This window comes from Eriocheir sinensis, chromosome 48 (assembly GCF_024679095.1).
Source record: "Eriocheir sinensis breed Jianghai 21 chromosome 48, ASM2467909v1, whole genome shotgun sequence".
Taxonomy (NCBI): domain Eukaryota; kingdom Metazoa; phylum Arthropoda; class Malacostraca; order Decapoda; family Varunidae; genus Eriocheir; species Eriocheir sinensis.
This window is the reverse complement of record NC_066556.1, coordinates 6,311,008-6,382,505: the sequence shown is the minus strand read 5'-3', so window position 1 is coordinate 6,382,505 and position 71,498 is coordinate 6,311,008. Positions and strand designations below refer to the sequence as shown.

General features: G+C 44.1%; 3 protein-coding genes and 1 long non-coding RNA gene across 8 annotated transcripts in view; 2 read left to right on the top strand and 2 right to left on the bottom strand.

The window, feature by feature from the left end:
- Positions 1-11,611, top strand: part of LOC126981512 (aminopeptidase N-like) — a 40,159-nt gene extending 28,548 nt beyond the window's left edge. For 2 of the 3 annotated variants that reach the window (XM_050832629.1, XM_050832626.1), the window contains exons 3-16: positions 505-873; positions 1,668-1,873; positions 2,371-2,529; positions 3,219-3,349; positions 3,471-3,832; positions 4,383-4,621; positions 4,875-5,058; positions 5,277-5,613; positions 6,008-6,150; positions 6,785-6,963; positions 8,375-8,548; positions 9,074-9,217; positions 10,275-10,353; positions 10,489-11,611. In XM_050832629.1, the coding sequence (XP_050688586.1) occupies positions 505-873; positions 1,668-1,873; positions 2,371-2,529; positions 3,219-3,349; positions 3,471-3,832; positions 4,383-4,621; positions 4,875-5,058; positions 5,277-5,613; positions 6,008-6,150; positions 6,785-6,963; positions 8,375-8,548; positions 9,074-9,217; positions 10,275-10,353; positions 10,489-10,635 (2,853 nt within the window). In that variant the 3' untranslated portion in view covers positions 10,636-11,611. The remainder of the gene's footprint in view (positions 1-504; positions 874-1,667; positions 1,874-2,370; positions 2,530-3,218; positions 3,350-3,470; positions 3,833-4,382; positions 4,622-4,874; positions 5,059-5,276; positions 5,614-6,007; positions 6,151-6,784; positions 6,964-8,374; positions 8,549-9,073; positions 9,218-10,274; positions 10,354-10,488) is intronic. The other variant, XM_050832628.1, reaches the window with a different exon arrangement.
- Positions 10,852-11,790, bottom strand: LOC126981515 (uncharacterized). The gene is made up of 2 exons (XR_007733972.1): positions 11,333-11,790; positions 10,852-11,190 (listed from the first exon to the last, which is right to left on the bottom strand). It is a non-coding gene; the product is annotated as an uncharacterized LOC126981515 (long non-coding RNA).
- A 9,553-nt stretch (positions 11,791-21,343) lies between these two features.
- LOC126981509 (aminopeptidase N-like) lies at positions 21,344-52,543 on the top strand. Its single transcript, XM_050832615.1, has 14 exons — positions 21,344-21,552; positions 37,424-38,149; positions 38,251-38,502; positions 39,605-39,813; positions 40,246-41,051; positions 41,571-41,652; positions 41,873-42,056; positions 45,674-46,010; positions 46,697-46,839; positions 48,236-48,426; positions 48,818-48,988; positions 49,287-49,430; positions 49,747-49,828; positions 50,647-52,543. The coding sequence occupies exons 2-14, from the start codon at positions 37,829-37,831 to the stop codon at positions 50,815-50,817; spliced, it is 3,093 nt and encodes a 1,030-aa protein (XP_050688572.1). The 5' UTR covers positions 21,344-21,552; positions 37,424-37,828; the 3' UTR covers positions 50,818-52,543.
- Positions 52,544-52,773: 230 nt separating this feature from the next.
- Positions 52,774-69,634, bottom strand: LOC126981510 (poly [ADP-ribose] polymerase 2-like). Of its 3 annotated transcripts, XM_050832619.1 has the most exons (11): positions 69,481-69,634; positions 63,571-64,097; positions 62,739-63,489; positions 59,280-59,407; positions 58,174-58,346; positions 56,987-57,131; positions 56,484-56,728; positions 55,317-55,533; positions 54,530-54,754; positions 53,920-54,143; positions 52,774-53,515 (listed from the first exon to the last, which is right to left on the bottom strand). In XM_050832619.1, exons 1-11 carry the CDS (start codon positions 69,485-69,487, stop codon positions 53,362-53,364), a joined length of 2,796 nt encoding a protein of 931 aa, XP_050688576.1. In that variant the 5' UTR covers positions 69,488-69,634; the 3' UTR covers positions 52,774-53,361. The 3 variants fall into 3 exon arrangements, with proteins under 3 accessions (XP_050688576.1, XP_050688573.1, XP_050688575.1); XM_050832616.1 differs by having other exon boundaries at positions 62,739-64,097; XM_050832618.1 differs by lacking the exon at positions 69,481-69,634 and adding an exon at positions 69,246-69,390 and having other exon boundaries at positions 62,739-64,097.
- Positions 69,635-71,498: the final 1,864 nt, after the last annotated feature.

Sequence of the window (71,498 nt, the reverse complement as noted above, 5' to 3'; positions counted from 1 at the left end):
ATTTAGTTCATTTAGTGTTCATATCTTTATCTGTCTCTTATGTCATGAAAATAAAAACTACATTCCTTCATTTTTTTTGCCATTTTTTTTCTCTTGCATTTCTCCGTTTTTCTTTTCATAGGAGCAGGATTTTGTGAGCATTTAGTTCATTTAGTGTTCATATCTTTATCTGTCTCTTATGTCATGAAAATAAAAACTACATTCGTTCTTTTTTTTTGCCATTTTTTTTCTCTTGCATTTCTCCGTTTTTCTTTTCATAGGAGCAGGATTTTGTGAGCACTTAGTTCATTTAGTTTTCATATCTTTATCTGTCTCTTATGTCATGAAAATAAAAACTACATTCCTTCATTCTTTTTGCCATTTTTTTTCTCTGGCATTCATTTTTTTTACATAGGAGTAGGATGTTGTAGGGATTTGGTTTGTTTAGTGTTCATATCTTAATCTGTCTCTTATGCCATGAACAAAATTGTGGATATTTCATCACATTTTTCTAATACTTTTCAGCAGATGAGAGACCACTCCGTTCACATAAGATCCCTTCCTCCATCCTCCTCTCCCGCTCCTCCTCCTCCTCCACCTCCTCCAACCACCACTCCTCCACCTCCTCCTCCACCTCCTCCAACCACCACTCCTCCACCTCCTCCTCCTCCTACCTCTCCTCCTGCTAAACATACCGCCGCCACACGGAAGGCCAGAGTCAACCGCCTGCCCACCGCCCTCAGCCCCACCCACTACTACGTCCAACTTCAGCCTTTCATCGATGGGAACTTCAGCATCATCGGCCACGTGGATGTAGAGTTCGAAGTCTTGGAAGCAACCTCAAACTTCACCTTCAACATCCTGGACATCGTGACGCATAATGAAACAGTGAAGGTGAGTGAGTGTGTGATTGTCGTACTCAGAGCATAGTATTTACCTGTTTCCGGCGTCTAATTATTCCCAAAAAACATCAGGATCTAACTCTTTTAACGATAACTATAAATGAGTTTCCTTATTGGATCCCAGAAGACAGTTTTGGGGTAGGAAGTCGGGAAATATAATCGGCTGAGTACGACAATCTGGCGAAGCTGGTGTGAAGGTGGGGAAGGGGTGTGTTGGCGGGGGAAGGTGAGTGTGACTGAGAGCGTGAGAGAGTATGTAGAGGAATGAGTGAGTCAATGCGTGAGTTGAGTAAATGGAACAATGTCTGAGTGGGTGAGTCAGTGAGTGAATCGGTAGATGAGAGAGGGAGTGAAAAAGTAATAGAGTGAGTGAGTGAGACCAAAACATGTACGTCACAGGTCGAAAAATCACACAACTCAAAACAATTACGAAAAAAAAGGATAAAAAACAAAAAAATATAAACACAATGACGTCTCTCTCACACACTCTTTATCTATCTATCCCTCCATCTATCTATCTATCTACACACTCACTTTGTCTATCTCTCTACCTATCTACAAACATTCATTCTCTATCTCTCCTTCTACTTATCCATACACTCTATATCTACACTCATTCTTTCTCTATCTATCCCTCCATCTATCAACACATTTTATCTGTCTCTACCTATCTACACATATTCATTCTCTATCTCTCCCTCTACTTATCAACACCCTCTATATCTACACTCATTCTTTCTCTATCCATCTATCTATCTACCTACCTATCTATCTATCTATCCGCAGGTGGTATCTACTGACGCCTCCGCCACCGAGTTCAGCATCACCCAGCATCTATACAATCACGAGGACCAGACATACACGGCGGTCCTGGCTGGGGCTCTCGAGGTGGGCACGACGTACAAGCTCTCCATGGACTTCGAGGGCTACCTGAACGACCAACTGGCTGGCTTCTACCGCTCCTCCTACACGGATAAGGATGGGAATACAAAGTGAGTGGGAATTGACTGTTTTGGTTTTGGTTTAGTTTGTTCTTGTTTACGTTGTTGGGGACTTTCTTTTTTTTTTTTTCGTTTCTCGGAGTTTTTCTTTTTCTGTTTTTGACTTTGCTTCGTTCTTTGTTTTTTTGGGGGTTGTTGTTTTTTCTTACTTGGTGATATTGTTTTTTTTTTCTTTTACCCTCTTCTTCCCCCTCTTTTTCTCTTTTCTTCTTTTTCCTCTTTTTCCTCCTCCACCTTCTCCTCCGCCTGCTGCTACTACTACTACTACTACTACTACTACTACTACTACTTCCTCCTAAACTTTCTCTTCCTGCATCACCTCTATTGCTACTACTACTACTACTACTACTACTACTACTACTACTACTACTACTACTACTACTACTACTACTACTACCACTACTACTACTACTACTACTACTACAATACCTACAACCACTACTATCACTACTACTACCACTACTATTACTCCTGCATCTCTCCCAAAGGTTCCTGGCGGTGACCCAGTTCGAAGCCGCGGATGCCCGACGAGCCTTCCCCTGCTTCGACGAGCCCGCCATGAAGGCCACTTTCGACGTGCGCCTCGCAAGGGAGGAAGCCACAAAGACCTCGATCTCCAACATGCCGCTCAGCGACACCATCCCCGTGTGAGTGCCCAGAGGATTACATAGATTCATATAGAAAGTCGGACCCCATACACGGAACCTATGTGGAGAGAGAGAGAGAGAGAGAGAGAGAGAGAGAGAGAGAGAGAGAGAGAGAGAGAGAGTAAAAGAGGGAGAAAAGAGAAAGAAAGAGAAAGAAAAAGATTAAGAAATACTTTTTTGTCTCGGATCACTTGCCCATCCTTCATGTCCCATTAAGAAAAAAAAACAGTTGACAAAGTATATTTTCTGGTTTGTAAGTCAAGAACCCCCCCCCCCCCGCAAAAAAGAATCATTTATCTTCCATTCTATTTTCATTATAATTTTCTTCCGGAAGCTGCTGCTGTACATGACGTGTTTTCATCACCAAACAAAAGATTAATAAGCATAAAAATTTCTAGGTATATCCAAGTTGTGTGATGCAAGAGTTATACAACAATTTAGTCACTCCTAAAATTACAGGAGGCTCTGTTTCCTTAAGTATCTGGACACCTCTCCTTCTGAAATTAACCTCTTTTTCGACCACCTCTTTGGATTCTTTTTAGGAGCAGCAAAAAGCGGGCTTTTTTTTTATTATTGTTTCCTTTTTTGTGCCCTTGAGCTGTCTCCTTTGTTGTAAAAAAAAAAAAGACAATGTTCCCTTTTGGTGCTACCTCCCTTCACTAACACCGCCCCCGCCCTCCGCCCCGCAGCGAGGGCCAGGACGGCTGGGTGTGGGACATCTTCAACACCACGGTGCCCATGTCCACCTACCTCGTCGCCTTCGTCGTGTCCGATTTTACCTATGTCGAGTCTAACGCCAACGACCACGTGCGCTTCCGAAGTGAGTAAGATAGATAGATAGATAGATGGATAGATGCATGAACACATATGTGGCACATATACACATCTACGTGCACACACTCCCGCCAAACTCTTCCTACCCGTCTTCGTCCCCCGTGCAGTTTGGGCGCGCGAGGATGCCATCAACCAGACAGCCTACGCCCTCAACGCCGGCCCCCACGTGCTCACCTTCTACGAGGACTACTTCAGCACGCCCTTCCCGCTCCCCAAGCAGGACATGATTGCCATCCCGGACTTCTCGGCGGGCGCCATGGAGAACTGGGGCCTCATCACCTACCGGGAGTCCGCCCTGCTCTTCGACCCCGCGGTGTCCTCGGCGGATTACAAGGACAGGGTGGCGGAGGTGGTGGCGCACGAGTTGGCGCACCAGTGGTTCGGTAATTTGGTGACCCTCAAGTGGTGGAACGACCTCTGGCTGAACGAGGGCTTCGCCACCTTCGTCTCCTACCTCGGCCTTAATGACGTGAGTTCCTTTAAAGGTCGTGTAATGGTCAGCTGTGTGGTTTGAGGTTATGTCATGATCAGCTGCTTCTCTTTGGTAGTTGAGCCTGTTGTAAATGGTGTTTTGCCGCGAGACTCAGGATCAGCCATCAGAACGAAAGTAACTCTCATTAACCGATTTTGTTATTTAATGTGTAGTGACCCGCTGTTGAAAATATGTGTGCTCTCACGAAATAATTAACATATATTTGATAAAACTGTGTAAATAAAGGGTAAGTAATGACGTCACGAGCTGGCAATACGTGGCTGGCTGAGCGCGCGCTGTGATTGGTCCTAATTTCCCGTGGAGGACGAGGTGTTCCAGACTTGGCGTATATGCGACCCACCAGATGCGGAAACCCCCAAACACCCACTCAGCAGGCGGGGTACCCCTTTGGCAAATTGATTACATGAAGGTAAAACTTAATCCTCTCCTGCAAAAGGAACGCGCGTGGCAGAACATGGAAGGATTCGGGTAAGGTATTCGCATACTCAAGTGTATCAGAAAGATCAAACTCGTGTCTTTCCTCCAGCTGGAGCCCACGTGGCGGGTTTCAGAGCGGTTCATCACCGTGGACCTGCAGTACGTGATGGAGCTGGACAGCCTCGAGTCGTCCCACCCCATCAGCCAAGAGGTCAGCACACCGGACGAAATCAACGAGCTCTTCGACGGCATCTCCTACTCCAAGGGCGCCTCCATTATCCGGATGATGTTCTACTTCCTCACGCCCGAGAACTTCAGGACGGGCATCACCAACTACCTCCAGGAATAGTGAGTGGCCAAAGATTTCTTCCTTCCTTCCTTCCTTCTTATCTCCTTAATTTTTCTTTCCTTTCTCCCTCTTTTCAGTCCTACTTTCCTCTCTTCCTTCCCTCCTTCCTTCCTTCCTTCCTTCTTTCACACCATAGTTCCTTCCTTTCTCCTTTCCCTGCTTAGTTTTTCCTTCCTTTCTCCTTCTTTTCATTCATTCTTTCCTCCCTCCCTTCCTTCCTTCGGTCAATCATGCATTCCTTCCTTCCCTTAGCAAATATACCAACGCCGAGCAAGACGACCTGTGGAACTCCCTGACGCAGGTCGTGGAGGGGACGGGTCTCCTGCCGCAGGACGTCACCGTCAAGACCATCATGGACACGTGGACGCTGCAGATGGGCTTCCCAGTGATCAAGGTGGTGAGGGACGCTGCAGGGACCACCGCCACTGTGACCCAGGTGCGTTTGCAGGTGGAGGAGGAAGAGGAGGAGGAGGAGGAAGAGGAGGAGGAGGACAACGATAACAACGGCAATCATAACCACAAACAACCACAACAACAATCACTGAAAACAATAAAACCAACCACAACAACCAGAACAACAACAAAAAAACACCACAATCACAAGAACAACTCCCTCACTCACACCTTTCTGTCTCTCTTTCTCCCCCCCACCAGGAGCGGTTCTTGCAGGTGAAGTCTCCGAACTCGACCGACACCCACGACTACAGCTGGTGGGTGCCGCTGACCTACACGTCGCAGGACAACCCCGACTTCATCGACACGCAGACCAGGAGGTGGATGGCCGACACGGAGAAAGAGATCACCGTGTCAGACCTTCCCGCCAGCGACCAGTGGGTGATCTTCAACGTACAGGAGAGGAGCTACTACAAGGTGAACTACGATGATGCTAACTGGAACCTGTTGTCGGCCCAGTTGATGAGTGACCCTTCAGCCATCGACATACTCAACAGGGCGCAGCTACTGGACGATGCTCTGGATCTGGCTAGCGCAGGTAAAGAAGAACAGTGCCTAAGAAAATCATATCAAGACATCTCTCCATCCGAAATTGATCTCACTTTTGACAACTCATTTCTATTTTTCGAGACTTTGGAACCCACCTTTAAAATTCAACAGCAGGATCCATTCTCTCTTGATTTCACTTATTCTCTAGCGCAGGTAAAGAAGAACAATGCCTAAGAAAATCATATCCGAAACTCATCTCTCTTTTGACAACTCATTTTTATTTTTCGAGACTTTGGAGCCCCCCCTTAAAATTCAAAAACAGGATCCATTCTCTCTTGATTTCACTCAATCTCTTTTCCATCGCTCACAATGACGCTGATACTTTGGAGGGACATCCGTGCTACCTCTTGCTGACCTCCGCCTCGATCTCCCTTCTCCCACAGGTCAGCTCTCCTACGACTTAGCGCTGAACCTCAACTCGTACCTGGAGAAGGAGGAGGAGTACTACCCGTGGTCTGCAGCCCTCGACAACATGGGCTACATCGAGGAAATGTTCACACGCACTGGTGGCTACGGGAATCTCAGGGTGGGTGTGAGGTGGAGGAGGAGGAGGAGGAGGAGGAGGAGGGGGATATCAAGATGTGGAATGAAAGATCCGAGGCTCACAATAACTATTTCCAAAGACCACAACGGAGATTAGTCGGGTTATCGTGAGGTCTTTTGACGTTCATGGTGCAGAAGCCTTATCAAACTATCATTAAACTCATAAAACTACCCATGGAAATACACACCACAACCTCTACCCAAGCCTTACCAAATGAGGGTGTGAGGGCTCCGAAATGTTTGAGAATATGGCCCTAATTTCAGTCTCACTACCACTAAACTCATAAAACTACCCATGGAAATACACACCACAACCTCTACCAAAGCAATATCAAAATGTGGATGTGAAGTCCCCAAAATGCTTGAGAATATGGCCCTAGTTTTTGTTTCACTATCACTAGACTCATCGAATTACCCCTGAAAATGTTTGTCTCACTATCACTAGACTCAGAATTACCCCTGAAAATACACACCACAACCTCTACCAAAGCAATATCAAAATGTGGATGTGAAGTCCCCAAAAATGCTTGAGAATATGGCCCTAGTTTCCGTCTTACTCATCCGTCCAGGGCCTCACTAGCTCCTAACCCCGTTCCCTCTTTTCCCCTCCTCGACAGACGTACTTGCTGTCCCTCCTGGAGCCGCTCTACCAAAGTGTGGGCTTCCAGGGTGACGAGAATGACGAGCAATTGGTGCATTATAAGAGGAGTCTCGCCCTCAAGTGGACCTGTAACCTGGACTACGAAGACTGCGTGACCAACTCCGTCTCGCAGTACGACGCATGGATGACGAGCGGGTAGGTAGATAGGTGAAGTGGATGAGAGGGTGAGTGAGTGGATGACAAGGTGAAGTGGATGACAGGGTGAGTGATTGGATGACAAGGTGAAGTGGATGAGAGGGTGAGTGAGTACAAGGTGAAGTGGATGACAGGGTGAGTGAGTGGATGACAACGTGAAGTGGATGAGAGGGTGAGTGAGTACAAGGTGAAGTGGATGAGAGGGTGAGTGAGTACAAGGTGAAGTGGATGACAGGGTGGGTGAGTGGATGACAAGGTGAAGTGGATGAGAGGGTGAGTGAGTACAAGGTGAAGTGGATGACAGGGTAAAATGAATAACAGGGCATAGTGGATTAGTGGGTGAGAGAATGACAGGACGAAGTGGATGGAGAATGGATGAATGGATGACAGGAAGAAGTGGATTACAACCGGATGAGTGAATGACCGGTCGTAGTGGATTAAGAATGAGTGAGTAGATGGCAGGGCAAATAGATGGAGTGGATGACAGGACGAAGTGGATGACAACCGGGTGAGTGAATGACCGAGCGAAGTGGATGACAAATGGGTGAGTTGATGACGTGGATGAGTGAACGGGCTAAGTGGATGAAATGGTTGCCCTCACTGCCATAAGTTAGTCTTCAAGGGTTCCCTGATGGTATTGCGGGAGTGGAAGTAGTTTAGAGAAAGAGGATAAGAGGATTAATTAAAGGCCCTCTTAGCGAATTAATGAGAAAAAATCATCGCTCACACACACCATTCCATAATAAATATCAACGCATTTGTGATCAGTTTATGCATCATCTATTTTGGGGGGTCTTTATCATGACAGAAAATTGGCCCGTCGCTGCTACACGGTAAAGGCACAAATTTGGCCCGTCGCTGCTGCACGGTAAAGGCACAAATTTGGCCCGTCGCTGCTACACGGTAAAGGCACAAATTTGGCCCGTCGCTGCTACACGGTAAAGGCACAAATTTGGCCCGTCGCTGCTACCGGGTTAAGACCGATACCAGATGGACCCCGAAAGTATCAGAGTGACAACCTAAGAATTGTACAAATCAGGGCCGACGGAAATGCACTCTAGTGTAGAGATGATATTAAAACCTTTGCCGGAGCAGTAACATGAGACGGAGAGGTGGAGGATATTGGGTTATAAGGTTCTATGTTTTGAAGTGAAGTATAAATGACAACTGATAATAAGGATGAAGATGATGAAAAGAATATATCACCGAGCCATATTTTCTCCTCTTCCACCTCCAAGGATATTGGGATAAGGTTCTATGTTTTAAAGTGAAGTATAAATGACGATTGATAATAAGGATGAAGATGATGAAAAGAATATATCACTGAGCCATATTTTCTCCTCCTCTTCCTCCTCCACCTCCTCCTCCTCCTCCTCCTCTTCCACCTTCATCTCCTCCACCTCTTCAACAGCACGGCCGTGAACCCCAACCTCCGCTCCACCGTCTACTGCACGGGCATCGCGGAGGGCGGCGAGGAGGCGTGGAACTTCGGGTGGCAGCAGTACCTGGCGACCAACGTGGGCAGCGAGAAGGAGAGGCTGCTCACCACCCTGGGCTGCGCCAAGGAGGTGTGGATCCTCTCCAGGTGAGTGCATAAGCGTATACCATTCCGAAATTGACCTCCCTTTTGATCAATCTTCTCTACTTTCTTTAAAAGGAGTAGTGTTAGAGGCGAGGGTGAGGGCACCGTTCCGAAATTGACCTCCCTTTTGATCAATCTTCTCTACTTTCTTTTATAGGAGCAGTACTAGTAGACTTTTTTTTTTTTTGCTTTTTTTATCTATTTTTCCCCTTGAGTTGCTTCCTTTACAGCACACAAAAAAATCAAATAAAACATCACACAAACTTGACCTCCCTTTTTTATCCATTTTCTCTACTTTCTTTTATAGGAGCAGTACTAGCAGACTTTTTTGGCTTTTTTTTATCTATTTTTGCCCTTGAGCTGCTTCCTTTACCGCACAAAAAAAAATCAAATAAAACATCACACAAACTTCAAAGAAAACGATGACTTCAACTCCGCCTTTTCCCAGCGTTTACATTCGATCCGTACACACCTCTTTTTCTTCCCAATGTTTACCTGTGCTCACGCTCCCCCCACACACTCCTGCAGGTACCTCGACATGGCGTTCACGGAAGACAGCGGCATCCGGAAGCAGGACGCCTCCAGAGTGTTCAGCGCCGTGGCCAGGAACGACATCGGACGTGACCTCGCCTGGAACTACCTGAGGGACCAGTGGGAGGTCATCGCCAACTAGTGAGTGCAAGGGTTCCCGGTGCTTGCAGTGTTATTTTCGCGGGAGGTTCAGCCTTTGTGACGCCACCTCCCTGATGCGTTCTCTTTAGTCGTGGTCTTCATAATATTCGTTTTTCTACGCTTTAATTTCCTTCTTGGTCTTCTTTCCGTTTCATTTATATCTTTTTCCAGAGTTCAGAGATAACGTGTTTTCTTATATAAGGGAAAAGTAGAAATGGCATCTCTTAAGTCGTGGTCTTCATTATATATTTCTCCTTCGTTACTCTACACTAATTTCCTTCTTGGTCTTCTTTCCGTTTCATTTATTTCTTATTCCAACGCTCAGAGATCACGTGTTTTCTTATATAAGGGAAAATTAGAAATGGCATGTCCGACTAATGCATGCAAGAGTTTCCGGCGCTTGCATTCACTTCTTTCTGTTGGTGAATTGTTATCTATTTAAGAGAGGAAAGCGCTTGTCCAGATAGCAAATGCAAGAGTTTCTAGCGCTTGCAGTATACTCATTCCTTGTTAATAGCTTGTTATCTTGTTATCTGTTTAAGAGAGGAAAGCGCTTGTCCAGATACCAAATGCAAGACTTTCTAGCACTTGCAGTATACTCATTCCCTGTTAATAGCTTCTTATTCAAGGAAAAAGTAGAAATGGTGTATCCAACGAGTAACACCACGAGTTTCTGGAGCGTTCAGTGACTTTCTGCTGTTGCTGTCTTGCTGGCTAGTGGATGGAAGCACCTATTCAACTCCTAAGTGCAAGAGTTCTCGGAGTTTTCAGTATTTTCCTTCTCTGTTACTGGTTTCTTAAGGTTAAAAGTAGAATTGCCATGTCCGGCTAGTGAGTGCAAGAGTTTATAGTGCACTCACTTCTTCTGCTACTGTCTTGTTACCTAAGAGAAGAAAGCACATGTCCAGCTTTTGAGTGCAAGAGTTCCCGGAGCTTTCAGTATTTTCCTTCTCTGTTACTGGTTTCTTAGTTGAGGCTGAAAGTAGAAATGGCATGTCCAATTAGTGCATGCAAGAGTTCCTGGTGCACACACTGACTTTCATCTCTTCCTCCTCAGCTTCGGTTCCTTCACCACGCTGGGCGACCTGGTCAGGACCGTGTCAGAGGAGTTCAACACACAGGAGGAGAAGCACCAGGTACGTGTGTGGTAGGTGGGGGGGAGTTATGTGGGTGTGTGGGTGTGTTTAAAGGTACGACATTGGTCAATCCTTAAAACGGTGACAAGAACGATAACTGATCCCTGGTTCTCTCTTTCCTCGCCTTCCTCGTAGCTGGAGCTGTTCCGGGACGATCATTTGGAGCAGCTGGGGACGGCCAAGCGCGCCATCGACCAAGCAATCGAGCAGACCGCCAACAACATAGCCTGGATGGAGGCCTACTACGATACCATTCTCGAGTGGCTTCAGAATCACCGTTAAAACCTTCTAGTCCGACCTGAATGGCTATAAAAGAGGGTAGAGTAACAGATGGGAGGGTTTGACGTGTGTATGAGTGAGTGTTTGTGTGTTAGTGGGTGAGGGGGAGACTGGGCTTCAAAACCACCTCAATTCTTCTAGTTTTACCCGAATAGCTAGATGGAAAGATGGATGGATGAGAGAACAATGATGGTGTGCGTGTTGACGTGTGTATGGGGGAAGAGAATAAGGGACGCCAACTATACCTTTCTAGACAGACTTTCAAACTACCTCAATCCCTCTAGTTTAACCTGAATAGCTAGACGGAGAGAAGGATGGATGAGAAGATAACGACGTAGATGTGTGTTTATGTCTATTGGGGGAGAAAATTAATAAGGGACGCCAACTATACCTTCCTAGACAGACTTTTAAACTACCTCAATCCCACTAGTTTGATCTAAATAGCTAGAGGAATAGGAGGATGGATGAGAGGATACCGACCTAGATGTGTGTTTATGTCTATTGGGAGAGAAAATGAGGGACGCGAACTATACCTTCTTAGACAGACTTCCAAACCACCTCAATCCCTCTAGTTTAACCTGAATAGCTAGACGGACAGAAGGATGGATGAGAAGATAACGACGTAGATGTGTGTTTATGTCTTTTGGGAGAGAAAATGAGGGATGCCAATTATACCTTCCTAGACAGACTTCCATACCACTTCAATCCCTCTAGTTTAATCTAAATAGCTAGAGGGATAGGAGGATGGATGAGAGGATACCGACGAGTGTGAGTGAGCATGCGAGGGTGTACGTGAGTGTGAGGAGAATGCGGGAGGTGTTTTGATGAAGGGGGATGAAGGTACTGGTGAGGTGGCGGTGGGTGATGACTCCCAAGAAACCTCATATATAGGTTTAGTGGTTCATGTACAAACGTTCTGGTGCAAATTCAAATGATTCGCGCGTCTCGACCACGGTGCAATAAAGTGTTCATTGTGCTCCGCCTCCCTTTCATTGTACCTTTGCGTTATACCTCAGCAAGGGTGTAGGGGGAGGGGGGGGGGAGGGGTGTTGGGATAGGTACTTTTTTTTTACAGTGAATTAAGAATGATGACTGATGATGATAATGATGATGATGATGAAAAAAATTATAATACTGAGCCATACCTCCTCCTCCTCCTCCTCCATTGGAACCGTTGACAGACCTCCAAAGCAACAAGCAGCGGACGACGAAGCGCTGTACGAGGAAATTCACACCATAACACAAAACAAACAGTCAGTCATTATCGGGGACTTTAACTGTTCCAACATTGACTGGACCACGATGATTGGAGATCGGGAGGGTAACAGATTGCTCGAAATGTTAGAGGACACTTTTCTTACTCAGATTGTTAGCCAACCGACGAGGGAAAATAACTTATTAGACCTAGTACTCGTGAGTGATTCAGATCTCACACGTGAATGTCAAGTCGGCGAAAAACTGGATGGTTGCGACCATCACCTAATTCGCCTAAAAATCAGAACAGACCATGAACTCACCGAAAACACGTCCAAGATTCCAGACTACAAAAAAGCCAATTTTAACTTCGCTCGTGAGCTGCTAACCCAGACAACTTGGGAACCCATGAACCTCACTCCGGTGGACGGCGCGTGGAACGGCTTTAAGAACAAACTCCTGGAGGTAGAGAGAACGACTGTTCCCATGAAGACAAGGAGAACAAATAATGCCACAAGCACACCATGGATGACTACCCAAGTTCGACGGGCGATTAATTTGAAGAAGAGAAAATACAACTTGCTAAAGGAAAACAGCACTGACGAGGCACGCGAACAGTACCATCAAAGCCTCAGAGCTTGCAGAACACTCATTCGCCAGAGTAAACGCGACTATGAAAAGCAAATTGCACGCGAAGCCAAGTCCAACCCGAAAAAGTTCTTCACGTATATAAGAACCAAAAAGAAGACAAAAAGCAATATCGGTCCCCTAAAAGATGAAAGTGACGTACTAACACAGGACAGTAGACAAATGGTCGAAATCCTAAACAGGAACTTCGCGTCAGTGTTCACGGTCGAGAATACCCAGTCCGTACCCGAGAGCCCTTCCCCACCGATGGGAATCACTCCCCTAGAAATTGGTACAATCGACGAACGGGATGTGAAAAAGTACCTAGACAAACTCGAGACAAACAAGTCTACCGGACCCGACGACTTGTCACCCAGGCTGCTCAAGGAACTCAAGCAGCAAATCCTCAAGCCACTCACCGCCATCTACAATCAGTCACTACAACAAAACAAAGTCCCGAAAGACTGGAAACAAGCGAACGTAACACCGATCTACAAAAAGGGAGACAAAAGTGTGGCCCTAAACTACAGACCAATCAGCTTGACCTCAGTGGCGGGAAAAATCCTCGAGAAGATCATCAGAGACAAACTCGTTAGGTTCCTTGAAGACAACAACATCATTTCCGATGCTCAGCACGGTTTCAGGAACAAGCGCTCATGCTTAACCAATTTATTGGACTTCTTCCAAGGTATCTATGAAAACTGGGATAATCATATCCCCAGTGATGTTATATATCTAGACTTTCAGAAAGCCTTTGACAAAGTGCCACATGAAAGACTCCTCAAGAAACTTAAGTCGGCGGGATTAGGCGACGATCTGACAGCGTGGATCAAAGACTGGCTCACTGGAAGAAAACAACGAGTTGTACTCAACGGACAGGCCTCCGAGTGGCTCCCGGTCACAAGTGGAGTGCCACAGCGGACCGGCCTGGGACCCATACTATTCATCATATAGATCCACGACCTAGAACTAGGATTAAAATCCAATCTTTCAAACTTGGCCGACGACACAAAGGTTGGTGGTAAGGCCCTAACGACGGCAGACTGCGAAATTATCCAGAGAGACCTGGACCTGATCACTTGGTGGTCGGAAAAATGGCAGATGTCCTTCAACACTACCAAATGTAAAGTAATGCATATCGGATCCAGAAACAGCAACCACATATACCACATGGGTGGCGAACCACTACATGTTGTGCAAGAGGAAAGAGACCTCGGGGTCACCATCAGCAGTGACTTGAAACAAACAAAACACTGCAAGTCCGCCTGTAAGAAAGCCAATACAATGCTTGGGTTCATATCGAGGAACTTTGAATACAAGACGCCGGGAGTTATGTTATCCTTGTATAATTCGCTGGTAAGGCCCCACCTGGAATACGCCGTGCAATTCTGGTCTCCTAATTACAGGAAAGACATTGAATTACTTGAGAGAGTACAGCGCCGCGCCACGAAGATGATACCATCACTGAGGACGAAACCCTATGAAGAACGACTCGAGCGACTCAACCTCTTCACGTTGGAAAAGAGACGACTGCGGGGAGACATGATACAAGTCTTTAAGTACCTGAACAAGCTCAGCAACGTTGATCACTCCAAACTCTTCACGCTACAAACTAACCTGAGAACAAGAAACAACGGAAAAACAATTCAAGCAAAGCGATGCAATACCGACATCGGCAGGAGTTATTTCTCAAATAGAGTTGTTCGCCACTGGAACAGCCTTCCTGCAGAAGTGGTTAGCGCAGAGACCATCAACTTCTTCAAGAAACGCATTGATCGCCACTTTGCTGCAACGGGTGTGAACTGAACGTTCCCAAGAGTAGGTACACAAGTGCTTTAATCCTTCCCTGCAAGCCACTCCTATGGCAAACGGATTGATTAAATCACTGAACGCAGGCAGCCTAGTAATGAGCCAACAGGCTTTCTGCTGCCTGCTAGTCCATGTTTCCATGTTTCCTCCTCCTCCTCCTCCTCCTCCTCACCTTCCTCTTCTTGCTCCTCCTACTCCTCCTAGTGTGAAAATTTAGTGAAGATGGTGATGGTTATACTGGAGTGACAATTTGCTGTAGAAGATGATGGTTATACTGGCGTGAAATTTTAGTAAAGATGGTGATGGGGATGGAGCTGGTGACAAAATTCAGCTTCGGCACCCAACGTTCGAACTCAAACCGTGAAACCAGTGTGGCAACATGAATATAGTGAAGACAAAATGTATATATGAAAGAGGATACTGACCGCCTCGCCTCCCCCCTCCCCCTCACACACACACACACACACACACACACACACACACACACACTTCCTTACTATTGTCTATGCTAGTCCTTCCCCGCTCACGTCATTCGTTAATTCCGAAGCCGACTTCTCCAGCTGAACGACAACACTCATAGAATAATGTCCCCTGTATCAACTTGCTTCGCTCTCATGATACTTATATAGGAGCAGCAAGTAGCAGGCTCTTTTTTTATTATTGTTTCCTTTTTTGTGTGCCCTTGAGCTGTCTCCTTTGTTGTAAAAAATAAAAACTTATACTGAAGGTGCATCTTTTTCCAGTGAGTGAGTCCATTATCTCCTCGTCCTCTTTATCTTCCTCCTCCTCCTGCTGCTCCTTCTCCACACCCACTGGTCACGTTCGTCACTCTGTTGTATAATGGAGGTGCATATCTTTTTTCCACCGTACAGCACCCAATCACCACTACGTCACGTTCCTCCCTCACACTTACTAAGGGAGCTTATTTTCGGCTAATCAGCGACAGAACCGGACCACCTAACACCCTTCCCAACCCTACCTAGCCGAGCCACCTAAAACTCTCTCCTTTCCTCCACCTCCACCACCCCACCCACGTAACATACAGAATAATACCCGTCGGCCTCAGAAACCATCTTTATTTTTGTCTCTTTAACAGCCACCCACGTAACACTACAATATCTATTTTTCTGTCTGTATCGTTCCATGTTATTGAGAGATGAACGAGCGCCTGACAGGCCTTCTCTCCTTCCTCCCTTCATCTCTCTCTCCCACACTCACTCCTGCCTTTCATCCCTCTCTCTCTCCCTCCCTCCCTCTCTCTTTTTTCTTCCCACGCATAATAGGAAATAAATATAGCCTGATGTGTGTGTAAGTGTGGAGGAGGAGGAGCAGGAGGAGGAGGAGGAGGAGGAAGAGGAGGAGGAGGAGGAGGAGGAGTGATGAAAAAAACGCAATAGTCAAGAAGCAAGCAGAAATATCACCAATCATCACCACCACCACCATCACCACCACTATCACCACCACCAAACCAAAACATCACACACCATCTCCACCACCACCACCATTACCACTAACCCCTCTCACCCCTACCATCACCCCTACCACCACCACCACCACTCGAGAACCGGTCCGCTGAGGAACAGGAAAGGCGAGTCCCAACACATGTGCGGCAGCGAAAAGGAGTGAGTGGCAGACAGGTGCGCGGGTGAGACAGGTGTGACCAGACCACGTGTACACTGCTGTGGGGGCCAAGGACGCACAGGTAAGCCCGCACGTTGCTTGTTTGTTTGTTTACCTGTTTGTTTATCTATGTTTGTTTGTCTGGGTTTCTGTTTTTCTATTTGTTTGCCTGTCTGTCTACCCGCCTGGTCTCCCCACCATGCGAAGGACATTGCAAAATTAAAAGGTATTCAACGTAGGGCAACAAAGACTCCTCCTTGCGCAACAAATCTTACGACGAAAGGCTCTCAACTTTTAACCTGTTCTCCCTTGATGACCGTCGCCTTCCAGGAAAACTGAGCGTAAGTTTCAAAATACTTAATGGTTTTACGAGTGTGGGCGAATCCTAAGTTCCGGTCGAGAAAAAATCGCACAAGACTTGAGTGTTTACAAATAATTTAAGACTGCACCAAATTATTCTTCGCCGTCTTTGTAGCGTGAGAATGAAATAAGTTCAAACCTTCAGTGGTCCAGCGGCGCCATATGACCCTGTCTGTTGCAGCGGCTAATTTAAATCAATCAAATCCAATCCAATTCCGCGGTCCAGTGCAACACGATTGACTCCTTTAAAAATAATCCCGATCAACACTTCCTTCAACTCAACATTTACTACAATAGAAATGCAGAGTCTTGGTGGCATTTGATTTAAGATAATTTCACTTACGTTTAAGGACAGACCACCTATAGATTGAAACATAGGATCTGTGTGGTCTGAATATCTATGTAAGTCTCTGTAAAGCCGGTCTGTTTGCTGGTCTAGATTTATGTTTATCTGTTTGTTTGCCTGTCTGTCTATTCACCTGTTTGTCTGTTTGTCGGTCTCGCTTTCTGTTTATCTGTTTGTTTGCCTGTCTGTCTATTTGTCAATCTAGTTTTCCGTTTTTGCGTTGCGTTTTGGCTGGGTCTTGTTGGGTTACGATACTGGGTCTTGTGTGAGTGGGTGTGAGCGGGAATGAAAGAGAGAGAGAATAACACACAGAAAGAGAGAGAGAGGGGAGATAAGGGAAGGAGGAGTAATAATGACCATCTATTCTTACACACACACACACACACACACACACACACACACACACACACACACACTAGTATATATATTTTCTTTTCTCTCGCTCGCGCTGTTTGTGTCGAGGGTTTCCGAGAAGAGCGACCGAGCGCCAATACTTTACGATGATCCTTGAGTTTCCGCCGCCCATCCGCACGAGCTAAGGACGCAAAGGACGCCGAAGGATTACAAGCCGAAGAGGAAAATAATATTGGAACAGAAAGACCGAAGTGAATGGACGATTGGTAGACAGATGTGTGTATGGGGGATAAAAGGACAACAAAGCGAGGAGAAAATGAGAGAAAATAAGAGAGATACGAAAGGAAAGGACTGAAAGAAAGATGTAAAAAATAGTGCTGGAAGAGAAAGACCAAAGTGAATGGCGGATTGGTAGAGAAATGGGTGTATGGAGAATAAAAAGAGAACAAAGCGAGGAGAGAATGAGAGAAAATAAGAAAGATACGAAAGGAAAGGACTGAAAGAAAGATATAAAAAATAGTGCTGGAAGAGAAAGACCGAAGTGAATGGACGATTGGTAGAGAGATGTGTGTATGGAGGATGAAAAGACAACAAAGCGAGGAGAGAATGAGAGAAAATAAGAAAGATACGAAAGGAAAGGACTGCAAGAAAGATATAAAAAGAACAGAAAGATGGAGTGAAGAAAGGATTATAAGACATGTGCGTGTGTGTGTGTGTGTGGTGAAAGAACAGCAAGGTAAAAAAGGACAGAGAACAGGGAGATAAATATTAAGAAGAAAGGAAAGAAGGGCTGAAAAAAAAAAAATAAAAGAAACAGGAAAACCGGAGTGATTATCATTAGAGGATTGTTAGAGATTGAATAGACAAAATAAAAGGACGGCAAGATAAAAAAAAAAGAACAGAGCAAAAAGGAGAACAGTACAAAGAAAAAGTGGAGAAAAGGGAACCAAAAGAAAGGAAGATAATATAAAGGAAGATAACGACCGAATTGATTGATAAACGTATAGATAGAATGATAAGAGAACAAAGAGAAGAGGAGATAGAAAATTAGATAAAAATAATAAGATAGAAGAGTAGAACAGAAAGAATAATGTAAAAAGAACAGAAAGACGGAGTGATTAGAGAACTGCAAGAGATGTGTGAATAAAGAGACAGCAAAGAGGAGAGAGAAAAGGAGATAAAATAATAAGAAAGATAGGAAAGAAGAACTGAAAGGAAACTATAAAGAGAGCAGAAAGACGGAGTGGTTAGAGAATTGCGAGAGATCTGTTAATTAAGAGACAGCAAAGAGGAGATAGAAAAAGAGATCAAAATAAAAAGAAAGAAAGGAAAGAAGGACTGAAAAAAAAATATAAAAAGAAAAGAAAGATATGTGTGAATAGAGTAAAGAGAAAGCAAAGAGGAGAGAGAAAAGGAGAGAAAAAATATTAAGAAAGAAGAACAACTCAGAGAAAAGAATAATATAAAATAGAAGAGAAAGATGGAGTGGATTGACGAGTAGAAGCGAAACGTGTGGATAGGATAAAAGGACTGAAAATTGAAGAGGATAGAGAATAGGTGAGAAACTATTTTAAAGGAAAGAAGATGGAATGAAAAGAAAAAAAAGAAAAGGAAATATAAAAGAAACAAAGACCGAAGTAAAGGGATAATTAAAAGAGACTTGTGCATAAGGAATGAAAGGACAAATAAAAGGATAAAATATATCAAGGGAAAAAAAAGACTGAGAGAATAAAAAAGATGGATAGAGAAATAAACAGAGACAAAAAGGTTGACAAAGAGTGAAAGCAAGTAAAACAACAAGCGAGAGAGAAAGAAAGAACAAAAGCAAAAAAGAAAGTAGGAAAACAAAGTAAGCAATAGGAAAATACCTTCATCATGAAATAGGAAATAAAATAAAGAAACGAAGAAAAGCTTGAGAGAAAATAGTGAACGGGTGAGTGAACGAATACATAAATGAACGAATAGGTGAACGATACAGTGAATTAGTGAATGGATTAGAAAACGATAGATAGAAACGAAGACAACGGGAAACTAAAAAAGCAAACAACACTTGAGAGAATAAAAAAAAAGACAATGGAAAGTGAAAGGGTAAAAAAACAAGCACTTCCTGAATGTTAACCACTCAAGAAAAAATAAATGAAAATAGATAAAATGAAAAAAAGCATAAAATAAACTGATAACAACCCTTTCGACACTACAACAAATAAGAAAAAGTAAACAACAACAAAAAAGACACAAACAAGATAATATGCGTTACACAAGAAGTGGACTCTAGGAAAATTCACTCGATACGACCTGCGAAGGAAGAAAAAAAAGAAGAGTTTCACAATAAACCTGTTTTGGGAGGAGGAGGAGAAGGAGGAGGAGGAGGAGGAGGAAGAGGAGCAAATTGACCACAGCAACTGACACAAAAGAACAAGTCACAGTGAAAGTAGTAGTAGTAGTAGTAGTAATAGTAGTAGTAGTAGTAGTTGTAGTAGTAGATTATGATTATTTGGGTGACGGGAAAAAGAAACAGCGATTGAAGGGAGCAGGAGAGATGATTACGCCTGTGTGTGTGTGTGTGTGTGTGTGTGTGTGTGTGTGTGCGTGTGTGTGTGTGTGTGCGGAGGGGCCCAACAACCGTTTTGCGCGGGACACCCTTGGAATCCTGATGCGGCGGCGTAGACAGAGCTGCAAACGTTGCCAGAAGAGGATTTGATTCACACCTGAGATTCAAGACGCTGCTTACCTTCACCTGTGTTTGATTAACTAACTCTCAGGCGCCGCTGCATGTTATTAGAGTAAAGAGAAAGCAAAGAGGAGAGAGAAAAAGAGAGAGAAAATATTAAGGAAGAAGAACTCAGAGAAAAGAATAATAAAAAAAGAAGAGAAAGATGGAGTAGATTCACGAGTGGAAGAGAAACGTGTGGATAGGATAAAAGGACTGAAGATTGAAGAGGATAGAGAAGAGGAGAGAAAACATTTTAAAGGAAAGAAGATGGAATGAAAAGAAAAAGAAAATATAAATGAAACAAAGACCGAAGTAAAGGGAGAATTAAAGGAGACTTGTGTATAAGAAATGAAAGGACAGATAAAAGGATAAAATATATTAAGAAAGGGAAAAAAGGGACTGAGAGAATCAAAAAGATGGATAGAGAAATAAGATGTAAGGGAGTAAGGGATATCAGACTTGTAATACAGTTAGGAAAAAACGATCAAGATTAGTTAAAGAGAGGACCAAGCAGTTTAAGCATTCGATTAGAAAACAAGAAAATATACCATGAGGATAAAAAGAACAAAGTCGGGAGTCGTTACAAAGACTAAAAACGTATGGATAGGATGAAAGGGCTGAAGAGGATTGAGAATAGGAGAGAAACTATTTTGAAGGAAAGGAAAGAAGATGGAATAAAAAGAAAAAAAGAAAATATAAAAGAAAGACCGAAGTGAAGGGAGGATTAAGAGACTGGACTGGACTGGATTGAACTGAGGGCCACTTCCACAGCTCCACAGGCCTCCAAACCAATGCCAAATACTTCGTAGGCTCCTCGCGTAGTGTATTGTGTTCATGTTTAAGTTAAGAAATTCGAGGAAACTATACGGGGAAATCTCTCGTGTATCTGTGCTGCTTCGAAAACCTAACCATTGTGGAGTGAAGATTGAAGAGTTTGGTTCGGGTGATTACCAAGCCACTGTGTTGAGCTGTGAAATCGCCTCTCGGAGTGTGCTTGCATTGAGTGACACGTATCTCCTGTAAACAGACCTTGGAAGTGTGTGTGATGTTATGGTGTAAGGTTTTAAGGCGTTCTTGACACGTTAGGTACAGAGGGCGTGTGTGAGGGAGGGAGGGAGGGACGGAGACGAACGGAAGGGACGGGGGTGAGTCGGGTATTCCTGTTTTGTCCTTGTTTTTCTCGGACTTTGGCAGTTGTTGTTGTTTTTAGTTCAAAGGTATACAGTCAGGAGCTCATATGGAAAAGGGTGTATATATTCTAACTAAGGATTATCACAGGTTTATACGGAAAGGGAAAAGAACTTGTAGATATAAACACATACACATCAACGAACAAACACAAACAAACGCAACGATGACCCTAATTGCGAAACGGCGTGTGTGTGTGTGTGTGTGTGTGTGTGTGTGTGTTCGTATTCCCTAGAGAGGAGCACCGCGGCATGAAAATAAAGACCAATTACGGACATTATCCCCCGGAGGAGTCGAACGGGTGGACGGGTGGCTGAGTGGCTCCATTCACCTGGACGCACCATTACGAGGGCGCGCCAGGTAAGCGAGAAAACCGCGAGGGAACGACGCAGCATAACAAAAAGACCAACTGGTACCTGGCTCCGGCATGTCAGGTGGGTGGGAGGGTGTGTGTGTGCGTGTGTGTGTGTGTGGCAACTTCCAGCCAGCCACCAAGCCACCCAGCCAGTCAGCCAGTCAGCCGCCGGCCACAAAAGGACGAGGCGGTCGGTGTTACAGTGTGCTCAAAAGTGTGCGTGTGAGTGAGTGAGTGAATCGGTGTCTCTCTACGCGTCCCTGGTTCTCCACTCACACTGTTGACCCTTCATGCTGTGTTACGCCAGTGAATAATAAGCTGTGAACTACCAATGCTGTGAAGGCGATCGAGAGGGTGAGTAGAAAGGAAGTGGAGGAGGAGTGGCCTGGGATGGCATGGGGTGGGTTGGCGTCGCGTGGTTTCGGGTGGGCTAAGGTGGGAAGGCCAGGTAACAGGTATGAGAGGGTATAGGTATAGCGTCTTCAAGTGGCTGGCAAGTGTTGATATATCCCTCTATACCTCCTACACTCCAAGGGTACAATGGAGCCCTACTACATGGTGCCTCGGTAACAAGTAGGTCCAACACTACTCAATGCAGCAGGTTGAAGAAAGGGCTGGGCAGGTGAACAGGTAGGAGAGGGTGTAGGTAAAGGGTGTCCAAGAGGCTGAAAAGAGTTGCAGTTACCCTTCTATACCTCTAACACTCCAGGGGTACAAAGGAACACTACCACATGAGGCGCTACAGAGCTAATGCAACAGGTGGAGAAGGCAGGGCAGGTGAACAGGTAGGAGAGGGTGCAGGTATAGCGCGTCCAAGAGGCTGAGAAGTGTTGTGGTTACCCTTCTATGCCTCCAATACTCCGAGGGTACAAAGAAACACAACTTCATGAGGTGCTATGGAGCCTAACGCCGTGCACAATGCAACAGGTAGAAGAAAGGGCGGGTGGGTAGGTGGCGTGCCCGACAGGTGGGTGAGCGGAAGTGTTGTGTGCCACGCTCTTCCTGCCCTCACCCTCACCCTCTCAGGAGACGATGCAACACTAACACATAAGAACATAAGAACGTAGGAGTCTGCAAGAGGCATTACTCGAAAAGTAGACATTTGCGACGGAAATGAGGTACAAAATCATGCAATTCACTACATCTATCACCAGAAAAACATGAGCCACTTGAGAAAATCGTTGGTTGGGTGAAACCGTAAATTGTCCCTATTTTTTAATGTGACAATTGTATTGGCACTCACCACATGACTGCTAAGCCTATTCCACTCATCCACCACTCTGTTAATAAAACAATTGTTGCCTATCTCCCTGATGAATCTGAATGTATCCAGTTTAAACCCATTACTTCTTGTCCTACCCGGTTCTCTTATTAACAAAACCTTATGAATATTCCCCTTATTAAAGCCCTTCTTCCACAACGCTATTTTAAGTTGTTTTATGCACTGCAACACAGAACTCTGCAACACTACACAAACTTAGCATACTTACACTACAATTCTACGCTACTGAACGACAGAAAGCCCACAAAGTAACACAAGAAGCACCGCAATACTGCAAAACATACTACTACCTAACGTTACATGAGACGAGTCTATGCACTGCAACACAAAACACTGCAACACTACACACACTTAGCATACTTTCACTACTATTTTACGCTACTGAACGATAGAGAGTCCAGAAAGTAACACTAGAAACACCGTTAACACACTACAAAACGTTACAGGAGACGGTTCTAAGCACTGCAACACAAAACCCGGCAACACTACACACACTTAGCATACTTTCACTACTATTTTACGCTACTGAACGATAGAGAGTCCACAGAGTAACACTAGAAACACCGCGAACACACTACAAAACGTTACAGGAGACGGTTCTAAGCACTGCAACACAAAACCCGGCAACACTACTAAAAAAACACCAACTTAGCGCGTCTTCCCTACTCTGCTCCGCCACTGAAAGAAACACACACAAAGCAACACTAGAAAAAACACTGTAACACTACAAAACACGCAACGCTAAGAGTAAAAAAACACAAAACAACACTTGAGTAACTTATTCTTGCGCGGTAAACAAGTGATAGTGAGACACACACACACACACACACACACACACACACACACACACACACACACACACACACACACACACACACACATAATTCAAGAGTGTTAAAGAGTGCATGTGTGATCCTCAGCTAATCTGTAGTAATGGTTCTAGCGTCAATTGCCTTTCCTTATCAATGGGCCGAGTAATTAACATGCATTGAGTCCTAACTGGGAGTGACGCGGGATAATGATGTGAGGTGAATCTCAAGTGGGAAGAAGGTGTGACTCTATCGTGTGAGTGTTACGAACTGGGAATAAGAGGGAATAGGAATGCGCAGTGAACAGATCGTGGGAATTGAACGAGTGAGTCTGGCGCGTGGGTGTTACGAACTGGGAATAAGAGGGAACAGGAATGCGCAGTGAATAGATCGTGGGAATTGAACGAGTGAGTCTGGCGCGTGGGTGTTACGAACTGGGAATAAGAGGGAACAGGAATGCGCAGTGAATAGATCGTGGGAATTGAACGAGTGAGTCTGGCGCGTGGGTGTTACGAAATGGGAATGACTCGGAATAGTAATTTATGGAGTACTATGTGGAAGAGTATTATGTGGAAGAGTAATATATAGAAGAGTTAATCTGACGTGTGGGTGTTACGAACTAAGAATGAGAGGAATAATAATATGTGGAGTATATGTGGAAGAGTAACAGGTGGAAGAGACTTAATCTGACGTGTGGCTGTTCCAAACTAGAAAAAAAAATATATAATTATAGTAGTGATGCGCGGTTGTTGTTGTTCAAAGATTGTTCCCTCCATACAGGGGGGGGCACGGACCTTTGCCAACAGCGGCCTGATGCGCGGTGAATCTAGAAGTAGTGGGAAAGGAGGAAAATTAATGAACCTGAAGAAATCGTGCTTGTGAAAGAGGATAACGTTCGTAATGGGAAGGGAGGGAGGGGGAGGGGGCAGGATATCCTTAAACAGCCATCTTGAAACTTTTCCTACAATTAGTGTATTACCCACAACATCCTCACGAACTTTTAATCAACCCGCCGGACAGTACTATACAATAGGAGGAGATATTTCTACATTCCTCCGCTGTCTGATACTTACTTGGTGTTTGTTAAGGCTCATTGCAGTCCCTGAAAATTTGTGAACTGCCGGACAGGACTTAGAGGAGCTGTTTACGTTTCTCCGCTGTGTTTGTTGAGATGTGCGGGTCATTGCGGTCACAAACTATTTGCAAGACGCTGGACAGGACTAAGAGGAAAGTTGGAAAGTTTCGTTTAGTCGGCGCAACATCTGTGGTCATATGCCGGAGAGACAGGAGGGGGAAGGGATTATAGGAGAAGGGAACAGATCGGAGGAGACGGAACACAACCCCCGATTAATACCTGGTACCCATTCACTGCTGGGTGGACAGGGGCGTAGGGTATCGGAAAAGGACTAAGAGGAATCGTTTCTTTTCCTCCCGCTGTCTGATATTTACTTATGTGTTTGTTAAGACGAGGTGGGTCACTGCATCGTCCAGCGACCCAGTATACGAAAGGCCGCGACCTGTACTTTCAAGAGCCTGATCTACATATCTGATACTGCGACTTGACGAAACGAACGGCGAAAGTGATGCAAAGGAGAGAAAGTGGCATGAAGGACTCGAGGTGACCAGATTTTTTAATAACAAGTAATTGGAGTGGATACGCTCGTGCTACGCGTGGCGGCGGTGCTCAACTCCATCACACTGGATACTTTAGACGATCGTAGTATTATAAGTATTAGTACATGAGAGGGACAGAATTGAGGACCATATTCTCAAACATTTCGAGGTTCACACACACACACACACACACACACACACACACACACACACACACACACACACACAATTGGTAAGACTTTCGTATAGGAGCAGTTATTTGCGGGCTTTTTTCATTGTTTTTTTCTCTTTTTTTTGCCCTTGAGCTGTTTAATGTAAAAAAAAAAATTAGAGGGTGTGGGATGTGTTTTGTAGTACCGTTAATTTAGTGAAAGTTAGACAAGGCATAGATAGATACAGATGGGGAAGAGTGGATAGATAGATAGACAGATAGATAGATACAGAAAGATAGATAGATGGATAGAAAGAGAAGATCATCGTCTCGTATCTAAATGTTTAACGATTCAACACCAAATTACTTTCACAAATCATCCTTCACAGATAAAGAGAAAACCTCACTGTCACCTTCTCAAACTCTCACTGAATAATGTTTTTTTTAATGATTCAGCACCAAATTGCGTTCACACCATCCTCATCCTCCATATCATCATCATTTCGTCTCCTCCTCTTTTCTCCTCATCATCATCATTTCGTCTCCTCCTCTTTCTCCTCCTCCTTATCATCACCTTTCGTCTCCTCTTTCTCCTCTTCCTTTCTCCTCCCCATCATCACCATCACCATCATCACCACGAAGGTCATTCCCACCGTTGTCTACTCCACTAACAACACCACCACCACCACGAGGGTCCAATTAATTTAAGTCCTCCATGACGTCGACGTGAGGAGGTCTTGTGTTACCTAATCCGTTGACTTGGGTGTTGTGGCGACTTTAGAGTGAGTGCGTTGATGAGTGTGTCGTCTCGCCTCGCCTTAGGTTCACAGACTCAGTTTACTTGCGCAGTTAGCGAGGATTAAACGGTTTATCCTTAGAGTGCAACCTGATATACCTTGACAGAGAGAAAGAAAGAGAGAGAGAGAGATAGTGTGTGTGTGTGGGTGGGTGTTTACGAAGATGTAGGTGAAGGAGAAGGAAAAAAAGGAGATGGAGGAGCAGGAGAAGGAGAAAATGGAGAAGAGAAAATGGAGAAGAGAAAATGGAGAAGAGAAAATGGAGAAGAGAAAATGGAGAAGAGAAGAGGGAGAAGAGAAGAGGGAGAAGAGAAGAGGGAGAAGAGAAGAGGGAGAAGAGAAGAGGGAGAAGAGAAGAGGGAGAAGAGAAGAGGGAGAAGAGAAGAGGGAGAAGAGCAAATGGAGAAGAGAAAAAGAAGAAGAGCAAATGGAGAAGAGCAAATGGAGAAGAGAAAATGGAGAGAGAGAGAGAGAGAGAGAGAGAGAGAGAGAGAGAGAGAGAGAGAGAGAGAGAGAGAGAGAGAGAGAGACTCCAACATCACGTGGTTTACGATGTCAAAAGATCTGTTGCGCCTTATCAAACATGACCTTTTATTTTATTTACCTTAACCTCTTATAACGAGATCGTGCAATTTATTCACTAACTCTTCTCTTTCAACACCTAAGAACACACCAATAAGTAATGTGTCACTTATAATCTTGATATAAAAAAACGAGACATGACCCAAGAATTTCTCTTAAGCTGTCGCCTCTTTATTTATCTATTCACTTTGTTGCTCTTTATCTATTCACATTGTTGCTCTTTAGGTCCTTTTGTATTCTCAGATGCTTTCGGCACTCACAACAAGTATTTCCAAAGCCACAAAGGAGAACGGTTTGGTTTTCATGAGTTTTCACAATCATCGTCCAGAAATTTTGTTCAACTATAAAAGAAAAAAGTAAAACCAAATTGCCGAGTCCGTTTTGGCGTTGGCTCCCGCGGGTCCATTTCTCCCCTCTTCTCTACCACACAGTCCCAACATCTATTTTTCCTCTCATATGGTACCTGTAGCTTACATATGAGAGGAGGAGATAGGTGTTGGGACCGTGTGGCAGAGCAGAGGGGAGGAAAGGACACGCGGGAACCTACGCCAGACCGGCCTCGATATATTTGGAAGACTATATAGCTGATTTGAATTCACCGACACTCACATCAACTATTCTCCGACGCTTTCGGCTCACACTAAATTATTTTCAAAGGCCACAAAGGAGATTAATCTGATTTCCATGAGTTTTCACAATCCTAGTGCAGAAATCTTGTTCAACGATAGCTGCTTCGAATTCACCAACGTTCTCCCATCAATTACTTCCAGAGGCTATAACGGAGATCAGTCTGGTTTTCATGAGTTTTCACAATCACCGTGCAAAAGTCTTGTCCAACTATAGGTGTTTTGAATTCACCGACGCTCTCACATAACGATTTCCAAAGGTTATAACGGAGATCAGTCTGGTTTTCATGAGTTTTCACAATCACCGTGCAAAAGTCTTGTCCAGCTATAGGTGTTTTGAATTCAGCGACGCTCTCACATAACGATTTCCAAAGCCCGTAACGAAGATGAGTCGGTGTCATGAGTCTTTCACATCCACGCCACAGTCAGAGCCACGGGTCGGGATGCGAGGCGTGAAGGAGCATTGCCCAGCCGCCACGAACGCTCCTTGTCGGCATCGTCTTGGGGCACGTCTTCCCATGCTCCCTCACACCTCGCGTCCCGATCCCTGTCCCGACTCTGGCTACGTCTGACCCCGCTATAGCTAATCCAACGTTCGCTATGGTAGAGATGCAATTTCTTGACGGCTGTTTGATGTCTTTATACGTATGTTAAGGGGCGGATCTGCTTGTTTGGATCTGTAGGGTCTGTGTAGTTTGTAGATCTATGTAATTATCTCTATCCATTTGTCTATCTATTATCCATAACTACCTATCGATCCATCCGTCTCATTTCGACCTGGCGTACTGTTCACTTAATTTCCTTTCTATGGACTATACACATTCATTTTTTCATACCTAACGTTGTCCCAAATTGGGTTTCTGGGCACTGAAGCAAAAAATATATTAATTGATTCGCAGGTACTAAATGAGGCGAGGATGAATCGTTATGACAGGAAATTTGCGTTGTCAGTCAGTCAGTCAGTTAGTTAGTTAGTCAAAGAGTTAGTTGGTCGCTCAGTCTATCAGTCAGTCAGTCAGTCAGTTAATCAGTGAGTGAGTGAGTGAGTTAGTTAGTTGGTCAGGCGATTGTTCATTCAGTCAGTTTGTCAGTCAGATACATAAAGTACAATACTAGTAATGATGATGATGATGATGATGATGATGATGACTGAAAAGAGAGAGAGAGGGAGGGAGAGGAAAAGGAGAGAGTAATAAAAGAACCTAATAAAACTTTCTCCCTCAACAAAGCAATGTCATGGTATTTACTTATATAGCAAGAAGATTTCAGCTGTGTGTGAGTGTGTGAGAGTGTGTGTGTGCGTGTGTGTGCGTGTGTGTGCGTGTGTGTGCGTGTGTGTGTGCGTGTGTGTGTGCGTGTGTGTGTGCGTGTGTGCGTGTGTGTGTGTGTGTGTGTGTGTGTGTTCCTGTCCCACTCATCACCCATCCCCCACTCCCCTCATCCACCATCCACCCATCCCCCACCTCCATCCTCACCACATTCCTTCCTCCACCATCTCCACCCAAAAGCCTTCCACCCTCCCTCCACCCCTTTCCTCTCCACCCCACGTTCTCGACCACACACCCACCACAGTCCCTCTTCCACCGCCTCCACCCACCTCCAGTACCGCATCACTACGTACTCTCCACCCACAAGCCTTCCACCCTCACTCCACCCTTTCCTCTCCACACCACGTCCCCTACAACACCTCCCACCGTAATCCACTCTCCCCTTCTTTATCCCTTTCCTTAACCACTCCCCACACCACATGATCCACCCAAACCCCAACCATTAAACGCCTTCCACTCTCCGCTCATTCAGCTCCACTCACACTCCACACACACAGCTATCCAACTCCGCAATCCACTTTCCCCTCCTTCATCCCTTCCCTTAACCACTCCACACACCACATGATCCACCCAATCACCATCCACAAAACGCCTTCCACTCTCCACCTCTTTGCCACACACCAAGCTATCCACCACCACAATTCACTTCACACACCACATGAGCCACCCTATCACCAACCACAAAACGCCTTCCACTCTCCACTCATTCCTCTCCACTTTACGATCTTTGCCCTCCACCCGCCAATCCACCGCAGGGTCAAGGGACAATGCCACAGAGATGAGCACCAAGGCCACGCGTAGCTATAATGCATGCCTCTAACTTTTACTTACACTGATCCACCTTGTCCTGATTTCCCTCACATTGACCCGCTCCACACATACCACATCATCCACCTGCCCACCAACCACCAGCTATTTTCCGCCTTTCACTTATATCAACTTTCTATTCTAACGTTCTCTTCCATCTATTGATTCTAACGTTCTCTTCCATCTGTTGATTCTAACGTTCTCTTCCATCTATTGCATCTTTCTCTATCCCTTGTATTATTTTCTACCTTCTAGTACTCCCCTCTTTTCTGTATTACGTCCTTTACTCTATTCGATCATTTCATTATTTATTTACTTTATTTTACGTAGTTTATTACACAGTTTTATAAGCATAGTATATCCTTTACCTCCCCGAATCACGAACCACTGACCGTTTTCTATGTTACACCACCTCCCATGCTCTCTAACTCTGCACCCATGAAGCCTATACTATACTAAACTTATCCCCCCCCTATGGCCGCTGGTAGCCCCTCTCTCACACACATACACGCAATCATCCACGTCTAAATCTAGCTATTCATTCACGCGGGTTTCCTTGTTCCTTCGTGCGAGTAAGCGTTCCGTTCGTTTCCGCTAGGTGGGAGTGATGGTTGGATGCGTAAAGAAGTGTATGGAAGAGTGGACGAGGCTGTGTGTGTGTGTGTGTGTGTGTGTGTGCAGAAAATAAGGAGTTTCCTCTGCAGCCGTTTCCGCCGATACACACACACACACACACACACACAAACACACAGCCTTGAGGACTCTGTGTAAGAGGAATTCCACGAGTATACACAAATTATTTCACATCCCGGAAAGCCAAGCAATCTTTTTTTTCCTTTGCCCTTCTCGTCTCTCCCACAATTACGCGACGGAAGAAGATGATCAAGAAGAAAAAGAAGAAAAGAAAGAAGAAAAAAGAAGAAGAAGTAGAAGAAAAAGTAGAAGAAAAAGAAGAAAAAGAAGAAAAGAAAGAAGTGAAAAGGCGAAAATGAAAAAAAGAAAAAAAAAACGAAGAGAAAAAAAAAGAAATGCGATGTCATATACCAAAAAAAAATAATATCACCCCATGACACGGAAAAGATTCGTAAAAAGCAGAAGGTTAGAGGGCGCTAAGCTCCAACAATAAAACTCATATCTTTCGCTGGCAAACTTTCTGACAGCCTTCCTTCTTTTGTCTGTACTTCCTCCTGCCTACGACTTGAACAACAGGAGGGGAGTATCAAGGCACCTCTTCAACCGTTCATGAATTATCTAGGCTATTTGAATCTTCCATGTTTTGCTTTTGAGGACGAAGACTATTGTGGACTTCTTGTATTGTATGGCCCTTGAACTGCCTCCTTTACTGAAAAAAAATTATGTATCTAGCCTACTTGTGTGTAATTTATTGGTTGTTTAAAATCCCCCCTTCCTTTCCAGCCGTTTTCCCATCCCTCTCCATCATCCATAACCCTCCATCCTTTTAAAACACGGCATCATCAGGAAGAAAAACACTGTCTCTATCTATTTCTCTATATATCTATCTATCTATTCATCTATCAGTTTATGTGTGTATTTTTATATGTGTGTGTATCTGTATCTTTTTGTGTGTCTGTGTGTGTGTTGGGAGGTCAAGTGAAAGTGTCGAAACTATATCAACTTAATGTTAAATCAAAGTGGAAGTAATAGGCTTCTTTAATCGATATTTGTAGATACGTTGATATGTTAAAAAAGGGGAGTTGTATCAGGGTTTTACAAGTGATTTATATAGCCATTGTAGGATAATATATGGGGGATTAAACCAAGCTATTACTTATGATTTTGATGAAAGTGCCAACGTTAGAAAATGATAAATAGCAGAATGAAGAATGGCATGATGGACTCTGCTATTTAAGGTTCATATATGTGGCCACGGTTGAGTGATAAATGAGATATAATTAACTTGGCTATTTCCATTGATTTATATTGCCATGCTAGAGTGAACCAAACCTATTAATAATGATGTATGGCTGAATGAGAAACGGTAGAATAATTGAGGCTATCGTGATTATGGAGTTACGGTTGAGTGCTTATAGATGGCGCTTGTAATAGTACCTTAGGGGGAAATGCAGACGAGGGAAGGAAGCCACATGTCACAGAGTTTACCAGCGAAAGAGATGAAACTTTAAGTGGAGGTGGTGGTGGTGGAGGTAGTGATGGGGTGGTGGAAGTGGTGGTGATGGTGGTGGAGACGAATGTAGCAAGCTCTGCGCTCACATCCACCTTACACCTTCCACCACCAGACAACCCAGAACTCACATGACGAAAGAGAGGAACGTCTGATTGTGGCGTCTGGGTTCCCACACACTACATAATATAGAAGGTAATTTGCTTAACAATGCGAGGAATAGCGGAAGAACGTCGCGTGAGGAGGTGGATGACGGTATAAGCCAACAAAGGAGCAATTAGAAGAGACTGCAGGCGGTGAGTAGGTGTGTTTTTCCCCGTCTCCCACACAATCCCATGGTGACGCGCCGCCGTGAGACACAAGCGCCTATTGTCAGCCTCCCCCCCCACACCCCACCCCCCGGACGTCACCTGCACCTTGATTTACCTGTGATCCCTGCCCTTGACCCCTGCGTTCCTACCCTGCACTACCACCACTAATAATAATAATAATAATAATAATAATAATAATAATAATAATAATAATAATAATAATAATAATGTATAAGGAATCATATATAATTTTTCGGAGTAAAGACATAAAGGGTAAATGTGTGGTTTTGTCAGGTTAGGTTAAGTTCAGGGTATCTTCAAGCACATGATAGCCAGCAACTTAGGATATAAGTCAACAAAGAAAGCCCACACTTTGTTGTATAGAAAATACTACTACTACTACTACTACTACTACTACTACTACTACTACTACTGCTTTAACACTCTGTCTCTATCTATTTCTCTATATATCTATCTATCTATTCATCTATCAGTTTATGTGTGTATTTTTATATATGTGTGTATCTGTATCTTTTTGTGTGTGTGTGTGTGTGTGTGTGTGTGTGTGTGTGTGTGTGTGTGTGTGTGTGTGTTGGGAGGTCAGGTGAAAGTGCATACACATTATCACCATGTCAAGGCATAAACGATGACCCTTAAGTTAGGCGTTACTGGTGACCCGCCAAGTTATGAGGCAACGTGAGCTATACCTGTCTACCCTTTGCTTCGCCTAGTAACCCAGTAACTACATTTGCCAGAGGTCGGTGCGGACTGGACAAACGGTGGAGGTCCCATGGGCGGTGGCGATGTGGAGGGGAGGGGGCGGCCTTACAATGTTAAAAAAAAAATGTGGAAGGGGAGCGGATGTGGACTTGCAGTGAAAAAAATGTGGGTGGGGGGGGTGGATGTGGACTTGCAGTGGAAAAAATGTGGGTGGAGGGTAGATGTGGGCTTGTAGTGGAAAAAAATGTGAAGGAGGAGCGGATGTGGGCTTGAAGATGAATAAAATGTGGAGGGGGAGTGAATGTGGGCTTGAAGCGGAAAAAATGTGGAATGGGGAGCGGGAGGGACCTTGCAATGAAAAATAGGTGTGGATAGGTGCATGGCGGAAGCGCATTCGACTTTGAAAATACCTGCAGATGGAAGTGTACTGTAGTTTTAGTGGGTGGAGAGCCGGTGCGGATCTTCAGGTGGGTTGAGGTGTGTCGTTATACAAGGGGGCAGCCTCTATCACGGGGTCACAGCGGCGCGGGTGGAAGGAGGGTCGGTGCAAGGGTCAGTAGCGGTAACACGAGAGGCGAGGTAAGGACAGGTGTGATGGGCGAGCTTGAGAGGATTGAGGTCAGGGAAATTTTACGTGGGGAGGATTTACTGACAGGATTGGTTTCTTTGATAACGTTTTGTGGGTACGGGGCAAGAAAAAGAACAAGAACAAGAAAAATAATAAGTAAAATCGAGAAAAAATAAGAACAAGGAGAAAAAGAGCAAGGAGAAAAAGTAGGACGTGAAAAAGAACTAGAGGATGAATGAGAAGAAGAACGAAAAGAAGAACGAGAAGAACGGAGAACGAAGAACGGAGAACGGAGAACGGAGAACGAAGAACGAAGAACGAAAAACGAAGAAAGGAGAGCGAGAACGAAGAACAGAGAACGAAGAACGAGAAGAACGGAGAACAAAGAACGGAGAACATAGAACGAAAAAACGAAGAACGAGAACAAGAACAAGACAACGTTTAGCACCCAAGCAGAACCCGATAACCGGTGACTTGTTTGATGCACTCCCAGCGCCTTGTGAAAGAGAGGGGGGGGGGGGGGGGAGGCGGTGACGGGGGAACGAACGCACGTAGCTTACATATTTGGCAAGCGAACGAACGTAAGACCCATTAAATGCTGTTCTTTCTAGTTTGCTTTCATTTTTACTTTCTTCGTTGTCGCTACTACTGTCTTTGTAATTGTTGTTGATGTTGTAGTCGTTTGTGGAGGATTTGAAGACTGAAACTAATGATAAAACAGACGTCCACGCATGCAAGATCCCTTCCTTTTCAGTTCCTATTCTTATGGTTTTCGTGTTCTCTTTTGTGTGTGTGTGTGTGTGTGTGTGTGTGTGTGTGTGTGTGTGTGTGTGTGTGTGTGTGTGTGTGTTTTCAGGAAGGGGAAAAGAAACTCGAGGGCGGAATAGAAAGAGATATGAAAAAAGGTTTGCTGTGACACTGACCCACGATGACTGACAGCACACACAAAAAAAGATAATAATAATAATAATAAAAGTGCATGGACTCTTTGCACCTTATACGTCGAAGCCTTGACTGAAAATAATGTAAATCCCTTTCACCAGACCCCTGAGGCGGAGTATGTTTGTCTTTTGTCTTATACGCGTGAATGAGAACACACACACACACACACACACACACACACACACACACACACACACACACACACACAAGATTGCCTGCAAGACCATAATGACCGCGTTGGATGGTTGCTGCAAAACTGTGACTCGCAAAATTTAGCAGAGGAGTTATTTTAAAGCATCAAGACACCTCAAGAATCTAGTTACTATACAGTAGATCATTCTTTTGTTTATTCTACTAGGCCATTCTTTATATTTCCTTTCTTTATTCTACTTGTTTTTTTTCTCCTTGTACTTTTTCTCCTTGTTCTTTTTTCTCCTTGTACTTTTCCTCCTTGCTCTTTTTCTCCTTGCTCCTACTTTGATCATTCTCCTTTTCTACTTTTCGGGAGCGGCAGGAACAACGTCTATAATTCTTCACATGTATAATTCTCTCCCTCCCTCCTTCCTTCTTACCGTAAAAAGAAACAAAAAATAATGAAAAAATATTTGCCTCCCATATCGTGAAAGAAACAAAAATCAAGTCAAAAAAAACTCACGAGGCACAAACGGAAATAACAGGATGTCGTGTTATAGTTGCAATCACGGACGAGGTGTGGCGGGAGGCACGCACATTGATGGAACAACAGTCATGGGTGAGCGGGAGTGGACAGCGCGAGGGAAAGACAAAACAGTTAAACAACATCGGCAGAAACATTCGGGAGGGGGAAGCAAAAAGTAGCAGAAAACCGAAGCAATCATTTCTATCGGGATGCCGTGGTTCGCTGTATCATTTGGTCTCTAGTTATTTTTTTATTTTTTTTATTTATTTATTTTACGTTTATAGCCTTTGGAGCCGGAGGAGCCTCTCTTGGCGCAGGCAGGTGTTCAGAGTGGCTCCATCTCTCTTGGCTCAGTTTGTCCCCCGGAGCTCATCTTTGATCCTCTATTTAGAGAGGGAAAAGAATGTGGGTAATCTTAAGCCACTCGGCAATGACTGAAAAATAGCCAGTTTGCTTGTATTTGCGGGCGGGAAACGATCCTGCAACTTCCTGGACGCCGCACCAGCACTCTGACCACTCAGCCACCGCCTCTCCAATTAAAACCTTCTTGAACAAAAGCATCCCATGTCTTTAGTCCTTCAGTGCGTGCGAACTGAAAGCATCACGGCCGTTGACTCTGAATACCCCACCCCCCCCTGCCCCTTCCCCCTCTCTTTTAAGACGATAGTATGTGGAAAGAACGATGACCAGAGAAGCATAAGGATTGTGGTGAAGAAGGAAGAGAAAAAGAAGTGAAGGTGATGACAATGGTGATGATGATGAAATTGCACACCATCAAGACATGTTGTATGAGGTGTATGTTTCATCGGCCCTCGCCTCCTGTTTCACAATGCTACGGTCCATGACGCAACACTGGAAATAATTATCCTTACTTATTTACTTTCTCCTCACGGGGACGACAGATTAAAACGGTTGTCACCTGAAGGGGTTAATAGTTTACTCACCTTCATCCTTCTCCTCCTCCTCCTTCTCTTCCTCCTAACCATCATCCTTCTCCTCCTCCTCCTTCTCTTCCTCCTAACCATCATCCTTCTCCTCCTCCTCCTTCTCTTCCTCCTAACCATCATCCTTCTCCTCCTCCTCCTTCTCTTCCTCCTAACCATCATCCTTCTCCTCCTCCTCCTTCTCTTCCTCCTCATCATCATCCTTCTTATTTTTCTGATATTACAGTAAAAGAAGCACCTCAAGGGGAAAATAAAAGCAAAAAGAAAGACCGCTAATCACTGCTCCTATAAAGAAAGTAGAGATGGGTAGCCAACAGAGAGGTCAACTACTACTACTACTACTACTACTACTACTACTACTACAACATTGAATATTAGACAAACTTACACTACCATAACTATTTACATTCCAATATAATCCTTCCACATATCAACTATCTTTGCCTAACAGTCCCAATAAATATCAGCAGCGCAGACTATAACCCTCAACCAGAAAGCCCCGTAATTGCAGATAGGTCAACAGGCTTTCTATTCCCTGACCCTCCGTGTTTCCTTCCTCCTCCTCCTCCTCCCCCTCCATCATCTCTACTTTCGAATTCATGAACAATGCTTGAAGTTTCTCTTGCCTGTCAACCTGTTTTTTTAATGCCTTATTTTATCGTTTGCCTCGAGTTTCATTTTATTCTTTATAGACAGTCATGGTTAGTTTTTGTGTGAATGTGAGGAAGGGGAAAGGGGAAGGAAGAGAGGGGGAGAGGAGGCTGAAGAGAGAGGGAGTGTGAGGGGGAGAGAGGGGTGTGAGGATGAGTGCAGGAGAGGGAGAAAGAGGAGGAGGGAGGGAGGGACTGTGAGGGTGAGTGCAGGAGAGGGAGGAAGAGAAGGAGGGACTGTGGGAGTGTAAGGGGGAGAGGAGCAGGTGGACGGGAGGGAGGGAGAGAGGATAAGGAGTGTAGCAGAGGACGTGACGAGGAGGAAGGCGTCTTGTGAAACTGTAACATTGATATTCCCACTACCAAACAAACAAAATAAAACCTCTGCGGTGGACATGACAGGAAGCAGCTCTCCCTGGTTTGGTTTAGTTTTGTCGGAAGCCGGTAACGTGTTTTTGGTTATTGTTGTTGTGGCAATGTTTCTCTCGTCTGCCCTAGTCATAACTATTTCACTGATATTCCTATTGTCTCTAGCTTGTTGTGTATGTATTGCGTTTCCCATCATTATCATCAAAATCATAATAACCTAATGAATAATGAGAATAAATAAAGAGACGAATAACTGCAAGGTGAAGAATGAATAAAAAGATGAATATTAAGATGAGTAACGGGATAAGAATAAAAACATGAACAACAAGATGAATAACAGGAAAAAAACAACTGACTTTCTTCTCTTACCTGTGCGTTCGTTGTGGGAGGGTGGCAGAGAGAGAGGAGCCTGTTTCCTCTCGGGGGTTCCCTCGGGGTCGCTGGCCTCACCTGGGGAAAGAGAAAGAAAGGTGAGGGTGGAGAGGGAGGGAAACGTGAAGGAGGAAAAGTGGTACAGTGATATTGATATGTTGTGATAGGAAGGTGGGGGGCAACGTTGCCAAATTGTCTTACACTGAACATCGCATTTATCATTTTTAGGCTCCAAGACTGTCGTAACCACACAAATAACGATAGAAAATTAAAGTTGGCGTTAAAACTGGTAAATATTGATGGGTTTCGTTCTTTTTTTATATAGTTATCGGTCAGAAACTACAAAAATCCAATGCGCTGAGTACGATAATTTGACAACGCTGGTGGGGGGTGGAGGGGGATAGGAAGAGGAGGAGGAGGAGGAGGAGAGGAAGGAAAAGGAGGAGGATGACGTTAAATTGGATTGTAGTGTTAATGTGGACTAGATCAAGAAGAAGAAGAAGAAGAAAAAGAATGATAATAATAACTAACTATTTAACTATCCAATTTCAGATGCCCGGCTAAGATAAACAAAGAAGGAAGGAAGGAAGGAAGGAAGAACATCAAACAACAACAACAACAATAACAACAAAATAACGACGAGAAGAGGAATACGAGAACAATAAAAACAACAACAGCGACAAGCAAGAAAGAGGAGGAGGAAGAACAAGAAGAACAACAACAAATAAGAGAAACAAGAGAGCGTTACAGGAAAAGGAAAAGAGATAGAAGAGAGGAGGAAGAACAAAAACAAAGAAGGAAGAGAAAGAAAAAGAAGAAGGGAAGTGAAGGGGAAAAAAAAGAGGACAGAGAGGGAGAAAAAGAGCAAACACAACCACAAACAAAGAAGAGAACGAAAAAATAAGTAAAAAAAGAAGAGGAGGAAGAGGAAGAAGAAGAGGAGTCTGCGTCAATGTGATGCCGGAGAACACCCAGAGCAGACAAGTCCTGACGATGGAGATGACTGATTCCGCTGCATCCGTGTCCTTCGGCAAGAGGAACGGGTGCTTCGTCAAGAGGGGCGTGGCCGCTCTGCTGTTTCTCCTGTTCCTCGGCGCTCTCGTGGCCACCGGAGTGCTCGTCTACTACTTCGCCCCCCACCCCGACCCAGCAGCCGCCCATGACAGGCACGAGATGAGAGGGGATGGAGTGGCCGCCGCTGGTTTTGGTGGCCTTGCAAGAGGAAGCGAAAGAGGAGGAGGAGATGAGAAAGGTGATGGTGGTGGTGAGCCTGAGACGGTGAGTGCTATGCTGGTGTTCTCTTTTGTAGTGTTTGTTGTGCATAACGAAGCAGTGATAAATTTACTACTACTACTACTACTACATTCTTATCCCTGCAGCGTATCAACCTGCGGCCGGAGGGAACCACAGAGCCAGGTGAGACGGGGAAATCTCCAGGTAAGACAAAGGTAAAGGATGTAAGACTGCCGCGCGCCCTCAAGCCCCTTCACTACCTGGTCCGCCTGCAGCCCTTCTTGGGGGGGAACTTCACCATCCTGGGCTACGTGGAGGTGGTGGTGGAGGTGGTGGAGGAGACGTCGGTGTTTACTCTGCACATGAATGACATCATCAGCCGCAACGAGACGGTCAAGGTGCGTGGGTGTTTGTGTGCGTGTGAGTGTTTGGAGGTGCGCATGAGTCGGCGTCAGAACACATTGTAAATATTATGACGGCGGCCCACCATCGTTTTGGTCGGCCGGTAACAAGTGTGAGTCTGAGGAACGATAGCGAGCGATCGTGAGAGAGAGGGAAGGGTAAAAAGGAGGAGAGGAGGAGAAGGGCTGAGTATGAGAGGAAAAGATAAACTGAATACAAAATAGGAAATAATAATCATAGCAAGCGGTTGTGAGAGAAAGGAGGAGGAGGAAAAAGAGAAGGAAGGCGAAGTGAGAGGAAAATATAAACAGGATATTACAGATTAGGAAATAACGATAGCAAGCGATTGGGATAGAAATGAGACAAAAAAATAGAAAATAACCATAGCAAGCGGTTGTGACAGAAAGGAGGAGGAGGAAAAAGAGAAGGAAGGTGAAGTGAGAGGAAAATATATACAGGATATTACAGATTAGGAAATAACGATAGCAAGCGATTGAGATAGAAATGAGACAAAAAAAATAGAGAGGAGGGGGAGGAGGAGGATGACCGAGTATACAGGGGAGGAGAAAAAGATAAAAGGATGATAATTCAGAATAAAAAAAACTAATAACAAACGGTCGTGATAGAAAGGAGAGAAAAGGAGTGGGAGGTGGACTGAAAGGGAAAAAAGAAAAATATAAAACAGGGCAAAACAGATGATGAAAAAGCTAGAATTAACATTAACAGACACTTACCACGCAGAACACGGCACTATAAATCATCGGTACATGGAAGATAAGAACTGCATCGTATGAGCTAAAACTAGACATATAGATGGATAAATGGATAGACAGATAGATAGATCGTTAGAAAAATAGAGGCTTTTGTAGTATTTGTTATTTCTGTTAGTATCGTAAAATAGCGAACGATAATAACATAAAATACATAACATAAAACAGATAAATAGATCAATAGAGATGGAAATAGATACAGATCGATAGATATAGAAGTCAATAGTACAAGTAGTAGAAGCAGTAGCTGTAGTTGTTATTATTGTTGTGAAATGACGTACGACAACAACAACAACAGCAACAACAACTATCATCATCATCCCCTTAGGTGGTGGACGCCGAAGAGAGGGACGGAGAAGGCGTAGGCATCGCGAAACAGACCTACGACAAGGACCGAGAGTTCTACCACGCCCACCTCCGCCGCCCGCTGACCAAGGGAAAGCGATACAAGCTGACCATGGAGTTCCAGGGCTACCTCGGGGACGGTCTGCACGGCTTCTACAGGTCCTCCTACAAAGACGACAACGGGACGGAAAGGTACGGGAAGGGACGTTGTTGAATGACGTGATGACCAAGATCTTCTGAAGCAAAAGATATTGGCAGTTAGATTGCCTCTGTAATGGATCCCAGTTCTTAAAGTTAGATTCCCGAGATCAAGTTCTGCTTTGTTTTGTTATTTCTCTCTGGAGTTTGATCTATTTCCTCTTGGTTGCTTGGAAGTTATGAGTGTTCGTGAGTTGGTTGTAGTCTCTCTCTCTCTCTCTCTCCTCTCCTCTCCTCTCCTCTTCTCTTCTCTTCCTCTTCCTCTTCCTCTTCCTCTTCCTCTTCCTCTTCCTCTTCTCTTCTCTTCTCTTCTCTTCTCTTCTCTTCTCTTCTCTTCTCTTCTCTTCTCTTCTCTCTCTCTCTCTCTCTCTCTCTCTCTCTCTCTCTCTCTCTCTCTCTCTCTCTCACGAGCCATTCCCGCGGCAGGTGGTTGGCCGTCACTCAGTTCCAGCCGACGGACGCCCGCCGCGCCTTCCCGTGCTTCGACGAGCCCGACATGAAGGCCACGTTCGAGGTGTTCCTGGCGCGCGAGCAGACCAAGAGGGCCATCTCCAACATGCCCAAGATCAAGACCACTCCCGACCAGCATCAGGAGGGCTGGGTGTGGGACCAATTCAACACCACCGTCCCCATGCCTACCTACCTCGTGGCCTTCGCCGTGATGGACTTCGAGTCAAAGGAGGTCACTATGGACAACGGCGTGGACTTCCGGGTATGGGCGCGCGAGGCCGCCATCCAGCAGGCCAACTACTCTATAGAAGTCGGTCCTGCCACCCTCGCGTTCTTCGAGGAGTATTTTAGCATCCCGTACCCTCTCCCGAAGCAGGACATGATCGCCCTTCCTGATTTCTCGGCGGGCGCCATGGAGAACTGGGGCCTCATCACCTACCGGGAGACGGCGATGCTCTACGACCCGATGGTGTCCTCCGTGCACAACAAGCAGCGCGTGGCGACGGTGGTTGTGCACGAGCTGGCGCATCAGTGGTTCGGCAACTTGGTCACGCCGGTGTGGTGGACGGACCTGTGGCTCAACGAGGGCTTCGCTTCCTTCATGGAGTTCGTCGGCACCAACCATGTGGAGCCGGAGTGGCAGATGATGGAGCAGTTCCTCGAGACGGACCTGCAGAGTGTCTTCAAGCTTGACTGCCTCGAGTCCTCACACCCCATCAGCATCCCCGTCGGCCACCCAGACGAGATCAACGAGATATTCGACCGCATCTCCTACGCCAAAGGTGTGTGTGTGTGTGTGTGTGTGTGTAACAGAGAGAGAGAGAGAGAGAGAGAGAGAGAGAGAGAGAGAGAGAGAGAGAGATGGCAACGGGTAGGGCAGGGGTGACGGAGGAGGGAAGAAGGGGAAGACAGGATCGAGAGGGTGGGTATACACGTCACAGCAACGTCACGCTTCCCCTGTTCGAATGTCTCGATGGCCATGCCAGGCTTCGCCAATAAAGTCAGGAGTAAGCCCCTTAATCATTCACATTTTGCAAAGCACTATATTGCCAACTATTAGGGCAGGGTGTCAAAAATGCTGTACCAAAATACCACACCGCTCAAGCTGTTTCTTTAAAAGATATTTGTGAAAAACGATGGGTCAAGGACCCTGAAACGCATAGTAGTTAACTTCACGCCACCTCCTGCTAAGGCTCTTTGCAAATATCAGTAAACCAAGAATCGGAACAACCCATCAAGTGTTCTATAGAAGACAATAATTTTAGGGGTTTTCTATCTATAATATTTTATCCCATCTTCAGGAGCATCAATAATCCGCATGATGAACTTCTTCCTGACGGAGGCAACCTTCCGCAAGGGACTCACAAACTACCTAACGGACAGGTAAGAACAGCACAAGCCGAAACTATTGAGAAGTTACACGCTAAAGTTTGGTCAGAATACACTGACTGAAAGTGTATTAATTTCATTGGCTATTACACGATCTTATTTCTAATATGTTTCCAAGAAGACTTCGATTACACACTTAGTTCGTCTCTTCCATTAGACTGGTTAAAAGTTCATAAATTCCTAAACTCTGACATCCGATCCCTTCCCTTTCTAGAGCCTATGCCAACGCCGAACAGGATGATCTGTGGGACTTCCTGACAAAGGCCGCTCATGAGGACGGGACGCTGCCTCGGGACATGACGGTCAAGACCATCATGGACACCTGGACCCTTCAGATGGGCTACCCGGTGGTCAAGGTGACGAGGAGCGATGATGGAACCTCCGCCACAATCACCCAGGTAAAAAGGACTGACTGATTGGCTGGCTGACTGATTGAATGACTTGACTGATTGAATGACTTGACTGATTGAATGACTGACTGATTGAATGACTGACTGACTGATTGACTGACTGACTGATGGCGGGAGTGGTTGTTTGGGGGAATAACTTCCTGACTAGTTCTTGAGAGAGAGAGAGAGAGAGAGAGAGAGAGAGAGAGAGAGAGAGAGAGAGAGAGAGAGAGAGAGAGAGAGAGAGAGAGAGAGAGAGAGAGAGAGAGAGAGAGAAGAGTGGGGGGGAGGAGTGAGTGAGCCATCCAGTGCTAGAGAGACGAGTTCATCAGAAAATTAGTTAGTCAGTCAGTAAGTAAAGTCAGTTAGTCAATGTGTGAGTGATTGAATAAATGATTGGATGGCAAGACGGCAAAGCAGGATCTAAAATATATATAGAGAGAGATGTTGCTAAGACCAAACAGGTTAACTGAACGAGTGAGTGACCGACTAACCCATTGATTTAGCGACTGCTGGGTTGATACCATAGAAAACCAAGCTTATAGCGAACTACTAAGGATTTCAGAGGCTGTGCGGCCTCGTTTTTTGGGAATAATATCGTAACGAACAATCGTATCGGTACGAGATTTTGCGACAGTGTATTTCACACACTGCCTTAATTTTGAAGGGTATCGCCAACCGCCACAAGTAGAGAATAAAGGCACTTGTCCCTATACCAAGAGGGTAAAGTCATCAGTGTCAGGCAAAGATACGAACACAACTACCAGAGGCTCCGCCCACCTTGTTCCTCTTCCCTCCATCTCCCGCCTCCTCCCTTCTCCCTCAATCTCTCTCTCTCTCTCTCTCTCTCTCTCTCTCTCTCTCTCTCTCTCTCTCTCTCTGGAAGATACATACATACTCGAGAATGATTTTTTTTTTTCAATTAAGGCATGCTTGATGTGATACTGGGACTTTAATTTTGAGCATAGTGATACACATCTGGGCCGTGGACGTAATGACATGTGAGAGTAGGGTGAGGTGGTAAATGATGACTACCATGATTGATGGTAGAACGATTGCTCGCTTGTATTTGTTTCTCTCGTTTGTTTTTTGTTGTTATACCTTCGCAATTCTTCCCGTTACCATACTTTCAGCTCTTCCCTGACAATAAAATTAATAGCACCACTATAATTTGGCGATAAGAGCACCATTACTTTTATCAGTAGGTACATGCTATACAATAGCCCTACGAAAACGTACACCATAAACCACCAAACCACTACGCTACCAATAGTTACGGAGGTAATTAGGCTATGTAAGTAACACGTTACCCTACTCTCAACTTTATTTAAAGGATGCCTATCAGTATTAGAAAGAGTATATAACGCCACTACAATTAATGCATGCCTTTCATTCATTATAGTTACGAAGCTACATGAGAGAGAGAGAGAGAGAGAGAGAGAGAGAGAGAGAGAGAGAGATTGAGGGAGAAGGGAGGAGGCGGGAGATGGAGGGAAGAGGAACAAGGTGGGCGGAGCCTCTGGTAGTTGTGTTCGTATCTTTGCCTGACACTGATGACTTTACCCTCTTGGTATAGGGACAAGTGCCTTTATTCTCTACTTGTGGCGGTTGGCGATACCCTTCAAAATTAAGGCAGTGTGTGAAATACACTGTCGCAAAATCTCGTACCGATACGATTGTTCGTTACGATATTATTCCCAAAAAACGAGGCCGCACAGCCTCTGAAATCCTTAGTACATAGCCTTTACAATTACCCAAACACACTTAACTTCTGTATATTAGGCTACCTCATTTACTGACCTCTCTTTCGGCCACCTCTTTTGATTTTTGTTTTGTTTTTTTGTAGGAGCAGCGAGTAGCGGGCTTTTTTTTATTATTGTTTCCTTTTTTGTGCCCTTAAGCTGTCTCCTTTGTTGTGAAAAATAAAAAGATAAAATAAATAAAAACCTCGCCATACAAGTAAACACTCATCCATGGTGTGCAAAGTAATACAGTATCAACATGTCCGAACCGCACCACGAAGCACACGTAAGCGAATCCACAAACACAAAACTACTGCACACCACTTCCTAACCTCATCATGAAAGCAGACACTCCCCTAATATGTTGTGCAAAATAATATAGTACGCAACACTTCAAAACCGCACCATGAATAACACATGCGAATCCACAACAAACATTACTCATTGTACCGTAGCGTTTTCTGCTGTATATAGTGGGGGGCCCCTGACTCGCCTCTCCTGTTACCACAGTACAAAAACTACCACGCAACACTTCCACTACAAACACTAATCGTTATAACTGAAGGGATTTCTGCTCGAGAGGGATCCCTGTCTCATATTTCTTCACCGCAACACACAACAATGCAACACTTCCTAACCACACCACGCAAGAACACGGCGATCCACATTCCACAACAAACACTAATCGTTAAAACTGAAGGGATTTCTGCTCGAGAGGGATCCCTGTCTCATATTTCTTATCACCGCAACACACAACTCAGCCGTGCAACACTTCCTAACCACACTACGCAAGCACACGCCGATCCACATTCCACAACAAACACTAATCGTTATAACAGGAGGGATTTCTGCTCGAGAGGGATCCCTGTCTCATATTTTTTATCAGCGCATGCAACACACAACTCAACAATGCAACACTTCCTAACCACACTACGCAAGCACACGCCGATCCACATTCCACAACAAACACTAATCGTTATAACTGGAGGGATTTCTGCTCGAGAGGGATCCCTGTCTCATATTTTTTATCAGCGCATGCAACACACAACTCAACAATGCAACACTTCCTAACCACACCACGCAAGCACACGCCGATCCACATTCCACAACAAACACTAATCGTTATAACTGAAGGGATTTCTGCTCGAGAGGGATCCCTGTCTCATATTTTTTATCAACGCATGCAACACACAACTCAACAATGCAACACTTCCTAACCACACCACGCAAGCACACGTCGATCCACATTCCACAACAAACACTAATCGTTATAACTGGAGGGATTTCTGTTCGAGAGGGATCCCTGTCTCATATTTCTTCACCGCAACACACAACTCAACAATGCAACACTTCCAAACCACACCACGCAAGCACACGTCGATCCACATTCCACAACAAACACTATATAGTCGTTTTAACAGGAGGGATTTCTGCTCGAGAGGGATCCCTGTTTCGCCTTTCCTATCACCGCAACACACAACACACCCACGCAACACTTCCACAACAAACAGTAATCGTTTTAACAGGAGGGATTTCTGCTCGAGAGGGATCCCTGTTTCCCCTTTCCTATCACCGCAACATACAACACACCCACGCAACACTTCCACAACAAACAGTAATCGTTTTAACAGGAGGTATTTCTGCTGGAAAGGGATCCCTGTCTCGTATTTCTTCACCGCAACACACAATTCAACCATGCAACACTTCCTAACCACACCACTCAAACACACGCCGATCAAAACCAGCACTGATCATTGGACGCCCCGTTTTCTGATGCGTGAAGAACCACGAGTCACTCATCCATAATATAACTGCTACTCATCCTTCACTAACATCGCCAAACTATCACGGGCGCGTGCATAACATCTACCGATCATTCTGCAGGAGCGTTTTCTACTGGTGAAGGACCCGAACTCAACAGACACTCATGACTACAAGTGGTGGGTTCCTCTCACCTACACGAGTATGTCGGCGCGGGACTTCAACCAGACGTCCCCCTCCAAGTGGCTCTCCCCTACCGAATCCTCCCTCAGGCTGCGCTCCCTGCCGGACAACGGGGAGTGGGTCATCTTCAACCTGCAGGAGACGGGCTACTTCAGGGTCAACTACGACGAGAGGAACTGGAAGCTTCTGATCCGCCAGCTGAAGGAAGATCACACACTCATCCATGTGAACAACCGCGCGCAGTTAGTTGATGACGCTCTCAACCTTGCGCGCGCAGGTAATGGCCATGTTTCCAGTCAACATACTTATTTCAAATTCTGTCTGTACGGATAAAATAGGCCCTAAATTCAGCTTTTATTTATTTTCTCTTGTTTGTTGTTAGCCATTTGTTAAAACTTGTAGTATTTGTCTTTTCCCTTTCTTTGTTTCTTTTGAGGTCGTACATTTGTATTTTCCCTTTTTCTTTAAACTCTTTAAACTCTTTTCTTTCCATTTATTTTTAATTTTAATTTTTGGTTCATTTTTTCTATTGTTCAGACTCATATTCTTGTTTCCTTTGATGCACTTCATGATTATCAAAAATAAAAATAATAATAATAATAATAATAATAATAATAATAATAATAATAATAATAATAATAATAATAATAATAACAACAACTATTTGAAGGGAAATGTGCATAGGATGAAAGAACAGCAGAGTAAAAGGGACAGAAAAAAGGAGACAAGAATATTAGGAAAAAGTAAAGAAAAGAAAGACTGAAAATAGATAGATAGATAAGATGGATAAATATAGATATATAGATAGACAAACAGGTTGATAGTATTGTGTAGTAGTAATAGTAGTAGTAGTAGCAGTAGCAGTAGCAGTAGTAGTAGTAGCAGTAGTAGTAGTAGTAGTAGTAGTAGTAGTAGTAGTAGCAATTATAATGGAAACATCACGTAACTCGAACACTTTTACAGACCAGCTCTCGTACTCCTTGGCCCTGGACGTGAATACCTACCTGACGAAGGAGAGCTCGTACACGCCCTGGGCAGCCTACCTCAACAACATGGACTTCATCGACAAAATGCTTTCACGCACCGGGGACTACGGAGCGCTCGAGGTGTGTAGGGAGCAGAATAAAGGTTGCAACAAAAGGAGGGAGAAATAGAGGGTAGGAAGGAGACAGTATTTCGCTTCTCACATTATCTATTTCTAAGGTCAAAGAGGGGATCAGTCGTGTTCTAATGAGTGTTTCTACAGGTTCATGGTACAGAGGAAGGGTCAGACTACCACCAGGGTCATAAAACTACCCCTGAAAATGCCCACAACTCTTACGAAAGCCTTGTCAAATACATGTTCTTGGGCGACGAAGTGTCTTATATGACCGTTTTTTAATATGTGGATGAGATACTCTGAAGATGATGATATAGGGAACGAGAAGACCAGAAGGGTGAGAAAGTAGTAGAATAAAGATGCAGCGAAGAGGAGAAGCAATATAGGACGAAGGGAAGGTTAGAATAGGTGATGACGGAGCCCTGAAGGTAACTACATAGAAGGTTTCAGTGGAGGGAGGAGGAGGAGGAGGATAAAATTAATGTTGAAAAGGGGGATAAGGTAAAAATAATACCTAGTTTTTGTGATGAAGAAGGAAATAAAAAAGACGATTACGGAGCCCATAAGGTGAGTCAGAAGCAGAATAAAAGTAACAACATAGGAGGGAAGGACTGAAGGAGGGTAAAAAATGGGGGATGGAAAAGATAAGGTGTCCAACTTCTGTGATGAAGGATAAAATAGGGTAAAGATCGCTAGCGGCGTTTCTAGCAGTTTGCGATGCACATAAATGGGGTTCAAAATGCGTAGAATAATGAGAACTAACCCATGGGAGGTGTGAGAAGTACCGCTGTGAGACTGTGAAGAAAGTAGAATAATACCTAAAATAGAAAGAAGGATAAAAGGATGGTTAAAATAGAGGATTACCAAGCCCTCAAGATCGGTCATAAAGGTTTCAGAAAAGGCGGGAAGTATTAGAGGGTAGAAGCTTAAAATGCAGTAACTAAGGGAAAATTCTCCGTGTGCAAGGGAGACTAAAATAAAAGGAAGGAGGATAAAAAGATGGTTAAAATAGGGGATTACAGTAACCTCAAGGTGATTAAGTAGCAGATTTAAGGTTTTAGTCAAGGGGGGAAGCAACAAAGGATAAAAGGAAGGTTGAAATGCTGTAAATGAGATAGAATAATGTCCAGCTTGTGTGACGGAGGAACTCTGAAACTGCGAGACAGATGATAGATGTTAACAAAGAGCTGTAACAACCTTCACTACCACCACTACCACCACAATGAACTAATACCACCACACACCACCACAGTCAATTACCTAATACCATCACTACCACAATCATCTAAAATGACCATCACCACCACAGCCAATGACCCATTACCACCACCACAACCAATTACCTAATACCACTACCATCACCACAATGACCTAATACCACCCCCCCCCCTACCCCTCTCTAGGAGTACCTGCTCACCCTGCTCACTCCACTGTATGACTCCGTGGGCTTCGAGGACTCTGCTGCAGACCCCCACCTGGACCAGATCAAGAGGGTGAAGGTGCTCTACTGGGCGTGTCATCTGGGCCACCAAGACTGTGTGGATAAATCCGTCCGCCTTTACAAGAAGTGGATGAAGAAGCCCGAGAGCAAAAGGTGGGTGACTGATGCTGCCCGGCCACTCTTTCTCTGTGGATGATGAATATATAGACAAGTCTTTCTCACTAAACAGCTTGCCTACCTCACAAACTGGACTAGAAGAATGTACTGCAATACACACACACACACACACACACATCCTGGTCCTTATTTGTCACTTCTTTTATCTTGGACTCTTGCCTGATCATCCCCTGAAGGATGATGAACACTTAACCATTTTTCCGTCCTTGCAGCATGAAGGACGTGAAGAATGTAATACAACACCAACATACACACACATACACACACATGTATCCTGATCCTAATTTGTCACTTCTTTTATCTTGGAAACTTGCCTCATTGTCCCTTGAAGGACAAAAAAGACTTCACCATCTTTCCCTCCTTGCAGTATCATCTCCCCGAACCTGAAGGACGTGGTGTACTGCACGGCCATAGGGAAGGGTGGGGAGATGGAGTGGGAGTTTGCCTGGAAGCAGTACCTCGCCTCCAATGTGGCCTCGGAGAAAAGCAAACTACTGAAGGCTCTCGGATGCTCCAAAAAGATCTGGATGCTCTCCAGGTAAGCTGAAAAGCTCTTGATTCTTTAAAAAGGTCTAAATCCTCTGATTATAAGCTCTCTGGATAATCCAATATAAGCCACTGGGGTTGCAGTCCCATTACTACATACCCTGATCAATCAATCCATCAATGAAAACCATAAACACAAAATGATTCATCACAGAAGTGACCTCCAAAAGATGATTAACCACCGAAAGAATACATCGCAGTAACGTCTTACAGAATACATCCCGGTATCCACTAAGTTATGTCGAAGTAAAATATGCACAAAGTGACAAACCAAACCATTGTTATTCCAGGTACTTGGAGATGGCCTTCACCAGCGACAGCGGCATCAGGAAGCAGGACTCGCGCCAAGTGTTTCAGTCGGTGGCTGAAAACAGTGTGGGACGGGACTTGGCCTGGATCTTCCTTAGGGACCAGTGGCTCAACATGACAGAGTAGTGAGTGGAACAAGCCAACAGTGTACTCAGTCGGGGAGGAAGATCTTTTAGCTTTACTATAAGGCTTGTTGATATTATTGATATATTTCTATAGCTTTCTGACATTAAATTCCCCCAAGAGGAATAACCACAGGAGGAGTCAATTGACTTTTCCACTCTCTTTATCTTTGTGAATTTTGCATTATTCGGAGTTAATCCAAAGTATAATCAAAATTCGTTCCTAATGAGCATTTGTAGGTGTGGGCCCTAGAATACATGGAGGATGACAATGCTCTGCAGGTATTATTAAAGCAACTAACTTTCTCTTCCCTTCCAGCTTGGGCAGCGGCCTCTTCACCCTCCCTTACCTCATAAAATCATCAACAGAGGCTATGAACAAGGAATTGCAACTGGAAGAGGTAACTGAAGAAACTTTCTTATGCAACAATCCTTACTGATGAATTATAAACCAGTTGTCATGTCTCATTTCCACTACAATGATTCAGACAAATCTGCCTTACTTTTAACTAAACCCCATCAAACAACTTACAAATTTAATTAATTTCACTTTTACAAATGAATAATCCTGTGTCTTTTCCATTCTACCTATTTACATAAGTTTCAAACCCTGTTCCCTTTAGAGATTTACCTTAACCCGGTAGCAGCGACGGCCCAAATTTGTGGCTTTACCGTGTAGTAGCGACGGGCCAAATTTGTGCCATGATTTTAACCCCCCAAAAATAGATGATACATAAACTGATCACAAATACTTTGATATATATTATGAAATAGTTTGTGTGAGTGATGATTTTTCTCATTTTTCTCGCTTAGAGGGGCCATTAAGAAATATGATCCCTGCAGCTACCAGGTTAAAAGGGTGGCCACACCAACACTCCACAGTTCTGATATCCATACACACATTTTGCTACATCCCCATCTCCACCTGCCCCCACTCTCCCATACTCATGAGTCCTATCAACCCATCCAACCAAACATTCACTCAATAACCCCTTCCCTTTCTATTCAATCAACACAAAATCTGGAAGATCTTGCATTTCTACACATTCATCACATACCCAAACCACCTCATTGTGTAACAATTCACCCAGTCCACCACTCTGCACACATTTTCCTACATTATCAACTTATGCCCAAACCATCTTACATATCCCCTATAGAGAATCACCATCAAATACATATTTACAAACTGTGATAAATATATTTCCTTCTTTTACAGCTCAAGTTGTTCCAGTCAACCCATGAAGGCAAGTTAGGGACTGCCAAACGTGCTATGTCTCAGGCTGTTGAGAGGACAGCCAACAATATCGCTTGGATGAAAAACAACTACAATGTGATTGTGAAGTGGCTGCGGAACAATGGATACTCATCCAAGCTTCAGGGTGCTTAACTGCATGTGTGTGTGTGTGTGTGTGTGTGTGTGTGTGTGTGTGTGTGTGTATATGTGTGTGTGTGTGTGTGTGTGTATGTATCCTTTCACCTTTCTACAATTTTAAATTTTGAATGAGAATTTTTATCTGTAGATAACTTTACTTAGTTTCTCTTCCTCCTAATGATAGCTTTTAATTTGGTTGGTCTGACTGAAAATCCCTAAGGGAACATTAGTTTCAAAATTTTATTATTTCTTCAACAATCACGGAGCACACCAAACTTGTAGCCTTCTGGTCATTTTAGTGACTTTTCCCACTTGAGTATTCTCCTTGTGTTGTATTACATCAACCTTTTTTTCTTATGCTACACATCAGACTGATGACTTACTGCTGAAACTCCTTTTTTATAACTGCCCTTTTAAAAGGCACTTTTAATGTTCAATTTTGTGAAAATACTATTTTTTTAAACACTGCTTGAGATAACACATTTTGAAGACATACTTGTACAATACCATTGTCCTGTACACCAGTGTAGTACTTATTACCTACAGTCCAGCACAAATGTTTCTGTAGATGACAATTTTTATTTGTGAATGTAGGTTTGGAAATAACATGTATATATTATATTCAGTGATAATATATCTGGTGGCCATTTCTGGGAGATGCAAATGTTTGCATTTGTTTAGGAAACAAGTAGCAGGAGAAAGGAAAGTAACTGGGCACGATGTAAGCATTGATCAATATAACAAAAGGAAGATAAAGGTTGACACAACCAATTGAACCCATGAAGGAATCTTGGTAATGGCCCAGTTGTATGTAAGCAAAAAGCTAGTTTGGCACGCCACAAGCTAGACAGATAAAGGGTGAGAGGATGGAATTTTAAATAAGAAACAAAAATGGATTACCAAAGGTCAAAAGGCTATGCAATTGAGATGTACAAGAGAGTTGTGAAATACAGAAGTCATGTGAAGAGCAACAAGGAAAGCATGCTGAGCTGAGCTAGTATGGTTATAATGAAGAGACGGAGGAGACACAGCTGGTGATTAACTTTGGCAGTGAAGTTGGTGGTGAGGACAGGTGGGATCTGGAAACAGCCAAGAGAAGTAGAAATACATGGTGAGTGCATATGAATTAAAAATGAAAAACAAAATAACTGGTAATAGAATTGATGACTGAAAGGGTGGAATAGAAGCAGTTTGTAAGGCAGAATGGATGGTGTAGTGAATGATCAACGAAGCACACACTTTTAGCCTATAAACCACCACTGCATCAGACCTTTGTGGGCTATGAGACACCACTTGGTGCAGGACAGGGGTGCTCTGAACCATTGTGAGGGTCTGAAGTGAAGTGGCACCCACTTCACTGAGCAATCTGTTCTTCTCAAACTTGTCTTCTATTATTTCTTGCCACTCTGATTTTTATTTACTTCAAACAAAGGCCACTTTGACTTCCCACTTTGGCTGCAGGAAGTGGGGAAGTGATGAATTTTTTGTACAAAACTATATTTATAAAATAAAGTGTACAGTTGATCCAAAAAGTAAACTCAACTCATACCTCTAAACTGGCTAATCAATTTTCTTTTTACAAGGAAGTGTGGCTGAGGAATGTTCAGAGAATTGTCAACATCAACATTTCAACGCCTAATGGCTGCCATTTTTATGTTCATAAGTTTAGCTCATCAACTATGTGACAAGATATTTGCTGTGTTTGTATATAAGATCAATAAAGTGATATCCAGACATAGTACTTACTGTTGTTTTTTCTAAGTCCAAGTAATAAGGTGCATTCTGTGGCAGGCTAAATTGAAATGCTGAACAATTCTGTAAGGCAGATGATCCCTACACAAAAGCCATATTACGACAGCCGGCAACTTCACAAAATAATCTATGCTGAGGTTATACCAACACCGGCTTTGTGTCTCAACAACCCCGTGTACCTGACTCCAATGACAGTCTTTATGGGAGGAAACTGCAGAGTAGATTTAACTGTAAAACTTTATTCAAAGGCATATCACAAACTAAAATACATTGTTCTTCAAACCTCATATCACAGATGACTACTGTCCTTATCACAAAAACAAAATAATCACTTGTAGCACAAAAAATCAGCCATCTTGGATCAAAGTGGGCACATTCCAGTAATAGTACTAACTGTTTCAATACCAATCACTTGTGGCAGCATTCTGGACAGTCTCTACAATGCATTATGTAAGAAATACTGATGTTTGTCTTGTCCCTCTAGAAACAGACTGCTCACACTTGTAATACATATCAATACTCCTTGCAGCCTCTCAGAAGCATGTTTCTGAAGGCATGACAAGCTTCTCTTTGTCTTACACTACTAGAGTATACTCAGGTTAAGCTTCCATTGCAGATCAATACATATATACTCAAAGACTATCAAAAACTCATTACTGAGGAAAAAGACCTAGTAATGCAAAGGGCAACAGTTGCAAAAAGTGCCTCTCACAAACACATTCCTTTCAAGTTTCTCTCACATACACATCTTCTAAAAGACTAAAACATACTCCTGTTGCTGCTCCTCAGGGAACAAGGCAGAGCAAGCTACTTAAAATTGAACTTTACCTTAAGGAGGAACCGTGTACGGACTTGGGCTGGATCATAGACAATGTATTCATTGTAGAGGAGACTGTAGTTCATGTTGTTCTTTGCCACATTTTGCACCCCTGGTCCCATGGGCACAACAGTCCCATCAGACCTATGGAAAAAAGTTGTCATTTTTATCATCCTCACTATAAACCCTTTGCCCATATATGCAAAGCAGGAGGAATGCTCCACACAAGAAGAAACCAAGAAGAAAGAAAGCTCAACACAGTCCATCCAAATGACGTAACACACTTACAACCTTCAAGACCAAGTACAAGTGATTCCAATCATTTGCATTGTAGTCATCGGTAACCCTATTTTCAAGAGGTTTAATGGAAAGTCAAATTAGTCATGTGACCATTTTAACATATATTCTGGACAAAAATAACCATAGGGTGGGCAATCACAACTCTATTAAAATAATGGATATGCCATACTGACATATGCTAAGTTAAATATTTTCACACACACAAGTATATAGATTAAAGAATGTGCAAAAAAACGCATATTACTTACAGTTTGGTGAAGTTCTCAGGCTGTGGAGCCGTCCTGCCACAACCCTTGACAGAGTGGAATCCTTTTGGGATGTTATCGGCATTGTAATCTGCCTGAAGGAGTTCATTGCTCTCTCCCAGCGCCACCTCCGAGAGCAGAAGGAAACCAACATTTTTGCTTGCATTGGCCCAGCAGTAGTTGGCACTCTTGCTGGCCATGTCAGCAAAGTAGATTCCTTTTCCAAACTGACAGGAGTAAGGGAGAGTTTGTCAATAAAAAGCTCTGGAAGCCTCATCACCTTAACCTTATTATCATAAAGAATAACAATTAACATCCCCTGAGAAGGTCTATGCACAAACAAGACTGCTATGTATCCTTACAACTCAACCCTTAGTAATGGTGCAACTCTTTGCCCTTCCAATAAATCCCTCTTCACAACAGTATTCCTACTTAACAAGATGCAATACAACATTAAGACTTTCAATTCAGATCATCTGAAAATCAAAAGAATGTAAGAATATTTTTTACCAAACCACTGAATATGAAAAAGGAAATATATATCAGCAATAAAAAGATAAGCTCAGCCCACACAGTCTCATTAGTTCCCTCCACACACACTCTCCTTACTGACCATGTAGCCAGTGACGGGGGCCTCCGGGGGGGCAATACGCAGGCCCTGGCTGAGGATGCCGGCCCAGTTGGACATGCGTGAGCCATGCCACAGCAACATGCGGTTACCCACATCCTTGAAGCGCTGGTGCTCACTCTCCTTGCGACAAGCCAGCACCTCCAGCAGCTCCAAGCTGTACTGGCAGTGGGTCCTGGCATGCGTTGTCTTCATGTATTTCTCAAGTATCTGTTAGTGGGTTTTTTACATGAGTGGCATCCATATATATAATTCAACCTATTAATTTAAAAGCTACAGAAATAAAAATTCATCCTATCCCTATCAACTCTCAGCTAAGTCATGTACAAGAAATCCAGCCTTTTCAGAGTAAATAAGCTGGGCATGAGAATAAACTCAATAAATATATAGTGTACATTCAGTAATACTCAAAATATTTGTTACCAATCAGCAGAAAAACATCACCTACATCACATTTACATTATATCTCAACAATTTTCCCGGGCTGGTGCCACGAAAACACAACAGATTCCTTGATCTAAACACAACAAAAATATATTTTGCTATCTTTTATCTGAGCAATGAAATATATTTCCTACACAGATTACATTCACTGGGTTACTGTAACTATAACTGTACAGATAAGCTGGTCTACCTTCTCCCCTTAAGTGTATCAGCATTAAATAATGGATGTGATCATAGAATTCCTGCAGATGAATGCATCGGAGTGGTGACAAGTGGGAGAAGGCAATGGAGTTATCCTTACTAGATAAAATATAACAGAGCACAGTACCTTGTATTCCTCTGAATCCTTCTCAAGTGGCGTCAGGTCACACTTGAGGCTGCGGTAATGCTGGTCAGTTGGGTGAGTGTTCACATCAATGGGCTGATCTAGTACACTGAGAGCAGCCTGGATGTCACCCAGAGCCTCAAGGAGTGCCACCTTCTCTCGGATCTCAGTCTTGGTGCGGATGAGGGGAGGAACCTTCATTCCAAAGTAGTGTGGCACCCTGCAAAGGTTTGTCAATGCTACTTTCAGCTGCATTCATGGAGTTTTTACATCCCTCTGCTTGTCAACTACCAACTATACAAGCTGAGAAAGATATGTATCAGCACACTGGGCTAAAAACCTGTGGACATGGGTCTGATCCCAGTCCAGGGCAGTCAGTAACCAGCTCACCCATCAGTTCATCCACCTTCTTGGGCTTGTTGCCCTGTGTCCCAGGGTAGTGAGTTCTTACCCACCACAGGGTCAAGGGTTAATGAGACAAATGAGCACTGTAGCTATGTACCCAACTTTACCTGTACCTTTAGTCAGACTCAGCTATAAGTCCATTTGGGCGGGGCCCGCTCAGGGAAACAGCTGCACTGCCAAACCTAGCCTTAATTAATGGAATAAGGACAGCCATCACCTCCTCTTCCAGCACATTGTAAACAAGTTCTCTCTCCTGTCTGTGGAGCACACAAGAGTGCACTGGAGCCCAACCCAAACAGACACCACATTTGAGTTGGACTATCAAAAAATTCAAAAATAAAGTAAATAAACTGATTTCTGATGAGATTTCCCTCAACTGAGATTCCCAGAAATTAATTGGGTGTTAGAGCAAACCAAAGTTAACAACCATCAACTACACCAACCCGGCTTGAAAGAGTGCTGGGGAGCTGTGGAATATGGCCTTTTCTCCACACTCTTGCACATGGTACTCAAATCCATTAAAAAATATAGAAATGTAATATATGGCCTTTTTCTTCACACTCTTGCACATAGTAGGTCTACTCATATCCACTAAACATTATAAAATGTAATGGTCATTTTAAAGATTAATTAGCATTCTTTTTTAATGCTTTTTTTATAGCCCAACCCAGTTTTCTAGAGTATACTCTACCATGATAGAAAATTAATTGGAACAGTGGATATGAATTTGCAAAAATACCCTGAGTGCTCATGGATGCTCCTCACCTGGTGTAGAAATCATTACAAGCTTGTAGCAAGTCCTTCATTGCAAACTTGTCACTCTCCACGAGGTCATCAATGCGCTTGAGGGCCAGGTAGCCAGCCTTGATCTGGTCACGGGTCAGCTTGCCGAGCGGTGCCTTGTTGGCATCATACTTCATCTCCACCACGGCCTCCTCCATGCATTTGATGTCACAGATCAGCTCAATGATGGCCCTCACCCTGGGATGCAGCTGGCACTCTACGGCAGCCTGAAACACACAGAGGGAGGCTGCATCTACTTTCAAATGATCTTAGTGTAGGAAACATGAGCACAGGTGATAATAATGATGATTACAAAGATACTCTCCCTATAGTTTTCATAATACAATTCCACAAACCCTAAATATAGAAGATCCGGAAAAGGGTATTCAAGTATAACTGATGATGCTTCAGGACACAAGTCAATAAAATATGGGCCAATAATAAATCAATGGCCCAAACTCAGCCACAGTCCCTTCGGTACTTACTTTCTCCTTGGCCTTTTTTACGATAGCAGCCGAGTCCGGAGTATCTTTTCCTTTAGAATAATCCATCTTCAGTAAGTCATACTTGCCAGGGACCTTCTCAAACATGAACCTCAGATCCCAATCATTCTTTGTTTTATCACTAAATCTGAAGCAGTAAAAAACACACCAGATAGTTACCTCATGTTAAAATATGAATTTCTATTACTTAAATTTTATGACTGACTCACTATTTGTGAAAAAAATTAAATGGCTTACTGGTGTGCATGCAAATATATGCATGTGTGCATAGCACGTGCACACACACACACACACACAGGAGGATCTGAATGTAGTGAGTGAGTGGAGCAACAAATGGGAAATGGAATTCAATGCAAACAAATGTCACATATTGAGGAAGGGAAAAGGTAAAAATAGACCCCTGAAACAATATAAAATGGGTGAAAGAGACATCAGTGTGGTTAAGGAAGAGAAAGACCTGGGAGTGACAATTCAGGATCCTTTGACACCAGAAAACACAAACAGGATATTTGGTGATACATATAGACTATTGCAAAATGTTAGATTTGCATTCCACTATATAGATATAGATATGATGACAAAGATAATAAAGGCAATAATTAGACTAAAGTTAGAACATGCAGCAGTGGTATGGTCCCCACACACAAAAAAAAGGATGTAAAGAAACTGGAAAGGATTCAGAGAATTGCAACAAAAATGGCTCCTTAACTCTCAAATCTGCCATATGACGAAAGATTGGAATGCATGAGCCTGCCAACTTTGGATCAGAGAAGAGAAAGGGAAGACTTGATAATGTTGTAAACGTTGATGAGTAGTATGGATAAGGTAGATAGAGAAGACTTGATGGAGAGAGAGCAAAGGAGAGAACTGAGAGGACAAAACAAGACCCTGAGAAAGGGAACATGCTTGAGAGGCAAAAGGAAGTACAGCTTTCCTCATAGAAGTGTGGATATGTGGAACAGTTTGGAAGAGGAAGTAGTGGAGGCGAAGAGTGTCCACCAAATGAAAGAAAGATTGGATGAAAGTAGACAAGGAAACAGGACTACCCAAGGTGGCTCAGGCCCTGTATGCAACAAATAGGTAAAACAAATACACACACACACACACACACACACACTACACTAACACATACAAGCATGCATGCACATGCACACGAAAAAAGGACTCACTTCTTCTCAAATATGCCCTTGGCTTTGTCAAGGTTTGAGCCACACGGGACAAGGCTTGTTTGGCCGTTGGCCCCAACACGGCCCCAACGCATCCATACTGAGTATGTCTTACTGGAGTCATCCTCCAAAAGCTGGATGAGGTAAAACTTGTTGTTGTTGAACTGGATGTTGGTCTGAGGGACAAGGAAACAGCCATGTGACAAAATTGACCAGTATGACAACATGTGAAAATTAGCATAGACATAAACAAGCATAAATAAATTAATTTCATTATTAGTAAACAAACTCACTAAATGTCAACAGAGTAACCACACAGCATCACTCAGGGGGTTATTAAGAATTCCTCATCTGGTGTGGCATGATGCAGCATATTTACTGCAAGGGTGATGAATATTTCCAACTACTAAATTGGATATTTAGTATTTCAATATTACCATAAAAAAAAATTAAACTTACATGTATACCCTGCTTTTCTTGTACAGCAATGGTTTTATGCCTCCAAATATATTAAAACCCCACACTTAACCCCTTGACTGCAGATTTCCTACAAGACATCACCAAGCTACAGGAATGGAATGAAAAGTGGCTGCTAAAATTCAATGAAGAAAAATGTAGTCATGCACCTTGGGAGGGGATATCCAGCACACCAATACCACATGGGAAACACTCTGCACTATCAACCACAGAGGCAGAAAAAGACCTGGGAGTATGTTACCAGGCTACCAGTGAAAGCCAAATCCCTGCCAATCGAAGCGGATGGGTTAAATAACACGAACAAAAAATTTGATTTACTCATAAGAAATAAATTAAAATATTGAGATAAAAAGTGGTTTATGGATGGCAGGGGAATTTCGAAGGGAGGAGACCAACTGGTAGACCAAAGAAGACCTGGAGACAGTTTGTGGAGGAAGGCATGTAAGGAATGAACATCAGGGAGAGTGTACGATTGTCAAGAGGGGGAGAAACTCATAACCCATCCAACCCGGTATGAAGAAAAAAAATAGTTCAATAAGACGAAGGGCATTTGGTGAATAAGCCACTTCCAGGAGCTGCCATGTGTAGGCCATCTGACCTCTTATCCTTGTGCACCACCCTAACCCACAAACCTGATTCAACATACAGTCCCAGATGACGTCATCCTCCTCATCCTCCTCATACACATGGGAATGCTGGGCAATGGGGCAATGGGCATCCACGGCAGCCCGCCCCTTCACCACCACCTTCCGCTCAACACCTGCAACACAAAACATCAGGTCTGGCAACACAAATCCCACATCCTGGTGTTCCTTGTAAAGTTGTAGTCAACACAATCCTTGGTTTTTTTGTAAGGACTGAAATGATAGTGTTCACCTTTTAGTTCAGAGAGAGTGGCACTATATGAATGTTTTTCCTAGATGTGTATTTTTCCACTCAAGTGCTTTGTTAATAATAATTATTATTTGTTGTTCTGTCAACTAACTGTATTCTTAAACATTACCATACCCTCATTATCTTCATCTTCAGACCCCATTTTAAACTTTTCTACAAGTTCCTTCATTATTTAAGTTTTTCTTATTCCTTAAGGGGCTATTACAATGGGCAAATTTTCTGTGGATCTTCAATCATAAAATCGTGGATTTTTGTCTACGTGGACACACTACCATCGTCTTATCCTATCACATTTGCCTCACACTCTCTCAGCGTACCGTGGTCTTGACCAACACATTTTCACGTGTGGCTGACGTCCCTGTTCACATCCCCGTTTTCACTCAAAGTGACGTTGCTTTGGCTCTAGCGACATTCTACAGAAGCAACAGAAAAAAAAAATGTGGAGGCAGCAATGGCTAACAAGAAGAGAGGAGCCCAGTGAAGTGACGCAGCTGATGCAAGAACTACGTCTAGAAGACGAAGAAGGCTACAGGCAGTGGATGAGTCAGCAAGGACCAATTTTATGAAATATTGAGCCTTGTGCAACCATCTATAGCCAAGAAAGACACAAGGCTTAGGAAACCATTGTCTGCTCTTCCTTCTGTGCAGTTTTTTTTGCATACAATTCATGCCTGGGATCCCACAAAGCTGGCTTGTCCCGTAATTTCTCAATTAAAGTGGCCTCAGAGGCCTTGGTCCAGGTAACAACACTCATAGCTGTGCAAATGTAGGGACAGTAGGGTGTAGCTCCCTCTTCTTCTAGTTTCTTGTTATTGCTGCTGATGATGATGGTGAGTAATACCGTCGTCCTTTGGTGAAATCTACCATAGCTTTGAAAGATCGTGGACACGTCAGAAAACCACGGAAATCGTAGTTTGACTGAAGATCCATGAAAAATTTGCCCAGTGTAATAGCCCCTTTAGCAGGACTTATCTAAAACTGAAGATTGTTAAGGTATTCACTATCTACCTTTAATTTTTGTTACCGATTCCAATTTCCTAAATACTTCCAAGCATGCTGTGATTCATTTTTCTGATGTACTACTCTAGTACTTTTCTTAACTGGAATTTTCTCATAATGAATTATGGTTCCAGTGCTGCCTCAACATATATCCCTTAACACTTTTATATACAGTCCATCTCTGCCCTGCCTCACGAGTGTATGCATAAATAATAAAAATGCATCAAATGCCTTCTCATACATAATATGACTCATGCAAAGAAGCATATTGTACACAGCTTATTTTTCAACAACCTGTGGATCAACTTGAGCTGAAAGTTTTTAAAACAGGAACAAACCTCTTAACACAGATAGGGATAGAGAGAAAGAGAAGTGATGCAAAGCTTATCAGGCTGGTATGGAAAGGCTATGCAGAGAGGGTAAGAGAATAAAGACAGGCTATTAGAACACATGGAGTCTGCAAGCTGCAAACAACAGTAGCTCCTGTGAGCGAAAATAGAGGGAAGTATGAATACCCCATGCTTAACCCCTTCAACACGAGGATGCATATACTGCGTCATTGTGTGCCCCGTACCACATCCGAGGACGCGCATGCTGTGTCCTGGCTTGCTTTAGCCAATATAAGAGTTATTTTATTTCTATATGTATGCTTACATCTAAAAATTATCAATTAATTTGTTTCTGTATGTGCACCATTTAATTCTGCATGTTTTCATATATAATACATGATGATTATGTTGAGTTTATGGCTGAAAACTTGTCATATTCAACAGCGACATTTGAAATTTGGCAACCGCGGCGATCCCGGATACAGCACAGGGCACTGTTTTGGCCCAGACGTAGCGAGTTTCTTTATGTGCACCATTTAATTCTGCATGTTTTCATATATAATACATGATAATTATGTTGAGTTTATGGCTGAAAACTTGTTATATTCAATAACGACATATGAAATTTGGCACGCGCGGCGATCTCGGATACGGCGCGGGGCACTGTTTTGGCCCAGCCGTAGTGAAGGGGTTAATAGTAAAGAGAATAATACTGACACTTTGTGGGGACAAAGGGAAGCTAAAGCACAAAGTTTTGGACAGTTGAGGTGCCCTATCTGAAATTTTCATAAACATCCTCAATTTCCATTTACCATGAAATGTAACCCTCCAGTGTTGCAGTTTCTATATCCAAGTAATAATTGAGGTTACTTTTCAGTTGCAGACTTGGGCTGTCAGCAAAAACCCAAAATCTCATTTACTTAAGACTGATGAATGGATAGCCAATATTTATATGGGTAACTAATAGTAACAGACAGCCTTGGGTTCAGAGGTAAGTTATATTCATTCTCTACAAGTTCATGTATGAAAGGAGTCAAGTGCAAAAGCCAAGCAGACTTGCATATGGTCCCTGCTTCTCCTTTATTACAACTGCAAGCTGTTATTTACAAGTTGTGGTTTGTTAGGCATTAAAGCATAGAGAAATACAATTCATTTAACAAGAGCAGATAAGTTCCTGAACTCTAGACTTAGTAAAAACAAGGTAAAAATATATGCAAATTATGGATATAGAATTAACAGTCAATTAGTCTCCATATTTTACCTCACATACATCCGAGCTATGGCATCCTGATGAGCAGAGAATAATTTGTTTCATAACAAAGGTAAAGGTAAGGTTTGGGGCATCCACTAAGCTACACATGGCCACAGTGTTCATATCCATTTCATTGGCACTCAGGCAGGACACAGGGCAAGTGTGTGACATCTCGATTACCCATTTCAGCCTTGAAAGAGAATGAACAACTGGGTGCTGACTGCCCATAGCCCTTACTGAACCAGGGCACACAGATTCATAGTACCTAGATATACTAACCACTACACCATGGAGGAACTTTCATAATAAAATGGTCTAATAGTAGGCAATCTAGGTTGTTAAAAAGATTTAAAGAAACTATTGTTGCAAAGCAATTTTATAAAATTTTCAATCAAAGACTTCTGAACAAAATACTATTGATGTAATAAAAAATTGGGAATGTAGAGCATTTTTTGTGTGGTACATGCCAAAAAAAATCAATAATGTAGTTTTTTTGGTGTAAGTACATGCCAAGAATGACTATAGGTTAGGGAGGGTATTGATAAAGGGTTACACTCACTGCCCAGGAGTTAGCAAAAGGTACTAAGAAGCTTAATATTCTTCATCTGAAATCCCACCTGTCTTAACTCCAGATTTGTTGGGCACATTACTGGTGTCAGTATTCTCTTTTCCCTCAACTGGTGGGGTATTCTTACTGACTGCCTGCTTCCTGGGTGCCTTGGGTTTAGCTTTCCCACCTGGGGCCTTGGCAGTTCCAGCAGCCTTCTTTTTGCTGCCCGTCGCTGAAGATGGAGACGATTCATCTTCCTCATCATCCTTCTGAGGGACGACAAACGTTGCATTGTCCATTACTTTGTTCGTTGCCTTCTTCCTTGGTTTTGCAACTGCTGCTCTTTTCCTTCCCTTCTGGACTGGTGGTGTGTCTTCCTCCTCATCCTCATCCTGGTTCTGCTTTGGTTTGGGAGGTGCTCTCTTTCTCACCTGCTTAATTTGTGGGGGGGGGTCTTCCTCCTCCTCCTCCTCATCCTGTACCTTTTGTTTTGGTTTGGCAGCTGCTCTTTTTCTCCCCTGCTTAATTTGTGGGGGTGTATCTACATCCTCATCCTCATCCTGGACCTTCTGCTTTGGTTTGGGAGGTGCTCTCTTCCTTCCTGGCTTACTTTGTGGGGGGATGTCTTCCTCCTCCTCCTCCTCATCTTGTACCTTTCGTTTTGGTTTGGCAGCTGCTCTCTTCCTTCCCTGCTTAACTTGTGGTGGTGTGTCTGCATCCTCATCCTCATCCTGGACCTTCTGCTTTGGTTTGGGAGGTGCTCTCTTCCTTCCTGGCTTACTTCGTGGTGGTGTGTCTTCTTCTTCTTCATCATGGACCTCCTGTTTTGGTTTGGCAGCTGCTCTCTTCCTTCCCTGCTTAACTTGAGGGGGGGTGTCTTCGTCCTCTTCATCATGGACCTCCTGCTTTGGTTTAGCAGCTGCTCTCTTCCTTCCCTGCTTAACTTGAGGGGGGGTGTCTTCTTCCTCTTCATCATGGACCTCCTCCTTTGGTTTAGCAGCTGCCCTTTTCCTTACCATTCTAATTTGTGATGTTGTCTCTTTCTCTGCTTCATCCTGTACAACCTTCTTTGGTTTGGCAGCTGCTCCTCTTCCTCTCTTAATTAGAGGTGGTGCCTCCTCCTCTCCCTCCGACTCAGTCTCCAACTTCAACTTAAACTCTTCATCCTCCTCCTTTGGCTTCATGACCTTTTTGGCAACTGATGGATCTTCTTCCTCCTGGCTCTCTTCTGTCTCTTCCTCCACCTGTTCTTCCTTAACATTTAATGGCTCCTCTTTGTTCTTCCCATCAGCTGCCTTGGCTGTCACCTGGCTCCCATCATCTCCCTGATCCTCAGTGGCTTCTTTCACATCTTCCTTACTGACCACAGGCTCCTCCACCTCTGCTTCTGGCACAGTATCCTTCATCGCCCCACGTTTGCGTCTTCCTGAAATGGATAGTTTTAACATTAATAAATATTTTCTGAACTGCTTAAAAAAAGAGAGCCAAGGCCCCAAAAATTAAACAATGATACATGTTGCATAAATAAACAATGGAAAAAACACACACACCCACGCACTTGAAATAGGCTGCCCTTCCCCCCCATCCTCAGCCCCACCACTCTGTCCTCCACCCCCCCAAGCACCATCGCCCCAACCTTCCCACAGATCTGTCAGTCCCTCATTCCCCATCCATCTTCTTATACTCGTTTCATGTATGAATTTAATTTTGAAATGTATCCATATTTTTTTTCTTTTTACGTCTACGCCTATTGCACCGGTAGGCTTGCTTGAGGGGCCTGGATGGTGTTCGGCCCCAGCCCGTCATGGCGCAGGCAAGTGTTTATAGTGGCGCCATCTTCTCACACTTTCAGACTAACGGCTGCCAAAGCTAAATAAAGCATTTTTTTTATATTATGATTATTATTATAAGGCCTATTCCTATTTTTATTATTATTATTATTATTATTAGACCTACGCATGCAAGCGCACACACACACACACACACACACACACACACAGATGCTCCAATAGCTCAGTCGGTTAAAGAACTACGCTGCAGGACAACCAACCCCCTCTTCTAGTCAGGAGGAATGGTACCGGACTGCCATGCAGCAGTCAAGACCACATGCAACCTGCGGATCATGGCCTCACCCCCAGCTTTGAGCAGCTCCACACTGTTATAGGTGCCAGGTGTCTTTCCACCCCTCAACTTTGCCATAGCCTCTCTGACTTCAACCAGAAGGTAGACTTTCATCAATGGGTGGATCAGCATTCACCACCTGCAACCCAGCAACTGGAAGCTGCCCACGTGGAGGGTCTGCCACGTACAGCTGCTCAAAGTACTTAGCCCAACAAGCCATCTGTCCATCCATGTCCAACACGAGGCAGTGATCAGCTGTTCGGATAGTGCTCACCTGAGAGGGAGACTTGGAGCGGAGCTTCTTCAGGGCTCAGTAAGTGGGTCAGAGTTCATTCGCATTTAAATGGCCCTCGACTTCCTCAGCGAGACCCTTGACATACCCTCCTTGTCTCTCCTCAGGAGAGCTTTAGTCCTACGTAACAGAGCCTTTTATTGGTCCCGATTCCCAGCAAGTCTGGCAGTGCGACTCTCCTCAATATTCTCCAGCGTCTCCACCTAGGCAAAGTCACTCTTAAAGTGAAACCAAATTGTCGAGTCCGTTTGGGCATAGGATCCTGCGGATCCATTTCTCCCCTCTGCTCTGCCACACAGTCCAACACCTATCTCTTCCTCTCATATGTAAGGTAAAGGTAACATATGATAGGAAAAAATAGGTGTTGGGACTGTGTGGCAGAGCAGAGGGGAGAAATGGACCCGCGGGAGCCTCTGACCAAACGGACTTGACAATTTGGTTGGACTATAGATCTCAGGCGCTCTTCAATTCACTCCTTGGCAGCTCGCAGTCTCACATTTGAAGGTATCCCACAGTTCAACAGGGTCCTCCAGGGTGCTGAGCACATCGAACCGATTTGAGACTGTCACTGCATACTCCTGAGCACGTGCCAGGTCCTTCAGCCACTCAAGATGGAGCACACCAGTGTTGCATCTTGAGATACTTCTTGACCTGACATGAAGCTTGAGTGTTGCAACAAGAAGCCTATGGTCAGGTGCAAGGAACTCAGCACTCCGGTAAACCCTGCAGTTCTGAAGGATCCTCCAACGAGTACTTATGAGTATGTGGTCAATCTCCTTAGCAACCCCTCCAGCATCGCTATACCAAGTCCAGCAGTGCAGTTCTGGTCTCTGGTACCAAGAACCCGCAATTCTCAACATTCTGGATTGTGCAAAATTCAGGAGGGCTGTTGATGTTCCTGGTACCAGAACCATGGAGACCAACACACAGCTCGTAGCCAATCCTGTCAGTGCCAGTAGTAGCATTGAAGTCGCCCAGGACAATGAGTGTGTCCCAGGGAGGGCACTGGTCTAATACAGAGTCGAGTTTTGCGTAGGAAACCTCCATCTCTTCAGTTTCATGCATCTCGGTAGGAGCGTACACTGCAACAAGACACATGAAGCCCAGTGTGTGCTTCAGCCTCACTCACATTATACGCTCATCAATCAGAGTAACCTCAACCACAAATGGAGGCAGTTGGCTGGAGATGCCCACAGCTACCCTCTTGACGTGGAAGCCATCGCTCATGCCGGACCAGTAGAAGGTGTCCCCCCCTTACTGATCTCACCACTGCCAGACTTCATTGTCTCAGAGAGTGCCACTATGTCCACCCTCAGCCTTCTGAGCAGCCTCTGCACCACCCCGGCCACCCCCAAAACAAAAAGAGGGGCTAGGGGGCCCTTCCTCCTTCGAGGTGCAGGGGTCCCATAGGCTTTGCCCTGCACCCGTCACTGACGGCTGGCTCCCTGGATGCAGATGTATAATGGAAGCCTGCAGCGCGGTCGGGGCCCCCAGCAAGACCAGATTGGGGTCATGGCTCATGCCCCGACTTCGACCTCTACTTTTTTATTTGTTTTTGGCTTAGGCTAATTTTTAGTGGGGGGAGGGGGTGCAAACTCCTCCCCCCAACCAGCCCAGATCAGGGGCTGACCTGACTGCTCACCATAGGGCAGGGACACAGGACCCCCAGAAGGATTAATCCCCCGGTTACCCAAAGAAAGAAGCATGAACAGCAGAGAGAGGGGAAAGACAGCTCAGGGAGGTTGAGGACGCTGCATTTCTCATTCAGAGACCAGCCCCTACCCTACTCGTGATCAGGCCATGGGGAAATACACATACATAAGTACAGGGTAGTAAATCCTCAGTTATCTGCATTAGTTGTCAAATCCATTGCAGATAAATGGAGAATCCATAAATATTTACAAACCTCATAGAAGCATATTGAAAGGTCCTCTCAACAATTTTGCATATACTATACTATAGGCCTACCTGTTAACCTGTCAAAACACCTTACAATACCTAACCTTTATAAACAGCCAGATTGGAACTTATTAACTTACAGTGGTGTAGCAATGTTAATTAAGCATGTCACAAGGTAAGGTAGGAAGTATAAAAATGAATGCTGAAATCAAGAGCCATAAAACTATATTAATAAATTATTAGGAAACGCTACAGCCTACCACTGCCATGGACAGTGGGACAGAGCAAGTGATATGGCTGGAGATCAGATCAATGGCTTTGCTTCTTTCTTCATGCTGCTAGGGGGCTTCGTGGTGCAGTGGTTAGCATACTCGGCTCATAACCGAGAAAGCCCTGGTTCGATTCCCGGGTGGAGTGGAAAAATTTGGGCAGCTTCTCCGATACCCTACGCCCCTGTCCACCCAGCAGTGAATGGGTACCAGGTATTAATCGGGGGTTGTGTCCCGTCTCCTGGGATCTGTTCCCTTCTCCTATAATTCCTTCCCCTCCTGTCTCTCTCCGGCATTGACCACAGAAGTTGCGCCGACTAAAAGAAACTTTCCAACTTTCTTCATGCTGCTGAAACATGCACTACTAGATGCTATTTGTTAAGTATCTAGAATTACACCCAAATCACTCCAGTGGTTAAGTTAGATTTTTTGGTAATTGTGGAGATTGACTCCGCACCTCCAAAATATGATATTAAGCCTCCATAGTAGGGGAGAGCGGTGATGATTCAGACAGTGGGATGGTCCGGCCATCGCATTTATTGTAAAGTGTATGGGAGTGAGTGCCGCGAGATTTTGTGTGAAGGTGCAAAACTTTGTTGCCTTGGCCCACATGGGACAACCACGCCCTCAGAGCTATTCTTTTCGATGCAAGTCCGATTTTGTTTTTTACATCTCGTATGTAATATTTTCAGGGTATATCATAAGCTCTCACTTCAAAAACATGGCAAGTAGCGAAATGTAAATTATTTCGGTGACGCAGCGATGCACGGCAAAGGTACTGCCATATAACACGATCACCCAGCTCTCGTGATGATTCGGACAGTTGATTTTTTCATGATTTTTATTAAATTTATATCAATTTAAACACTTTAAGTGTTGCAACAGTTATAAAATGGTTAATTTGTTTGATTTATATTCAGATCTTATGCTTGTGTGAAGAGAAGGAAGCCATAATACCAAAATTTTTGAGATATTTCTTATGGTTCTTTTTTTTTCCTATAAATATTGAGATGATACTTTTGAGGTTATACAAATGTCTTGTAGTAGAAATATATATTCTTGTTTATCAGCCAATCACACTTAAGTTATATTAATATTATGGCGAGTATTATGAGTGTCCGTACCATCCCACCTCCCTGGCCGAACCATCACCACGGGTGGGGATGGTTCAGACGATTTAGAAACTTGTGTTTCATCACCTACATCTGAAAACTGGAAATAGCTACAGGTGTCATATTAGCAGCCTAAAGAGACAAATGATGGAGGAACATTTTGAGATCAACAAAATTACACTACTTAAACTTTTCTAAAAATATTTTTTCTAAAAAGTGGACGAATCATCACCGCTCTCCCCTAAAGTTGAGGGATGAAATACATGTCCCTCAACTATAATATGAAGGCGCAAGTACTTAAAAGTAAAGAAAAAGGCCTAATCCCCTTCCCCTAACTCCTACTCCAACCAAACTTTACATAACCTAACCTCCTAACCAGGGGGGACCCCCCCACATGTATGATGCGCCATCCCCACTGCTACTGGGTTAAAAATAAAAATGAATCAAGAAAACATGTCAGCCATCAGAATGAGTTAGGCAGGATCCTGTAGTTACCAAAATTATTGTCCCTTCTCTTCAGCACCTTGAACGAAGGAAGCCCCCCAACCTTCACCTCCAATAAAAAAAAATATATATATAAAATAAAACTCTTGGGGCCTCCAACAGTTGGGAGCCCTAGCCGTCCTAGCCGATGCTTTGTTCCCACAGGCATGGCGCGCTCATCAAGAGGCAGGCAGGTGGGCAGGTGACAAACCCATTAGAAGATACATCCCATAGCTACACCAGCCCTTTGCTGGGTTGACTGGTCTTACTGAAGTACTGATATCTCGTCTTCTACTTGATCAACCGCTCTTCTGCTGCCACACAAGCTTTCCTCAATCCACCAGAAATCAATGGGAGAGTGCCGTGACCAACACAACCTTCAACTTAACATTCTTTACCCTTTATTGATACATTTCTTTCACAGCATCTTCGTGAAAGGCTTCCCACGTGTCACAGCACCAAGAATCTTCCCGAGGGTTGCGGAAAACCTAACAAGCGGCCATGAATCCACCGCCATTGGTATCCATCACTGAATAAACATGAGCTTCCACTTACAACAGCCTACATGACACCCTCCAGCGCCTCGCCCTCACCTGCAGGAAGAGAATAAAGACACCTCCATGCAACACTCACCTGCCATGGCCGTTCTGCACACTTGGGAGCCGCGAAATTAATGAGAGCACGCACCGGTTTTGACTGGAACACACAACAGCTGATTCCTTGTTCCCGCCTCCCTCAGTCCACCGTTGCCAGATTATCGTACTCAGAGCCGCGCATTTAACGGTTTCAGGCCGATAACTATTGCCAGGAAACACCAGTAATTAACCATTTAAACGATAATCATATATAAAAGCAGTTATTTGGGTGATGAAAGCAATTTTGGGGGTTGGAGATCAGCAAACATGAGAGACAGAGTACGACAATTTAGCAACGTTATCCCTCACTGATCAACTTGCCAAGGAATGTCTACTCCCCATCTCCTGTCCATTTATCTACCCTTGGAAATGGCGCTATACTCAAGATTATGCCCTGATATATGAACTTTGGTGACTCTTCAATAATTCATAAGCCTGTAAAATTATTTCAGAGCTTCTACGAGTTAATTTAGCCATGGGAAGTTTAAACAGGAAAAGGGCGCGGAATTCAAACTTGTGCCCTGTTAGTTGCATTAAGTGAAGAGCTCTGGGACTCTGTAATGACTGGAACTCTACATTAGGTATTCAAAATGTGCTATACGGATCAACTGACTTTCTGGAAGCGTGTTAAATTATCATAAGTAGCACTGTTTGCCCGCCATTGGGTTAGTAACTTTACAATATTTGGCACCTCATTACATGTTGGGACCAGTGGAGCCTTTGAGTGAAGCAAGCAAAAAAGGGCTACCAACAGTATTATTTTCCTTTCATATCCTTTCTCTATAAGAAGTTTTGCAGCTGACGTCATTAGTGGGGGTGCAGGGGTAGCGCGGGCCTGCACGGTCATCTTACTGGTGGTCAGTGGTGGTGGTCACATATCAAAGTAAACCTTGGTGGCGGCTCAACAAATGCTCAGTGTGTTCGTCATGGGATATGTATGCTGTGCGGTTGGATGTTCTAACCGACATGGGAGAGATGCTGTGTCATTTTATAGATTTACAGCGAATCCAGAAGAGCGGGGGAAGTGGATAGCAGCTGTGAGGAGGGAAAACTGGCGGCCGTCTGCTGCTTCTCGACTCTGCAGTGCTCATTTTGTCAGAGGTGAATATTACAGGCAAGATTGATCAGGTTATTACATAAGGTAACACTCATTTAGGTATTCCCCGGGTCCCCTAGCTTACTGTGTGGCGGGGGGTTACTCTGGAACGGGATTTACATGAGCTGACGGAGTTAAACAAGCTGGCGGAGGTAAACACGCATGGCGGCGCTATAGCAGGGGAAGAAAATAGGGAAGGAAATTCAGTGGAGGCAAAGTACAGAGGGACAGAGCTCAGTGCTGGGTGGAGTATATAAGTGTACGCAGGGATGTGACCAAGAGTGCGTAGTGTAAGGTGACATGCCGTCACCTGCCCTCACCTGTCGTCATTTGCCCTCACCTGTTTGCCTGCCTGTGCTGCCTACCTGGGCATCACTGGTCAGCAACAAGAGATCGGCCAGACAGAGGGACAGCCAGTCAACTGACCAGCCAGACAGTTAACCGACCAGCCAGACAGTCAGCCAACCAACCAATCAGCCAGTCACCCAGCCAGCCAGCCAACCAATCAGCCAGTCAGTCATCTAGTCAGCCATCCAGTCGGTCAGTTAGACAGACAGTCAGTTTACCAATCAGCCAGCCAATCAACCCACCAGGCAACCAGTCAACCCACCAGGCAAACAGACAGCCAGTCTACCAGTCTCCTCCAAAAGCACTGATTTTTTCGATGTATTTTAGCTTCGCAGCATTCTCAAGCGATCTCGCGTAATCACTTAACACAAATGATGCTGAAGGTCCTGCCATTTGCCCGCGGGTAGTGACTTGGGGATGGGCCACACGTGGTCCGTCTGCTCATTCTGCTGGGAAGGTGACCACCAGCGGGTTTGCAGCCGACGCTATTTCGTGACGTCACTGCAAAACCTCTATATATTATACTAACCAAAGAAACTAAGGTCCATATTATAAAAAGAAACGAGCTCCTT

What these genes read in the sequence shown, in the direction of transcription:
- LOC126981509 (XM_050832615.1), top strand. Translation starts at nt 37,829, where the DNA reads ATGCCGGAGAACACCCAGAGCAGACAAGTCCTGACGATGGAGATGACT. An exon ending in GTGGTGGTGAGCCTGAGACG is followed by an intron (nt 38,150 to 38,250) that starts GTGAGTGCTATG and finishes TTATCCCTGCAG; the next exon opens with CGTATCAACCTGCGGCCGGA. An exon ending in GCCGCAACGAGACGGTCAAG is followed by an intron (nt 38,503 to 39,604) that starts GTGCGTGGGTGT and finishes TCATCCCCTTAG; the next exon opens with GTGGTGGACGCCGAAGAGAG.
- LOC126981510 (XM_050832616.1), bottom strand. An exon ending in GGGACTGTATGTTGAATCAG is followed by an intron (nt 58,347 to 59,279) that starts GTTTGTGGGTTA and finishes CTTGTCCCTCAG; the next exon opens with ACCAACATCCAGTTCAACAA. An exon ending in AAGGGCATATTTGAGAAGAA is followed by an intron (nt 57,132 to 58,173) that starts GTGAGTCCTTTT and finishes TTACTGCTTCAG; the next exon opens with ATTTAGTGATAAAACAAAGA.